The 72,089-nt window shown below is 35.9% G+C and overlaps 4 protein-coding genes across 8 annotated transcripts; 2 read left to right on the top strand and 2 right to left on the bottom strand.

Moving 5' to 3' along the window:
• Positions 1-3,711: 3,711 nt before the first annotated feature.
• On the top strand, positions 3,712-6,231 carry LOC140841443 (serine/threonine-protein kinase Aurora-3-like). 2 transcript variants are annotated; one of them, XM_073208863.1, is made up of 6 exons: positions 3,712-3,991; positions 4,094-4,312; positions 4,968-5,063; positions 5,386-5,600; positions 5,693-5,765; positions 5,868-6,231. In XM_073208863.1, the coding sequence occupies exons 1-6, from the start codon at positions 3,854-3,856 to the stop codon at positions 5,967-5,969; spliced, it is 843 nt and encodes a 280-aa protein (XP_073064964.1). In that variant the 5' UTR covers positions 3,712-3,853; the 3' UTR covers positions 5,970-6,231. The 2 variants fall into 2 exon arrangements, with proteins under 2 accessions (XP_073064964.1, XP_073064963.1); XM_073208862.1 differs by having other exon boundaries at positions 3,715-3,991; positions 4,070-4,312; positions 5,868-6,228.
• A 2,416-nt stretch (positions 6,232-8,647) lies between these two features.
• On the bottom strand, positions 8,648-10,260 carry LOC140841442 (phenolic glucoside malonyltransferase 1-like). The gene has a single exon (XM_073208861.1). The coding sequence runs from the start codon at positions 10,125-10,127 to the stop codon at positions 8,730-8,732; it is 1,398 nt and encodes a 465-aa protein (XP_073064962.1). The 5' UTR covers positions 10,128-10,260; the 3' UTR covers positions 8,648-8,729.
• A 31,782-nt stretch (positions 10,261-42,042) lies between these two features.
• LOC140841441 (probable receptor-like protein kinase At5g24010) lies at positions 42,043-44,758 on the top strand. The gene is given in 2 exon segments (XM_073208860.1): positions 42,043-43,008; positions 43,011-44,758. Coding segments are annotated over 2 exon segments (2,514 nt in total). The 5' UTR covers positions 42,043-42,173; the 3' UTR covers positions 44,690-44,758.
• A 4,717-nt stretch (positions 44,759-49,475) lies between these two features.
• LOC140840489 (MADS-box protein SOC1-like) lies at positions 49,476-68,464 on the bottom strand. 4 transcript variants are annotated; one of them, XM_073207678.1, is made up of 8 exons: positions 68,170-68,464; positions 67,859-68,075; positions 50,965-51,046; positions 50,813-50,871; positions 50,625-50,724; positions 50,147-50,188; positions 49,940-49,981; positions 49,476-49,788 (listed from the first exon to the last, which is right to left on the bottom strand). In XM_073207678.1, exons 2-8 carry the CDS (start codon positions 68,038-68,040, stop codon positions 49,642-49,644), a joined length of 654 nt encoding a protein of 217 aa, XP_073063779.1. In that variant the 5' UTR covers positions 68,041-68,075; positions 68,170-68,464; the 3' UTR covers positions 49,476-49,641. The 4 variants fall into 4 exon arrangements, with proteins under 4 accessions (XP_073063779.1, XP_073063776.1, XP_073063778.1 ...); XM_073207675.1 differs by having other exon boundaries at positions 50,813-50,874; positions 68,292-68,464; XM_073207677.1 differs by having other exon boundaries at positions 50,813-50,874; positions 68,296-68,464.
• Positions 68,465-72,089: the final 3,625 nt, after the last annotated feature.

Below are 72,089 nucleotides of genomic sequence, written 5' to 3'. Positions count from 1 at the left end.
ATTTAAAAGGTGTACAAACTCGTGGTGGAAATAAATACTTCATTACTTATGTTGACAATAGCACAAAATATTGTTATGTGTATCTTCTTAAAAGTAAGGATGGAGCTATTGACAAATTTGTCCAATATAAGAGTGAAGTTGAAAACCAACTTAGCAAGAAAATTAAGGTATTAAGAAGTGATCTAAAGGTGAATATGAATCACTATTTGCTGAGTTTTGTGCTCAACATAGTATCAAACATGAAAGAACTACACCTTATTCTCCTCAGCAAAATGACATTGCAGAGAGAAAGAATCGCACCTTGAAAAAAAAGATGAATGCATTGTTATTAAGTTCTGGTTTACCACAGAACATGTGGGGGGAAGCTGTTCTAACAGCAAATGACCTTTTAAATAAGCTGCCTCGAAAAAAGCAAGATAAAATTCCATACGAGTTATGGAAAGGTACAAGTCCTTCCTACCAATACTTGCAAGTGTGAGGGTGTCTTGCCAAGATAGTAGTACCCACTCCAAAGAAAGTAAAGACATGACCAAAAACTCTTGATTACATTTTCATTGGATATGCTCAAAAAAGTAGCGTATATCGTTTTCTTGTACATAAATCTCAAATACCTGATATTCACAAGAATAAGATAATGGAATCAAGAAATGCTTCGTTCTTTGAACACATATTTCCATACAAATCTAAGGAAGAACCAAGTTAATCCAAAAGATTATATGAGACAATTGATAAAGAATAAGAGCTTGATCAAGATATTGAACCTAGACGTAGCAAGAGAGCTAGGAATGAGAAATCCTTTGGTTCGGATTTCATCACTTTCATGGTGGAAAGTGAACCTCAAAGCTTCAAGGAAGCAATGAGTTCTTCCGAGAGACTTCTATAGAAAGAGGCTATCAATTTCGAAATGGAATCTATTTTACAAAATCATACGTGGGAAATAGTAAATCTTCCTCTAAGAAGCAAACCACTAGGGTGTAAATGGGTTTTGAAAAGGAAAATGAAATCTGATGGAACCATATATAAGTATAAAGCCAGATTAGTAATCAAAGGTTACAATCAACGTAAAGAGCTTGATTAATTTGACATATATTCTCCTGTATCGAGAATAACCTCTATTCGTGTGATACTCGCAATTGCCGCCTTGCGAAATCTTGAATTACAACAAATGCAAATAAAGACAGTTTTTTTTAAATGGAGATTTAGAAGAGAAAATTTACATGGAACAACCTGAAGGATTTTCTGCGTTTGGACAAGAAAACAAGGTTTGTAAACTGGTGAAGTCTATATATGGCTTAAAACAAGCACCAAAAGAAATGTCACGAAAAATTTGATAAAGCCATGATAGAAAGTGGATTTAAATTCAGTAAATGTGACGAATGTGTATAAATAAAAATAACTGAAAATGGATGTCATTTTATGTCTTTACATAGATGACATACTTATCATTGGTAGTAATGATAAGATGATCAAATCCACCAAGAAATTATTGAACTCAAGATTTGACATGAAAGATTTGGGCTTAGCTGATGTAATCCTTGGAATTAAAATTCATAGAACATCAAAAGGGCTAATTCTAAGTCAGTCACATTATGTTGACAAAATACTTGAGAATTTCAATAAAGATGACTCTGCATTGGCTAGAATCTCGATAGATACCAGTCAACATCTATCAAAGAATCGAGGTGAGAGTATGTTTCAATTAGAATACTCTTGAGTCATTGGAAGTCTGACGTTTTTAATGAGTTGTACAAGACCAGACATAGCATATGCAGTAAGAAAATTGAGTAGATTCACGAGTAATCCAAGAGTTGAACACTGGAAAGCAATAATCAGATTACTAAGATACTTAAGGTCTACTCGTGATCACGGGCTGCACTATACCAGATACCCTACTGTTATTGAAGGATACAATGATGCAAATTGGATATCTGATATGAAAGACTCAAAATCTACAAGTGGATTTGTATTCAGTTTAGGAGGTGTAGCCATTGTGTGGAAATCTTCTAAACAAACTGTAATAGCCAGATCCATGACGGAATCTAAGTTTATAGCTCTTGACAAGTGTACTGAAGTGGCTGAATGACTGCGTCACTTCTTAGAAGATGTTCCAGGATGGGAAAAACCAGTGCCGACTATATGCATCCATTGTGATAGCCAATCTGCGATTGGAAGGGCACAAAATAATATGTATAATGGTAAGTATAGGCATATACGTCGTAGATATAATACCATTAGACAACTACTCTCAATTGGAGTTATCTCTGTTGACCATGTAAAGTCAAAGGATAATATAGCGGATCCGTTAACCAAATGATTAAACAGAGAGTTAGTTGTGAAATTGTCAAGGGGAATGAGGCTGAAGCTTATAGAATAAATTGGTGTAAAGGAAATCCCAACCTACGATGACTGGAGATCCCAATAATTATGTAACGAACCGTACTTTTCATACTTAAAATTTGCGGAAAAATTAAAAATTTTCTTGAATGTAAAAATACTTTCAATGTCTGCCATAAAATATCTCAACCAAGTCCCCCATAAGACATGGTTGTTCAAAATAACTAAAATAAAAATTTTCTCACAAAAGGTTTGCTCAAAGTATTTCCATCAAAATATGAAATCAGTGTAATTTAACTTTTGCATAAAACTTAAACATGGCGGTCCTCGGGTTTAGCCTCCCACTCAGTCTAAGCCTGCCCCTTGGTCACCACCTCCTGTCTCCTCATCAACATACTCACCTGCATCGATCAAGTCTAGTGAGTCTAAAGACTCAACACGTATAAAAGGGTAGTAACGAGTAGTACATAATAAAATCACATGCAACTTTAAAATAAGACATACATACTTAAAACTTGACTTTCGTATCAAAACTTGAACGTACGTACATACATACTTAGACGTGCCATGAACTTCTCTTAAACACTGGTACCAGGATTGCTTTGTAATGCACATGGGCTGTTCCCGATTGGGCTGTATCCCTCTCGGTTGTCCCATTACCCATTACTCATAGAACTTCTCCAGCCCAGGAACTGGAGCTTTTGCCTTCCCCAGGATTAGAACCCAAGACCTCCTGGACTTATATAGATCTTGGCAGCAATCCTGGTACCAGTTGATCTACTAGCTCAACTGGTACCAGGATTGCTGCCAAGATCTATATAAGTCCAGGAGGTCTTGGGTTCTAATCCTGGGGAAGGCAAAAGCTCCAGTTCCTGGGCTGGAGAAGTTCTATGAGTAATGGGTAATGGGACAACCGAGAGGGATACAGCCCAATCGTGACACCCGAAAAGTCTTTGAGAACATTTTTTTTTATCGACAATTAATCCATGCAATTGTTCTCAAAGACCATGAAGTTTCGGTTTTAATTTACAATTAATCATGACAATTCTATAAAACTTCTCTCCAACCAAGATGTAAGAAGGGGGGAAGAGGCGAAGATTGATGCACACCAAGAAGAGGAGAAGAATAGATGGAATGAGAGAAACAATCGAATGAGATGAAAGCAAACTAGCCATCGTGAAAACGATAGAAAAAAAGAATACAATTGATGATGACATTTTCTTAAAAAAATAGTCGATCAAAGTTAAAAAAAACCGCATACGATTAAGTGTTTGTGAGAAGATTAATGATATGTTGTATTTATTATTTAAATAAGGGCAAATATGAAATATGCCACATGAGACCTATTTGCCCAAATCTTCCGCCAACCTGAACCATTTTACCCAACCCGGTTGCGTAACGGTCTATTTTTTAGATCGCGAGTAGTTAATTCAAAATCCCCCATTTCCCCCGTTCACAATCCAGGTTCTGAATCGCAACATTGCCCTAAATTCCTCGATTTCCCGACTGCTCATCGCAAATGGCTGCTCATCCCCCGAAACCCGCGAAACTACCTCCCAAAACTCCCAAAAAGCAATGGTCAATCGACGATTTTGAAATTGGGAAACCCCTGGGCAAAGGGAAATTCGGCCGAGTTTACCTTGCTCGTGAAATCAAGGTAGGTGATCGCATTCGTAGTATATTGATTAACTGTTTCGAGATTTGAATACCTTTTTTATGCTCTTTGGGGTGTTAGAGTAAGTATATAGTGGCGTTGAAGGTGATATTTAAGGTACAAATCGAGAAGTACAGATTGTTCCATCAGCTGAGAAGAGAAATGGAGATCCAAACAAGCCTCCGCCACCCGAACGTTCTGAGGCTCTACGGATGGTTTCATGATGACGAACGGATTTTCTTGATCCTGGAGTACGCTCATGGTGGCGAGCTGTACAAACAACTGCGGAAATCACAGCACCTTCCCGAGAGACAAGCGGCCACTGTAATCACGATACCTTCTCGTTTTATGTTTGTGCCTGTGCTTCTGTATTTTTAATGGAGAAAATTTAGAATTTAACATTTGATCGACCGGGATTGTGGTATATAAGGGGGAATTTTCAAATTTGATGGCACACGTAAATGATATGGTACTTGAAGTATCTAAATTTATTGTGCGATTGAAGTGAAAAGAAGCTGTAGATTTCTAATTTTATGGAATGATTTAGTCAAAAGTTTATTAAAAACTGGGAATTTGAAATCCATAGAAATCTTGGGAGGGTTTTACTAGAAATATTGAAACCATCTCTTAAATACAATTTGTTTTTCTTTCATAAGGTTTGAATGGTATAAATACATTTTTGGTTTATGCATTTATGTGTTGTGTATACTTTGTTTTCCATTTATGTCAAATCTTGATTTTACTGATATCCTTTTATCTTACGAATTGATCATTAAGATCTCTCTTATAATGAAGAACATACGTTATGAATAGCATGGAAAATAAGAAATTCGGATACAGCTATTGTTTAATCCATCCAAGCATTTCTGAACTTGGGTTCTTCAGTTTCTCTTTAATTTCTAATACTGTACTATGTCATATCTACAACATGATTTTTTCTAATTGCCTTTTGACACTTGATGTTTTATTTGAAAAACAGTACATAGCAAGTCTCACCCAAGCTTTGGCATACTGTCATGAAAAGCATGTGATTCACAGGGATATCAAACCAGAAAATTTGTTGCTTGATCATGAGGTAACGCCCTTTGTCAACTAGTAATCCCAGCTTTATTTTCCAGAACAATTGCAACCACTTAGTTGGACAAAATGTCGTGCACACATAAATTGGGTGCAGTGGTAATAATTTAAATTACATAGTTTATAGACCGTGAATCAGGATGTATGTCATAAATATCAAATTTATGAACAGGAAGGTAGTGCATAACGGTTGTAAGGCAAAATAAAGTAGTGGAATTGTGGGACCATGGACTAATTCTGAATTTCCCCCTTTTATTTCGCCACAAAGTGAGAAATTTTAGAATCTCCCAATATTTGTTAACTTTGTGAATCACTCATAGGGTCGGCTCAAGATTGCCGACTTTGGTTGGTCAGTACAATCCAGAAGCAAAAGACACACCATGTGTGGAACTCTAGACTATTTAGCACCAGAAATGGTTGAGAACAAGGCCCATGACTATTCAGTGGATAATTGGACATTAGGTGTTCTTTGCTATGAGTTTTTATATGGTGTGCCTCCATTCGAGGCTGAAAGTCAGTCAGACACATTTCGAAGGTATGAAATAAGCTCTTTTTTTATTTACCTATTCGTTTCACAAATCTGCCATTGGATCGGGAGCTTATAATGATTTTTTTGGACCTATATAGGATAATGAAAGTTGACCTTAGCTTTCCTTCGACACCTGAAGTGTCTGCAGAAGCCAAAAATCTCATTAGCCAGGTAAATTAATGGCATTGATTTACTGTCACTTTCATGAAGAGATAATGACAATGTTAAGATTTTCTCAATCCTGACTGCTTTGACGGGCTTAAACTTGTGCAGCTTCTCGTAAAGGACTCATCAAAACGGCTTTCTCTTAAAAAGATTATGGAACACCCTTGGATAGTTATGACTGCCGACCCCATGGGAATCTGCCCGAACTAACACAGAACACCCTTTTCTATCTTTAAAATCCGGACTTTAAGAATCAACACGAAGAATCCTAGGTTGAAGGTATGAACTTCGCAACAAAATGCGACATTCTTTCATGCCAACTTTGCAGCGTCGTGTTTGTGTAGTAGATGCAAAGATGGTTTGTAAGAGGTAGAATTAATGTCATATGATGTATTTGTAGCCACGCTGTATGCTATTTAGATCAAAGCCGCAAATACCCAGTTTCATTTATCTTGTATCATATCATATTTTAAGTAAAAGATGACAATATTTAGCCAAAAAGTAATAATGATTATAATTTTATTATAATATGTGATATCCAATGTAATTTTCATTTTTTTAGACCTATGTTCAATTGAATATCTACTCCAGAAATTAAGCGAAAGATAATCATGCCTACCAATCTGTTGTAATCCGTGAACGCTTTTGAATGATTATCTTATGAGTTATGCCTCTTTAAAAAATTAAATAAATCATATTCTCTTTGTTATAAATTTAATAGTAGAAGAAGTGAGAATTAAGTTGTATCTTATTTGATTTAAAAAAAAAAAAGTTGTATCTTATTTCAACTAAACACCTTTATTTATAGGATAAGGGGATTGATATCCAAAATGAAGAGTACAATCATATCAGTTACCTAAATATTACATATATACAACACTCTTTCTAAGATAATTGATAGAGAATCCAATATTGCCTCATTAAAACATTATCAGTAAAAACCAGTGGGAAAAATCTGAATGAAAGAAAAAATGTACAACAATAAATACTTACTCTAATTTCAATCACCGAAAATCCTTTAATTGACACATCTCTATTTTATGCACTAATTTCTTGAATATCAATATGATAATGTTTTTTTTTTTTCTAATAAATCAGCTATATTATCGTTAGAGCGAATTTGTTGGACATCGATATCACCTTTACCTTGGAGTTTATGCATGTAGAAAAATGTTGACAAAATATGTTTTGTTCTATCCCCTTTAATATATCATCCTTTTAGTTATGCAATACAAGCAGCATTATCTTCGAATATAGTAGTTGGGCAATCTTTATTTGTCGGTAGTCTACATGATTCTTGATTATGTTGTGTAACTATATACATTCTCGACTTATTTCATGTATTGCAATGATTTCAGAATGATTTGATGATGTTGCAGTCAAACCTTGTTTCGTCGATTCCATGATTATAGCAGTGTCTCCTCGTGAAAACACATAAACTGTTTGAGATTTGGCTTTGTGTGCATCTAAAGATTGTCTGCATTTGCATATCCTCCTAAAGATGAATTTGATTTCGACAAATAAAATAATCTCATGTATGTTGTAATATGAAGGTATCTAAATATATGTTTTACAACATTCCATTGTCTTCGACTTGGAAAAGAGCTATATCTTGCTAGAAGGTTAACTGAAAAGCTATATCTGGTCAAGTGCAATTTGTGAGATATGATAATGCATCAATTACACTAAGACAAAATTGTTCAATTTGCAATTCAAGACAAAAATTTCTTTCCCAACTCTTTCATCTCAAATTCACCTTTTAAATAATTAGCAGTTTTTGTAAGCTCTTCTCGAGTCTCTATAAGATTTAGTTATCTACATACACTGCCACAATTGCAAAACCATATATCTTTAAAAAAAAAAAAAAACGCAAAGACACATAGCATCATTTGTATAACCTTCTAGTAGTAAATATTAACTAAGACCATTGTATCACATGCGCTGGCATTGTTTTAATACATATAATGACTTTTGCAACTTTATTGAGGAGATGGTCTTGGGGTTGCGTCATTTGCTCCTGATGGTTTATATGTTTCAGGGATTTTCATTTATATCTCATTATCAATTGAACCGTATAAATATACAATGACCACATCCGTAAGTCGCATGTCTAATGTTTTCGATACAACTAAGCTAATCAAGAATTGAGTAGTTTCATCCATCACATGTGAAAAAGTTTTTTTATAGTTGGTTCTACGTCAAACCTTTGGCTACAAGTCTGGCTTTGTATCTTACAAATTTTCCATTTTCATTTAATTTTCCTACAAACACCTATTTATATCATACATTGATAACATCTTTAAGTTTTCGAACTACGGGTCCAAACACTTCATGTTTCTCGAAAGAATCTAATTCGGTATGTATAGTCTCCTTCCATTTTGTCCAATCATACCATATTGTGGTTCAAGATCTTCGTTACCTTGCATGATATCAAGGGCCACATTAAGGGCGAAAACATCGTCAAATGTTTTATTACTTCGATCTCATATTTTATAAGACATCAAATAATTTGTTGAAATCTCGATATTTTCGTGTGATTGTGATTCTTCAGGAACCACATTATCCATATTTGATTCATTTATTTCTTTTATTGTATCATGTAAAATTGGGAGATTTAAATTCTTCTGTGTCTGGCACCTTTCTTTTCTGAGGTGCGGTATCAATGGCCTTATTGTCATATCTACTCTTCAAACATACTCAATCCAACAGGAATCTCATAAAAACAAAGAAATCCCACCCAATATGCCAAGAAACACTGATATGCTAAAAAAAACCCATATATATGTTATCGGAAAAAAGAAACAAATGTAATTTTGTATCAATGAAATATGTTTTTTTTAATAATGAGAGACAAATAATGGACAGAAAGAAATGCAGCCAAAGAAGAGTTGTTAAGTAAAAAAAAACTGTAATAAAATATATAGAATCCAGTTCGAACAAAGTGGAAGATGATTTCATAAAGGGTAGAGTTCAAATCTTCAATTCATCAAAGAAGACTGTTGCAAAAGCATCCATTTTCACCTTGGGCAATGACAGACCAATCTCCAAACCTCCTTCGAATTGCCCTGATTTGCTGAGTGACATGGACGGCCCTCCGTCGATGGACACCGCCTCATGCTTCTTCGGCCTCCCCCACCCGAAATCCACGTCGTACAGATTGAATTTCGGCGAGCCCGCCACCGAGAACAGCCGCTTTCCGAACAGAACCATGTATTCCGTGAACCAAGTGCCTGCGTCACTTATGATTTCATCTCTGTTATTCACCTTCTTGCTGATAAGGTCTCCGATCAACTTCACGGCTGTGAAGAACCCATCAGTTTCTTTCAGCTGCCGGTAGGTCGATGCTGTCTTGGCTAGCGCAAGGCAGTTGCCGAAGTAGCTGGAGGACAGCGGCGGATTCAGCCGTTCCCGGGCGTCAACCGCGAAGGAGAAGTGTTCGGGCTCGTCCGGGTCTACTTCTTCGCCAGCTTCTGCCGCTGCTTTCACTAAACAAGTCCACACATACGCAGCCGTTACGGTAAACGAGGATAGGTGGAGAAAATCTGGATTTTTTGACAGTACAAGATTCTTTAATCTCTGGATGTCGTTCTTTTGTAGAACATAGGTTGCCCGCACTAAGTTGGTGGGGAAGGTTAATGGGACAGCTTCAATCTTGATCTCTTTCAACTTGTTCCAGAAAATATTCTTCAGCCCGAGTGGATCTTTTATCACTGATCTGTCATAAAATGGAGAAGGAACACTTTGACTTGGAGCGAATAATTCACCGTCTCCACCAAGTCTGCAAACTGAAGCCCAGGCTTTAATGAATCCCACTATTGAACTCGCATCACCTATGGAGTGATGATTGCAGACCCCAATGCAGATACCGGAGCCTGGAAACAGTGTTATCTGAAGAGAGAGAAGAGGTACTTTATTGAAGCCTGATTCAGAATCGATGACGGGTTCTGGTAAGTCGGGAACAAAAGGGTAGAATTCATCAGCGATCCTGGATTCGTTTCCAGTCAGGTAATTGAAATCAGAAGCTTCATTCGACTCGGCTATGGTGACAGGAACTGCGTCCCCAGAAACATAGCGGAAATCCGGCATGCCTGAATTTAGAGGATACACAAGATTTCCTGCGAGGGGGAGATAATTCTTGAGAGTTTTTGAGAGTGATTTTTTCAGATTCGGAACAATCGTTTCAAGGAAATGAGATTTGGAGCATGGTAACTGGTAGAAGAGGAGACGCCGGATTGGGGGGAAGTGCAGCCATATCATGTCGAAGAATGTCACGGAAAGGCGTTGCTCCTTCGCCGAATCAGCTGTGGTGAGTGGCGCAACGCGACAGAGCTCGTGGATGGCGGCGGATTTGGGGATGGTTGAAGCCATGTAAGTATTCTTGGACTAACAAAGGCAATCTTCTCGTGCATATAAGTTATTTTCCACTTTCAGTCCAAAACCACGACATTTAATAGATTTACGCAATCTCGTAAAAAAAAATAAAAATAAAATAATAATAATAATAATAATAATACAAAAAAAAATTACTCAAAACAATGGGAAATATAACGGTTTATTCATTTTAGAGTTCTAACGATGTTTTTAAATGATAGATTTGATAAATTTTTATTGATTTATACAGAATCTCATATATTTGTAAACAAATTTTTGCGGATTCTTGTAGATTTTTTTGCAAAATTTGAATAAATTTTTTAATTTTTTTTATATAAAATTCTATAGATTTTGTACCTAATTTTAATATATTATTTTTATTAATTTTTTGAACTAATAATTAATTGACAAAGACAGCTTATTCAGTTTGAAATAATTTTTTAAAATTTATATTAATAAATTTACTTATTTAAAATTTATATTAATTTAAAATTTTGTAAACATACATACAAACACACACACACATACATATATATAATTATTTGTTCATATACCTTTTTATAAAAATATGATAATAAAAAGTTAATAAAAAAATTAATTTAATTTAACAAATAAATAATTTTATCTAACAAAAAATTACTATTATTTTTAATTCAGTGAGCCATTAAATTTTATAATTTGTTTTATCTAGTGTAATAATTATATTATAAATTCATAATCATAATTTTAAACGTTATAAAATTTCAAGAGTAGAAGTCATCAAATAAAGAAAGAAAATTTAATTTTAAACAACAAGTTTAATTTTTATTTTACTTTTTATCATGCTTGTTGAGAGGCTACTCAACTATTAAGGATTAAGATGTGTTTTTTGGATTATTTTTAATTATTATTTAATATTATATTTATTTGTAAAATCATAGATTAAAAATCACAAAATCAATTTAAAATTCAAAATTTTTTATGATATTAAAATAAAAAATTATTACTTAATAAGATGTTGTTAATGTAGCATAATACATTTTGTAGAAACTTATTAACTTCTCACAAAATGTTCTATGATATTAAAAATTTTATATGATCACTGCAAAATATGATTTTAATGTATGTGTTTGTATATATATTATTTTCTACTTATGTTTAGAACGTTCTGGGTCATTAGACTCACTAGGTTTGAATGTTGCATGTGATGATGTTATTGAGGGAAGCGTCGATGCTTGAGTGGATCAAGTCCGACAGTACACTCCCGAGTGCCTTTATTTTTCCGCATTAGCTTGATTTTTAAAAATTTTAGAAATGTTGTTAATGATTTGATTAGAGATTTTTATGTTTTATTTTGAGGATAGTTTCGATCATGTTAAGAGGTGGATTTTGAATTTTGTTAATTGACGATTTAGGGATTTTTATGCACTTGAGATTTTAAATGTTAATTTATTTTTATTTATGAAAATGTTAAGTTATTCTAATTGTGAATTTCAAAATTTGAGGTTCAATAAAAAAAATAGTAGTGTTTTAAAGTTCAAAAATAGTGGAGAATGTTTCAGTAATTTGCATCAAAGTATTTTCTAGCTCTGTATCTCCAAAATATCTTATCTCTAGTAGGAGAAGGAATGTTTGACATGTGTGAGATTAAGGGGGGCACAAGGCAGACCTTAAAAATAAAAGATATTTCAATTAACGATATCCAAATAAACACGGTATCAACAACCAACAAAATAAAACAAGATAGTCTAAATCAAGCATAATTGTGGCACGCTAGGCAATGATATATTTTTCAATAAATGAGGCACACACTAGTAGGAGAAGGAATGTTTGACATGTGTGAGATTAACTCTCTTGAAGCATGCGAGTCTTGTCTAAAATGGAAAATGACCAATACCGATGCCATTGGAAAAGAAAAGGAACCACGGCCTCATCAATGATCCAAACATATACTGAAGAATTTCCACATAATCTGAGAGATTGTGGGTAGATGAGACATATCAGTAGATAAAGTCGTCTCTATAGATAATGTTGATGATCCACTGACGAAACCCATGCCAAGACCATTTTTTGAGAAGTATCGTGAAGCAATGAGTCTAAAATCTACGGGTAGTTGGCTATAGGGCAAGTGAGAGATTGTTAGAATAGGTGTCCAGCGAGTCAATTTGTGGCTTGAGTTTTATTAACTCTTATGTCAAAACAGTCTTTATTTTAATAATATTTTATAGTTTTACCAAATCATGACATTTACTTTATATGTATACCCATGCAAGTTACATAGATAAAATCCTTGAATATGCAAAAGGTACCATGAGATCTGCCTCTCAATTTAAAATCATGAAACTTATTAGGAAGTGTATTGTATATTCTGTTAGAATCAAGCGCTTACCACTAGGCCAAAAGCTATAGCTGTTAGTAAAGGCGCAACTATATTTCTTTATAATTGTGGCAGCGCAGAGTGCACCTACTTAAGTGCTAATGGGTCGGGCTGTTAGGCCACGAATCTAGGGAGGTGTGTGTCTATCTGCTGATGCTGTCTCATATCCCATAGAGATCAGTCTTATCTTTTTCTACCGTCGGCCCTGTCCCCAGCAGAGACAGTATTACCCCTTAAGATCTGGTGTCACTTTTTTACGACCTACTCAACCAACCAGATCAAGGAGCGCAACGTTAGCAGCTTGACGCATGAGAACTTCTTGGGAGGTCAACCATACCAGTACTACTCTCACTCATGCACGCTTAACCCAACATACTCTAAACATGTTCCTAATCGAATCAGCTGTCTAAAATAAGGATATAAGTATCTTGAGCTTGATATTCGCATATGTATGTAAACCTCATGTTTCATTAGTAAGGACATGGAGATGTCCATTCATACAGATGGTTGATCATATTGTGATGTACTGAACAATCCTCCTTCAGACTGTTGAAGTGGTTATTATTTATCGAGTTCAATAGTCCACGGTTATGGTTGTACACCATTAGTCTTTTGACCCAAGACAATGAAAGGGATCGTTTAAGGTGCCTGAAATGCGCAACGGAAGTTTCAAAATTTTTATAGCAAAAACCGAGCATCCTAAACACTAAGATTTGTAGCAAATACAATAAAACACAAAATGACATTCATAGTGTGTTTAGAAAAATTACTTATCAATCACAAGGATTGATGTTTTGGCTTCAACCAATTTGTAAACGACTTGGCTCTTGAAGGTAGACAATCTACAAGCTTCCAACACCACTCCTTGCTCAAATGGACTCCTTCCTTCAAAATTAGGTCCACCACTAACAAAGTAGAACCACTCTAATTTTGCACCAGAAAAATTAGAGCATTTTTTATTGAGAAGACTAAGCTTTCCTCAACCATTGAAGAAAGAAAAAATGGAGAGGATATACAAGGAAATTTCGGCCAAGTGCATGTGTGAGGAGAGATGGATGAGTTGTTTTGGTTGTGCAAAAAGTTGAAGCAAAAACTTGTATGTGCATGCCATGCCATTAACTCAAAAGCTGTCTCCAACCCTTCACCTCCCAAGCATGCAATTCTATTTGGGCTTGTAACAATTACAAGGCTCATGGACTTTTATTTAAATGTCTCAAACATATTTGAGTCTATTAAATTTTACTTGATTTTACTCTAGCCCACTAATTTAATAATTATTTCTAATTGGGCTCTACAAGGCCCATTGTTGTTTAATTAATTCAACACTTGAATTAATTTAATTATTTGGACTCTACTAAGTCCACTAGTATTTAATTAATTCAACACTTGAAGTAATTTAATTTAGTCCATAATAATGTTTATGAAAATCACAATTTTCAAATACATTATTTGCTTGACCAACTTTTAATTTATGAACACTTCCTCAAATTAAAAAATCAAATTCCCCTTATAGAAGTCATACTCTTAATTTTCATTTATGCTTATAAACTTCTTTATAAGACGTTCAACATATTGAACTATTTTACTTGTCAACGAGATCTAAAAGGTTAGCACTTGTGTGACCCTCAATGGTTCATTGATACAACTAGCCGTGGGTTCACATCTCCATGTGATTCGGGACTAAACATGTCCTTATATGAGCATACCCCAATTGCTTCATTCTTACTTATCAACTCCTTGATAATAAGAACGTCAGAACTCAAGTCTGATAATACCCAACCAATCATGTTAAACACATAGCAGCACCGCTTACATAATTCCTTAGGTATCAAATGATAGTGCCTGAAAGAACCATTCAAATATGGTTAGGGTACAGTATGGTCCCTTCATCTCATATATCCCGACCGATTCGACAACTTTTGGTATATCGAGAGTTGTCAATGAATCTGTAGTATCCCGATGCCTAATTTGAGTTAATTATTGGATTAATTGTATTTCGGTGGGATCGGAAGGACCGAACCAGGTTCGGATCGTCCGAAGTTGGTTCGGATCGTCCGAAGTGGGTTCGGATGGACCGTTCTGTTCGGAGTCAGACGAGTCATGTCATGTCAGAGTTCGGATCGTCCGATCAGGGTTCGGATCGTCCGAAGACAGGTGGCTGGACACGTGGAAGACATGCAATGTTCGGATCGTCCGAAGTGGATCGGATCGTCCGAAGTGGACCGGATCGGAGCGTCCGAAGTGGATCGGATCGTCCGATCGTTGTCTATAAATAGAAGCGCGAGGCTTCACTTTTCACTCACCAATTCCGAGAGTTCCAGAGCGTTTTAGTCGTTTCTGATGGGTTTCTAGTCTTTTCCCGAGGTTCGGGCACTAGCGGGGAGCTACTGGTTTTGTAGCGGAGCTGTGCTCTAGTTGGGGGCTAGCGGCATCAGTGGGCTGACTACGGACGCAGGTATAGTTCTGGGTTCCCTTTGAGATTTGGGAGTATCTATTAGTCTAGTTAAGGCTTTTAGATGTGGTTTAGTGATATGGTATCACTTGGATTGTAGGCTTGATTCTAGGGCTGATTGCTAGGATCTACTGGTTTGAGGTACGAAAGTACTATCCGAGATAGCAGGATTGAGTATGCTTTACTATGTGTTGCATGTTTATGTGTTGCATTATTATCTGTCATATGATGCATGGTTTATTATGCGGCATTTGCATAATCATGTTGAGCCTGATTATCTTTGAGATAGCCTGTTGAGAGGGTGCTCAGCCCTCATTTGTTGTGGATGGTTGGACCCCGTTGGCCGACGGTGGTCAGGTCACCGGTATATCCACAGGTTCATTTGGTATGGGAGCCACCTCCTGGTGCGACGGCGCAGAGTGCTACATACCTTGACGTCATTTGTCTGAGCAGTATTTCGTTATACCCAGATCCTGGTATCCAGTACATTTTGCATACATGCATGTCATAGTCTTGTATACTCATGCTTTCGGTACTGAGCGTTTTATGCTCACGTCCTCGGTTTATCTCTGTTTTGGACACCCTATTCGATGGGGCAGGTCTCAGGTTAGACGGTCCAGGAGGGAGTGGACAGGGAGCTGGCAGAGGTTGACCTGTAGTTGTTGGTATTTGTTCTTGGAATTTAGTTCGATCTGGTTGTTTAAGTATTTTGTACTTACAGATTCGATTGGGTTGTATTATTGTTTTTCCGCTGTTTACCTGATTCAGTTTTAAATGTTAATTTTGCATGCTTAAGTTCTGATTAGTAGGTGATTCTGGAACGGGTCACTACATTTATGGTATCAGAGCATGCATTAAGATTTTGGGATTTAGAACTGTTCTTTTGGGTTTAATCTCTGGTAACTTTTGTAGCTAAGAGATGTCTGGTTTTGACGACGATGCTAGTAGTCATGGCAGCGTTGGACGCTGGGGAGACCGCGACGATCGGGAACGTCGTCGAGAGCATCGAGAACGTCGTCAACACCGTCGTGATGAGCCTCGGAGTTTTAGTATGCATCGGTTCTTGCAGATGGGGCCGAAACCTCTTTCAGGCGGTGAGACCCCGGATGTTGCGGAGAACTGGCTTGAGAGGATGGAGAGCTGCTTCAAGACTTTTCAGTGCTCGGCGGAGCAGCAGATTGATACCCTTGATTTCTTGCTGGAGGGTGGTGCGCGCAAGTGGTGGAGGTCTACCTCTGCACCGATAGTTCAGCGACAGGGTCGAGTTCTTTGGGCCGATTTCCGAGCCGCTTTCATGTTGCTTTACTTTCCGCCAGCTCTTCTGCAGACCAAGGCGATTGAGTTGATCAATCTGAAGCAGGGAAGTTTGTCTGTTGATGAGTATCAGCAGAAGTTCTTTGAGTTGCTTCCATATGTTCCGCATGTCAGTGACAATGCTATGGCCAAGTATAACCATTTTCTTCAGGGCCTCAATCAGGAGATTTATGATCGGGTTGTTGTCTGCGATGATCCGACATCGTATGAGGGCCTTGTAAATCGTTGTCGCCAGGCTGAGGGCAGTTTGTTGAGAGGTCGAGCCATGCAGTCTGCTCGTCCTACTAGTTCTTTGGGTCCCCGCGCCCAAGCATTTAAGAAGGCTGGATCTACTTCTTCTTCCTCTGGATCTGGAGGAGTTCACCATTTTGGGAAGAAGAGGGGCCCGTGTCAGCACTGCGGGAAGGATCACCCGACGGAGCGTTGTCGCAGGGTTGCGGGTGCTTGTTACAAGTGCGGTGAGATGGGCCACATGAAGAGAGATTGTCCACAGACGGGCGGAGAATCAGGATCTGGTTCTCAGGCTTCAGTTCATCAGAGGCCACAGCAGGGACAGTCTACTCAGGGTTCTAACCTCCGACCGCGTACTCAAGGGCAGGTCTTTGCTCTTAACCAGGATCAGGCGGCTGAGGAGAACGAGAGAGTTATTGCAGGTGTGTTTTTATTATGTGGATTACCTGCTTACGTTCTCATTGACACTGGTGCATCTCATTCATTCATATCGGCGAGATTTGCTAAGCGTCATGCATTACCCTTCACTTCTTTGGGCGTTGTGGTATCTGTTTCCACACCGATGGGTCATTCGGTGTTAGCTAAACGTCTAGTTTTGGGTTGTCCTCTAGAGTTTGAGGGTAATGTTTTAACTGCTAATTTGATGATTCTTGCGATGGAGGATTTTGATTGCATTCTGGGAATAGATGTGCTGACTGTGTTTAGAGCTACTGTGGACTGTTATCAGAAGTTTGTGCAGTTTCGTCCAGTTGAGGGCGACAGTTGGTTTTTCTATGGAGAGGGAGCGCGACCCCCGATGCCTGTGGTTTCTGCTCTGAAAGCCTGTCGTGCTTTAGAGTCGGGCGGGGAAGGCTACCTTATCTATGCTATTGATTCGTCCGCAGGTAGTATCGGTGTCGGTGACATTCCAGTGGTTTGCGATTTTCCGGATGTTTTTCCCGAGGAGATTCCTGGTTTTCCTCCTGTTCGGGAAGTAGATTTCGGCATTGATTTAGTGCCAGGCACGGCACCAATCTCTAGAGCTCCTTATCGTTTAGCTCCATCGGAGATGCAAGAATTGAAACAGCAGTTGCAGGATCTTCTTGACAAGGGGTATATTCGACCCAGTGTGTCCCCGTGGGGAGCACCAGTTCTTTTTGTCAAAAAGAAGGATGGTTCTATGCGGCTCTGCATAGATTATCGGCAGTTGAATCGTGCGACGATAAAGAATAAGTATCCGTTGCCACGGATTGATGATTTATTTGATCAACTGCAAGGTACCTCTGTGTATTCCAAGATTTATTTAAGGTCTGGTTATCATCAGCTTCGAGTTCATCAGGGAGATATATCGAAGACTGCATTCAGGACCCGGTATGGGCATTATGAATTTCTGGTTATGCCTTTTGGGGTGACGAATGCACCAGCAGTTTTTATGGATCTGATGAATCGGGTATTTCGGGATTTCTTGGATAAGTTTGTTGTGGTGTTCATAGATGATATCTTAATCTATTCGCATGATCAGCAAGAACACGCACAACACTTGAGGATTATTTTACAGACACTTCGCGAGAATCAGCTTTATGCGAAGCTAAGTAAATGTGAGTTTTGGATTGACAGGGTTGTATTCCTTGGTCATGTCATTTCTAGCGAGGGAGTTTCAGTTGACCCGAGCAAGGTGGAAGCGGTATTGAACTGGTCGCGTCCGACGACAGTAGCCGAGATCCGCAGTTTTCTGGGGTTGGCTGGGTATTATCGCCGTTTCATTGCCAACTTCTCTCAGATTGCTAAGCCACTCACTCAGCTCACTCGGAAAGATGTTTCATTTGAGTGGACATCAGAGTGCGAAGAGAGTTTCTGGGAACTTCGCAGACGTTTGACATCTGCGCCTGTTTTGGCTTTACCGTCTGGATCTGGTGGTTTCAGTGTTTACACCGATGCCTCTTTGCAGGGACTAGGGTGGGTTCTGATGCAGAATGAGCATGTGATTGCTTATGCGTCGAGGCAGTTGAAGCCTCATGAGGAAAACTATCCTGTTCATGATCTGGAATTAGCAGCGATCGTTTTTGCTTTGAAAATCTGGCGCCATTATCTGTATGGTGAGCGATTTGAGATCTTCACTGATCATAAGAGTTTGAAGTATCTGTTCACTCAGGCTGAGTTGAACATGCGTCAGCGTCGTTGGATGGATCTACTCAAGGATTACGATTGTGAGATCAAGTATCATCCAGGATCTGCGAATCTCACGGCCGATGCTCTTAGTCGCAAGGTGAGGTTATCTGCTCTTCAGACTTGTGCTGTATCTGGGATTATTCAGGATTTCTGTTCGATGGGATTCAATTGTAAGCATCGGAAGGGAAATGAGAGTATCCGTATAGCTACTATTTTGTCCGAGCCAGTTTTGTATTCTCGGATTAGAGATGCTCAGATGTCTGATTCTAAGGTTCAGAAATTAGCTCGGTTGGCTGATGGAGATAATACTTCTGGATTCCACTATCAGTCCGAGGGTCTTTTGTGCTTATCTGGTCGTGTTGTTGTACCGGAAGATGACACTTTGAGGGAGGAGATTTTGTCCCAGGCTCATCGTAGCAAGTTGAGTGTTCATCCAGTGAGCAACAAGATGTATAAAGATTTGAGGACTCGATTTTGGTGGAAGGGTATGAAACGTAATGTTTATCAGTATGTCTCCAAGTGCCTAGTCTGTCAGCAGGTGAAGGCTGAGTATCGACGACCCGGAGGTTTGTTACAGAATCTTCCTATTCCGGAGTGGAAGTGGGAGCATATCACGATGGACTTCGTGACTCACTTGCCTATGTCTGTGGGGAATAGAGATGCTATCTGGGTGGTAGTGGATCGGCTTACTAAGTCTGCCCATTTTCTTCCGTATAACAGAGATTTCACTTTCGATCGGATGGCACGGTTGTACATTCAGGAGATTGTACGGTTTCATGGTGTGCCCGTGAGTATCGTTAGTGACAGAGATCCTCGATTTACATCTAGATTTTGGGGCAGCTTTCAGCAAGCTTTGGGCACTACCTTGAGTTTGAGTACTGCATATCACCCAGAGACTGACGGTCAGTCAGAGAGGACTATTCGTACTCTTGAGGATATGTTGAGATCTTGTGTGATGGATTTCGGGCCAGCTTGGCAGGATCATCTGCCACTGATAGAGTTTGCATACAACAACAGTTTTCATAGGAGTATTGGTATGTCTCCGTTTGAAGCATTGTATGGTCGACGTTGTCGTACTCCTCTGTTCTGGGAGGAAGTCGGAGAACGACAGGTCGAGGGTCCAGAATTGATTCAGCAGGCCATGGACAAAGTTCTTGTGATCAAACAGCGGATTAAGACTGCTCAGGATCGACAAGCGAGTTATGCGAACACCAAGCGCAGACCTCTTCATTTTGATGCAGGCGAGAAAGTGTTTCTCAAGGTATCACCTTTTCGGAGGATTCTGAGATTTGGACTCAAGGGTAAGCTATCTCCGAGATTCATTGGTCCTTTTGAGATCTTAGAATGTGTGGGAGATTTGGCCTACAGATTAGCTTTGCCACCGTATCTGTCTAGTGTTCACAATGTGTTTCATGTGTCCTTGCTAAGACGATACGTAGCGGATGAGTCTCATGTTTTGCATCCGACAGAAGTTCAGCTGAATCCGGATTTGTCTTTTGTAGAAAGACCGGTTTCGATCTTAGACCGAAAGGATAAGGTACTGCGGAATAAGACTATTCCTCTTGTCTTAGTGCAGTGGCAGCGCCGAGGTACTGAAGAAGCTACTTGGGAACTAGAGAGTCGCATGCGGTCAGAGCATCCAGAGTTGTTCTAGTTGTAGTATTTTCAGTAATGGTTGTAATTTCAGTTGTACTTTCAGTTGTAATTCATTCCTAAGTTGAATGTATTGTTGTTCAGAATTGTCATTCTTCAGACTCGATTTCGCGGACGAAATCCTTTTTAGAGGGGGAGAATGTAGTATCCCGATGCCTAATTTGAGTTAATTATTGGATTAATTGTATTTCGGTGGGATCGGAAGGACCGAACCAGGTTCGGATCGTCCGAAGTTGGTTCGGATCGTCCGAAGTGGGTTCGGATGGACCGTTCTGTTCGGAGTCAGACGAGTCATGTCATGTCAGAGTTCGGATCGTCCGATCAGGGTTCGGATCGTCCGAAGACAGGTGGCTGGACACGTGGAAGACATGCAATGTTCGGATCGTCCGAAGTGGATCGGATCGTCCGAAGTGGACCGGATCGGAGCGTCCGAAGTGGATCGGATCGTCCGATCGTTGTCTATAAATAGAAGCGCGAGGCTTCACTTTTCACTCACCAATTCCGAGAGTTCCAGAGCGTTTTAGTCGTTTCTGATGGGTTTCTAGTCTTTTCCCGAGGTTCGGGCACTAGCGGGGAGCTACTGGTTTTGTAGCGGAGCTGTGCTCTAGTTGGGGGCTAGCGGCATCAGTGGGCTGACTACGGACGCAGGTATAGTTCTGGGTTCCCTTTGAGATTTGGGAGTATCTATTAGTCTAGTTAAGGCTTTTAGATGTGGTTTAGTGATATGGTATCACTTGGATTGTAGGCTTGATTCTAGGGCTGATTGCTAGGATCTACTGGTTTGAGGTACGAAAGTACTATCCGAGATAGCAGGATTGAGTATGCTTTACTATGTGTTGCATGTTTATGTGTTGCATTATTATCTGTCATATGATGCATGGTTTATTATGCGGCATTTGCATAATCATGTTGAGCCTGATTATCTTTGAGATAGCCTGTTGAGAGGGTGCTCAGCCCTCATTTGTTGTGGATGGTTGGACCCCGTTGGCCGACGGTGGTCAGGTCACCGGTATATCCACAGGTTCATTTGGTATGGGAGCCACCTCCTGGTGCGACGGCGCAGAGTGCTACATACCTTGACGTCATTTGTCTGAGCAGTATTTCGTTATACCCAGATCCTGGTATCCAGTACATTTTGCATACATGCATGTCATAGTCTTGTATACTCATGCTTTCGGTACTGAGCGTTTTATGCTCACGTCCTCGGTTTATCTCTGTTTTGGACACCCTATTCGATGGGGCAGGTCTCAGGTTAGACGGTCCAGGAGGGAGTGGACAGGGAGCTGGCAGAGGTTGACCTGTAGTTGTTGGTATTTGTTCTTGGAATTTAGTTCGATCTGGTTGTTTAAGTATTTTGTACTTACAGATTCGATTGGGTTGTATTATTGTTTTTCCGCTGTTTACCTGATTCAGTTTTAAATGTTAATTTTGCATGCTTAAGTTCTGATTAGTAGGTGATTCTGGAACGGGTCACTACAGAATCAATACTATATATCATGTCGTAGTTGCATCAATGGTGTAATCTATGAAACCCCTTTCATCATTACCATCATACTTTGATCAAAGATTTATCCATACCCAAAGGTAAGCGGTGAATCCCTGACTACAATGCATCGACTCCTATATGTTTCGACAAAACACCCAACCTTGCCACCTGATGACCTCATGAGAGTCGGTAAACAAGTCAAAGTACAATGCTAGCATATAGAGTCTCAATGTTGTCCCGGGTCATAAGGACTAATGGTGTACAACCATAAACTAGGACGTTTCCACTCGATAAGTGAGAACCACTTGGAAAGTCCTTTATGGAAGGTTGTTCAGTGCACTCTAGAAGGAGCGCCTATTTGCATGTTCGGACATCACAATGTCTCTTACCAATGAAACATGGTACTCACATCGCAAATACTAGTCTCGAACTCGAGCGGCCTATATCCTTCTTAGCGGTGGCTGAATCGACTAGGAACTGTTTAGAATATGCAGTATTCCAAGTATGAGTTTCATGATACTCATCATATGAGCATCTCATATTATTTCTACTATTTGTATATTCAAGGACTTTATATATGCAACTAGCATGAGTATACAGATAAAGATGTGCCAAAAAAATAATTTCAAATATTATTAAAATAAAGATTGTTTATACATAGAGTTTCAACATGAATCATCGGCCAACACTTGGCTCTACGGGCACCTACTCTAACAAACAATGTGGAAGCTCTACGTATTATAATGCACTTTGATCCATTTACTATCCATTGAGGGTCATCGAGTGGTGAGGTTGGGTGTAGATTGGAAATATTTAGGAGCTAATATATTATAGTCGAGGATTCACCATTTTCCTACAGGTGAAGATATCTTATGTGATCTGATTAGTCAATAGTACAAGGAATCTCTAACCAGAGTAAAACACGTGCATTTTGAAAATGTGTTTCATCAGTTGCACATACCATGTAACTATTATTACTCAAAGATATATCACGTCATTATTGAATTCATTTGCAACTTTCGATATACCAATAATCGCATATTCGATCGGGATATATGAGTTGAATGGATCGTATTGTACACTAACTATAACTTAAGGTTCTTGCTAGCACTATCAATGATACCTATGAGATCTTGGGGCGATGCTACTAGACGCTCTTACTATGATCTGATGAGTGCAATCAGACTTAAGTTCTGACATTCTTAATCAATGGGTTGGTGAAAAAATTGGGGTTAATTAGGGCAAGTGCAAATAATAATAAATGATATTTTGAATCACATGAAGTTGTGAACCCACGTCTAGTTGTATTCCTGAGTTATTCAAATTCAAAAAGTTGGATTTGACGACTGTAGTTTGATAGAGATCTAACAAATTGATTATAAAAGAATTTATAAGTAAATTTCATTACTGGAAGATGTGGAAGTTAGGCTAACAACTAATTAAAAGAAAAGAGTGTAACTGCCTATTTTGGTGAATGAGTTCACAAAACTTGCAGTTGCCAAAAGTGGATCGGTGAAAATTTTGATATTCGAAATTTTTAATTTCCATTTTATAAACAAGATTTGTATCATCGGTACATCAGCGATGTCTGATTGTCGATCGAGGTTATAATGAGTTCACAATTATTTATTTAGTAAATCTAGAATCTACTAATTAAATAATAATGTTGGTAATGGTGACTATTATAAACACATGATTCTCATGAAATATTCTACAAACGTCTAGAATTGATTAATTAACAATTAATTAAGAAATTAAATAATGATTATTTAATTTACATATATGTCTTTACACACACACACAAACATATCATGTAAAGTCAACTCTTGATAATGCATTATATATATTTTATTAAGGGTTATATGAAATAAGGCAGTTTAAACCTAAATTTTACCTTATCTCCTCCACACATTGAAGTTTTCGGCCACTTCTTGGAAGAGCAAGTCACGGTCGTGACTCTTTTTCCACTGTGCTACAGCCTCGTCGTCGACAGATTTCTGAAATTCCGGCGATCCAGACTCGACACAAAATTCGTTTATATCTCTAGTGCGATCTAAGCATGGAAACCAGTCCCCGATCATGGATTTGATTAGGCGATCAAAGGAGAGATATTCGTCTGTAGGGATTTACGGGTTTGATGTACATCGTTAAATACACAAAGATAAACAAATCTAAATATCCTATGAATGTTTTAAATCATACAACGTCTAAGGAACTTTTTGAAAGTCGAAACAAAATTCCTAAACTTTCGTTGTGCCTTGGGTGCGAAAAAATTGTACACCAACATTTGTATCAATAATCTTTTAGAATATTGAGATATCTTACGTGTTAATATCAATATTTTAAAAAATATTTATAGATATTCGATTTTAGATTGATATTCTTCAGTAATATATACAAATTTTAGATTGTAGATCAATATTCATCAGAAATATTAACAAATATTATATCGTAAATCAAATTTTAATATTTTTCATGAATATAAACATATCTTTAAATCTTAAATCATATATAGATCTAGATTTTATAAACTCAATAGTTTTTGGTTCATGTAAACAAGGACCAAAACGATTGTGATCCTATATAAGAAGAAAAAAAATTGATACCCAAGCAGTCAAATGTTAGATTTTTCTTATACATTTTTGTGGTGGACATGATATAATTAGTTGCCATCAAATTCCTTCAATTGGTAAAATTTTTCCGCTGTTAAAGTTTGATCTTTGATGAGACAGAAAATTCGACGCACTCCAATGGCCTCTTATTTTGTTGTACGAGATTGAGTTCATGTCCTAACCATCTTTTGGTTTATTTTCTAGATTGTGATGATTTTTGGGATGAAATTATTTTGAAATTGAATCTTAAAAAAAAAGAATGAGTCATAATTTCTTAAAATATATAAATTAGCATAATTTTATTAAAAAACATTTTTATATTATGATAAAATAATATTTTTATATGAAATAATTTCAAATAGTACAATTAGGCCTACCTAGCCGGCCACCCCATTTGTTTTGTGGATGCCCAAGGTTGCACGCCAATAGCTATGTCTGAACAAAATCATTCTTATAACCTAAACGTACGATTGGATTTTAGTGTTATTCATGATAGATATTTGTGATCTTTCGGGAGTCAAAACTTTGAAAATTCGAAGATATAATAAATTGGAAATAAAAATAATTTTTCATTTGAAAGATTATACATATTTTAAAAAATAATTTTTAGAAGTTTGATGGAGAAACAAGAAGTAACCAGAAATCAAAACAAAGCAAAGATGATTAAAACTCATTTTGGAAATTAATTCACAGGTATCACCAACAAACACAAAAAAAATTAATATATTTTATTTATTATATAGCAAAAACTTGTGTGAAACGGTCTCACGACTTGTATTTTGTGAGACAGATCTCTTATTTGGATCATCCATGAAAAAGTATTACTTTTTATGTTAAGAATATTACTCTTTATGATGAATATCGGTAGGATTGACCCGTCTCATAGATAAAGATTCGTGAGACCGTCTTACAAAAGACCTACCCTTATTATACATGTGCGTGAATAAAATGATAGTTTTTTTTTTTAGTGCGAATTGACAACTTTCTCTATAAATTGTGGATGGATCTGAAATCATACATAGGCAATTATGGAAAACACAGATAAAAAAGGGTCAATTGTTCATACAAGTTTCAGATCAAAATATTAACCTATCATTTTTTAAAATCTTCATATCCCATACACCCAAACTATGCATACCAATTTCAGATGGCTTAGACTTAAACAAAAACTTGTGTGAGTCGGTCTCACGGATCGTATTTTGTGAAACAGATCTTTTATTTCGGTCATCCATGCAAAAATATTACTTTTTATGCTAAGAATATTACTTTTTATTGTGAATATAGGTAAGATTGACCCGTCTCACAGATAAAGATTCGCGAGACCGTCTAAATACCTACTTTAGACTTAAATATCGGGAAAGACGAAATTTATGGGTTGGAGATATTAAAGACAACTAATTACAATATAGGTGGCAATTGAAGAGGCGCAGCCATTATTTCTTGTAACATTATCTATTGAAATAATAATTGGTCAGCACATATATCAATATATTTCAATTGATTTTGTAACTATATTATAATTCGATTTTGAAACTATATTATAATTCGATTTTGTAACTATATTATAATTTTCATCAATAAAATCTCTATACATGATAATCATGGATAAATGTTGTAGATGTTTTTTTTTCCCAAGGGATATTTGAAAAGGTACGTAAACATTGAATATGATGACCATTTGGTTGGTAGGATATAATGAACTATTATTATGGAGTGTGGTCAGCTTCTTGAGCTTTATTCACACACACATAGATTATTTTGAATTTACGTCTAGATCGCAGTAATTTGGCTTCGAAGTGAAGATTCCGGAGGAAGATAAAATTCCAAAACCCTCCCTTCTAGGGTGAAGGGTGTCGGCAAATTCAACATTGCATTAAATGCACAAGGCTGACAGCAAAATTGTGAATGAAAAAAAAGTAAGGTTGTCATTTTTAACTCAAGAAAATTAAGAGGATAAAATACGTTTTTATACAGGTTATGGACAAAAGGCTCTATAAATAGAGCTCCATCTTTCATTTTGAAATCATCATTTCTTCGAGTTTTCTCTCATCTTATAAGTATTTGAGTGCTTAGTACTATAATATTTGCGAGGTGTTTGTTCTCCTGTATTAAGAGAGCGTGTGTTCTCTTTGAAAACACAATGAGTGAGTTGTACACCACAAAATATTATAGGTGAATTCTTTTCATCTTGCACGTGGTTTTTTCCTTAATAATTTTTAGGGGTTTTTCACGTAAATCTCGGTGTCCAATTTATTCTTTTAAATTATTTTGACAAAGAGACTCGTGATATACTCAAATTCATGGCGATCAAGCACATACACGATTCACATATATTTATATGTAAATCTATCTACTATATATGGTTCAAAAAGAATATATCGATCGAAAGAATCGAACTGGTAATATAGACATATATAAATGGAAAATATAATACTAATTTTCATCAATGTACGTTAGGAAGACTAGGTGGCATTGACCGGCGAGGATGAGCGGAGTAGATGTGGGAAGCACTTGATCCGAACCATGGTACAAGAAGATCAACTTAACGTGATGCTAGCTAGCTGGGACTTTCGCATGTTTATCTTACTGTACTTTTACCAATACATCTCCAACCAGCTTCGCCAAACAACTCTTGTTGTCTTTTAATTTCACTCAAAAATGAAAGCTTTGCACCAATATAAGCTACTTGCTTCATTCTAATTTGTTGGCATGGCATGATGCTATATATCTATCTGTACATTAGAAACTTGACATTACTGGTTACCAAATTATAATTCAAAACATAGACATGAACACAAGCATGGAGTCAACGAAACGTACGTAGAAACTTTTAAAGAAAATTACAGCGCAGCGAGCAAAGAAAGATGAGAAGTATATATATATATATATATATATATATATATATATATATATATATATATATAAAGTAATTCAAAAAATAAAATCGTAAAATATCAACCATCCTAAACTAATATTATTTCAAAAATAAACTTAACTCTAACATCCTCTCAAAATAATCATAAGTCATAAAAAATTTTAAGTAATCATAAACATGGTTTTATTTGTGGAAAACTAGCGATGATTCACGAGTTGTGTACACATTCAGTCCAGCAAGATCAACCTCAAGACCTCCATTAATATCAATCACAAGCTCACTTGCATCGATCACGCTTAGTGAGTCTATTGACTCAGCAAACATTAACCATGATCACAAGCAATACATATATATTCACAAGCAACAGTGAAAATACATTTAATAAAATAACTTTTCATTAACATAAACTTTTAACGTTTTCCTTTACATATCATATCATGTTTTCCTGTCATCATATACGTATATGTTTCCCTTTTTATCGAATTCAGATATTCAATTGTAACTTTCGTATTAGCTGAAGGTTGATGGATCTATATACGTATTACCACGGTACCGGGCGGCACGGATATCAGCAACACTCTCACCCATCAACCTGAGTCTTAGCCTTACATATCATCGTATCATCGTATCATCGTATTAGTCACAATCAATTCACCTTCGTCAACTTTTCATATTTGCATCACTTATAAAAATTCATGCACGTATAAATCATTTTTCTTTTAAATCAAACATGAAATATGTCTTTTAGCATTAACATTTAATCATAAAATTCCATACATATTTGACATTAACATTTTAACATATATTACACTATTCAGGGCATTGTAAGGACGTCTAAAATTTTTTGATGTAAAATGACCGTTTTATCCTTAGACTTATAATTTTCCATAATTATCCCTAGACCTCGTAACGACGTCTCAAATCATCCGAACATAACCTATTACCTTAAAACACTCCCTTAAATATTCCTTAGGTTTAAAATTTAGCTTTTCGATAATTTCCTCGATTCGTTTTTAAACTTAGATGTACAACTCGGTTTTGACTTGTATAGACTCGAAACTTAACCAAAAATTTCCAAACTTAGACCATAGCTTAATAACAAATAAATAAACCATATGCAACCCAATTCAAGCAAACTAAGACCTTCGAACAACCCTAGATCGCTTACTGAATTTTCTGCACTTGTTACTTTGAACCCTAGCTTGTTTGACCCTAGGTTTCCTTTGTTCCTAGCCCTTGGACGACCCCACCAGACCTTAGCCGACCCTATTAGCACCATGAACAAGCCCTTAGAAACCTACTGGACCGACCCTACCAAGCATAGCAGCCACATCCACAGCCACCAACCTATGATCCCAAGCCCTACGCGACCCACGCCTCACGTCTCCACCCTAGGCTTCATTCCACCTCCCCTTTAACCATCTAGGGCCATGACTCAACCCATTTTGGACCCATGATCATGTCCCTACAGCCTCACATGGCCTATACCTTTCTATTCTCCAAAACCAAAACCCTACTACATGAAGCCCAAATTTCCTTCAGCATGCTTTTCCATCTTGTCCAGCCTTTACACATGCCTCTAAGGGTCCTTATACATGTTGAAAAACATTCCTTCAAGTAACCCTACCGTGACAGCCCCTTTGTGTATAATTAGGAAGAGTTTTAAAAAAGAAAACTCTAGTTTATGCATGTATGACCTTAAAAACAAAAATAAAACTGGTGCATCATACTCCTCATGCAAACATAATCAAATATACATAATATGGCGTAAAAGATGTTTGAAAGAAATTTAGGATGTGTCTTTACGTATATTACGCTCGAAAACAATTTGGCGATGCAAGGAACGTTGACCAAGAGACGAGAGAAGGATCCTTGCTGCGTTTTTCCTTAAGGTTCATGTGAAGGCTGATGTGTGGTGGGTGTGTGTGTGTGTTCGTGTAGTTGCTGATGGAGGAGTCTTTGTTGCTTAGAGGGGTTGGGGACATGTGTTATGAGGATTATGATAGGGTTTTAGGGCTTTTATTTTAATTAAAATACCTAGTGTAAACTTAGGCCCATTAGTCTAATATAATAGGCCCATTAGTTAATATTTAAAATATTTTGTTTAGAAAAGTTTGTGAAAATAAGAGCTGAGTTCTCGAAAAGTTCATATTTCGTCGAAAGTCGAATACCGTTTAAAAATACGACTCGGCTTATAAAAACACCTCAAGACTCCTCTTTTTCGAAAATACCATATAGCATATACCATATATATTAAATAATTAAAAATAATCATTTAATAAAATATTTTATCTCATATGGTCCTGGTCTTCGCTCCTCGATTGTGTCTCGAATAACTTTTAAAAACAAAATTTTATGCATTCTAAAAAAAAACTATTTTTTAAACATGTAAACATGCACACGATAATTCATTAATGCAATTAAAATCATTTAATTAATTATTTTCCATTTTCGCTAGATTTGCATGCAGTTGGATTACGTTATCGTATTTTGGACCTTAGAATTCATCACCTCTTAAATGAAATTTTGTCCTCGAAATTAAAACTTACCGAACAATTCCGGGTAGCGACTCCTCATGTCCTCTCGGCTTCCCAAGTAGCTTCTTTTTGGGAGTGATTTAGCCACTTGACTTTGACCACTGGTGTAACTTTGTTTCGGAGTCTTCTTTCTTGTCTACCTAGGATTTGTATAGGTCTTTCCTTGTATGAAATATTCAGAGTTAATTGTAAAGACTCGTGATTCAGTACATTGAAGGGTTCGACATGTACTTTCGCGCATCGAGATGTGGAACACATTGTGTCACACCCTTCTTCTATATATTACCATGTTTAATGATACTTATACTTGTAATAAAAAATAGGTTTTGAATGATATACTTATAGTATGAAGCAATTCAAACAAGGGATATCAATTTGACGATTTATAAAAAATTTGGCATGATGTCCGTATATTCTGTGAAAGCCAAAAACTCAAACAACAATATTATACATACATATAATCATACTCAAACATAGACTGTATCTTTATACATATAATCATAAACATGGTGAAATTTTTTGCAAACGCTGACATAAAATTCACTGTAATACATATGCGGAAGCTATACAATAAGACGTCCAGGTTCTTGTCGAGGTAATGCACGTCACAAGCATCCATTGGCGAACTACTATTGTGCTTGCTTTATTATATAGATACTACTGTGTTGGACGTCAGGGAGCACCTTTGACAACCCCACGCCCCATGAACATATATTGGCCAATAGGTTTGGTGTACTTAAAACCACCCATGATATCAATAAGCTCTTTATCATATAAAATCAGTCCTTTTCCTTTCATGTTCATGTTCATGTTCGTGACATAGCACCCATCTCCAATATTCATGAGTTTCTTTTATATTTAATACATAACAATGGAATATGGTGCTATGTTTTCATAAATAAACATACTAACAATATACACATATCAATAAACAATTGGAAGCATTTGAAATTCATAATATTACTCATGTATTACTAAAACATGCCAACTTACAATCCAAACATACGAATACTGGGTTGAGACGATGTTTCTCACTTTTATAGTGTCAAACATATCAATAATTCAGTTACTATGTCTATACTAGGTGAAACAACCATTAAAGAGTTGAAGACTTACCATCCTAGGAGGCTATTGTGATGAAGAACTAATTACTAGCTTCAAAATGATGAAGAAGAGGAAGAAAAAAGCATTTTGAAGAAGATTTCTTGGAGTTCTTTTGAGTTCTTTGCTGTTAGGAAGTTGATGGAGTGATAAGGAAGCTTAAAGATTTCGAAACTTATCTTTTTCTATGCAAGGCGGCGCTCGGGCGGTCATTTTCTACCGCTCGGGCGTGGAACATTCTGCTTAAATTCTGGACTTTTAGTGTACCGATGTTCGGGCGGTCATTTTCTACCGCTCGGGCGTGGAACTCTCTAGAAAAATACTGAATTTGTAGTATAGGGGCGCTCGGGCGGTAATATCTTACCACTCGGGTGCCAACTATTTTGTCCCTGTACACTGTTTCACAAAAGATCGCTCCAGAAACGTATCTTCCTTTCATAATTTGAAAACGTGGTAAACATGAAAGTTGTAGCCCTATGTCATGGCTTGCATCACCAATTAGCCTCAGGTAATTTAAAGGTCTGAGTAAAAAGTTATGATCAATCGACCAAAATGTGTCATTGTAGGAATAACTGATACAAACGACACACTTCGGGGCGCTTTTGGCTTGTCTTCCCCAATGATTTGGACAAAACTCAAAACATGAAAGTTGTAGCATTATATCTTAGCTTTCTAATGGTTGTGACCTCACACAATTTTGATCAATATTAAAATCATTATGCTAAAACCCATAAAACTACCATATTTTCATCTCATTTTCCTATCAACTTCCATTACAATACTTTTACCTACACATCTGACTATCACTATTTAGAAACATATACATTCTCAATATAATATTGGCAATCTAGAAATCATATTCAATCTCAATATCGATATCTCAATCAATATGTAAAACATAATGAGCTAAATAAATACATAATAAATGACATAAACACATTATTATCTTTTGTACAAGTAACCGGGCATTACACATTGTGCACTCCAGCTAGCATCGGTGGCAACGCTGCTCTATAGGCTAGTGTTCCAATACTCTCCAAAATCTCAAATGGTCCTATGAACCTCGGACTTAGCTAGCCTTTCTTGCCAAATCTCATAACACCATTCATAGATGCTATTTTAAAAAATATGTGATCGCCTACGGCAAACTCTAGCTCTATTCGTCGCTTGTCAGCATAGCTCTTTTGTCGGCTTTGCGCAGTTTTCTTCCTATCTCGGATTTTGACTACTAGCTTCGCTGTTTTCTTGATGCCCTGAATGAAAATTGCTTTTCGCAGTTTGCACCCATACATTGGAGTTCACTAACCTCGTCCCAATGTATGGATGATCTACACTTCCTTCCATATAGTGATTCGTAAGGAGCCATTCGTATAGATGATTGATAGCTATTGTTATAGGTGAACTCCACTAGAGATAACTTCAGTTCCCAACTTTCTTGAAATCAATCCATGAAAATTTGAATCACCCTTTCAGACTAACCATCGATTTGAGGATGAAATATTGTACTGAATAACAACTTCGTCCTCATCGCTACGTGTCGACTTTTCTAGAAAGATGATGTGAACCTCGGATCTCGGTCATAAACGATAGACACTGGAATCTCTCGAATATATAGCTCTGCATACTGCGTCATGGTGAATGTCGTCTTAATAGGTAAAAATTGCACTGATTTCGTAAGACAATCAACTATCACCCAAATGACATTGTATCCCTTGATAGTCCTCGGCAGTTCCACAACAAAATCCATAGTAATATTTTCTCATTTATACTCAGGAATAAGAAGTGACTTAAACTTTCCGACTGGCCTCTGATGCTCAGCATTAACTTGCTGGCATGTCAAACATTCAAACACAAAACGTAAGATGTCTCATTTCATGCCTGACCATCAATATAATAGCTATAGATCCTTGTACATTTTTGTTCTTCCAGGATAGATGGAGTACGACATATTGAGAGCTTCCTTCATAATAACTTCTTGTAGTGAGTTTCAACTAGGAACAAATAGTCTATCTTGGTAAGGAACTATACCATCCACCTCAGAATACAGCTTCCGGCCCTTAGCTTCATTCTCAGTCTCCATTTTTGTAATTGCTCATCAGAAGACTGACCTTCTCGAATTATATCCCTCAGAGTCGACTAAACTGTCATAGTAGCAAGATTTTGGGACTCGCCCCTAGCATATACTGCAAGCTCGAATTGCTGAATCTCGGACTGCAGTGGTCTTTGAAGTGATAATTGAGTAATGACTGCTGTCTTTCGACTCAGTGCATCCGCTACTACATTAGTTTTTCTCGGATGATAGCTAATATCGCAGTCGTAGTTCTTTACCAACTCTAACCATCTTCGTTGCCCAATACTCAACTCTTTTCGGGTGAAGAAGTACTTCAAACTCTTATGGTCGGTGAAAATCTTGCACTTCTCCCCATACAAGTAATGTCTCCAAATCTTCAATGCAAACACTACTGCTGCAAGCTCTAGGTTGTGTGTCGGGCAATTCTTTTCATGAACCTTTAACTGTCTAGATGCATAAGTTATGACTCGGTCGTGTTGCATCAAAACTGCGACCAAATCAAGTTTCGAAGCATTCGTATAAAGAACATACTCTCCTTGCCCTGATGGCATCGATAATAATAGCGCTGAAATCAAAGCTTGCTTCAACTTGTCAAAAATTTCTTGGCATTCAGATCCACATATAAACTTTGCATTCTTCTTCGTCAAAGCGGTCAAGTGTACCGCAATAGATGAGAATCCTTGAATGAACTTTCGGTAGTAGCTAGATAGACCCAAGAAACTATGGATCTCGGTTACGCTCTTTTGTACTGGCCACTCTTTAACTGCCTCGACTTTTCTTGGATCAACCTGAACTCCTTCTCTAGAAATGATGTGGCCTAAGAACGCCACTTTCTCAAGCCAAAAATTGCACTTTCTAAACTTAGCGAATAACTTTCGATCTTGCAATATTTGTAGAGTCGTTATCAAGTACTATGTGTGGTACCACTATCAGACATGCAAACTTCCATGTGATTAGTTCCTTCTTCAGCTTTGCTCATAGTATTTTTCATATTTGAACTTAAAAAAAATATGCAATAAAAAAAATTACTGAAAATAAATATATATTTTATAGAAAAATATAACGCATATCATAATTATACAATAAAATATTATCGTATGAGTACATGAAAAATAAAATATTTTACATTTCTATTCCACCAGTCTATTGATTATAACACATATCATAATAAAATATTATCATATGAGTACATGAAAAATAAAATATTTTATATTTTTATTCCACCAATATATTGATCATTTTCAGATAAATCATTCAAAAAATATTGGGCATCAAAATGAGTTGAATCACTCAAACGGTCCTGTGTTCAATGAAGTTGTCTCTTTTTCTTTTCTCTTTATTGATTCTTTATAGAGCTTACAAATGTGCACGGGGGATCGACAAATACGAGACATCTAAAGCAAGAACTTTCAAATCGCTTTGAGTGATTTTTATTAACATTCATGTTCTCATAATGTCTTTTTGGGTGGTTTGTGACTCCATTTTGATATGAGTTATAGAAGTAACTATCTCAATTGTTTTCGAAACCACGGCCGCAATCACTACCACGACCACTTCCACGACCACGAACTCGACCAAAACCTTGTCTTTGACTTTGATTTTGGTTTTCAGATTTCAATTTATTTTTACTTACAACATTTACTTCTAGAAATGCTGTTGATCCAGTGGGTCGAGACTGATGATTTCTCATTACCAGCTCGTTGTTCTTGCCGCCACAAGAAGACATGCGATAAGTCCAGAATATCTCGCAAATCTACGCACTCTATATTATTGTTATAGAGTTATATTTGATGCGTGAAAAGTAGAATATGTTTTTTCAAGCATTTCCGATTCCGTAACCTCATGTCCACAAAATTTTAATTGTGATATTATTCGATACATTGTCGAGTTGTAATCACCGAATTTCTTAAAATTTTGGAATTTTAACGTATTTCATTCATCACAGGTAGGGATGTAAATGAGCCGAGCTGTTCGCGAGTTTTTCGGATCTCGACTCGTTAAAAAGCTCGTTCGGGCTCGTTCGTTAAGCTTATCGAGCCGAGCCCGAGCCTTATTTTGGGCTCGACAATTTTGTTGAGCCGAGCTTGAGATTAATGATGTTCGGCTCGTTAGCTCGTGAACATGTTCGATAATAGGTTCGTGAGCTCAAAATTGAGCTCGGCTCGTTTAGCTGGCTCGTGAGCTCGAGCTCTAGCTCGAGCTCGGCTCGTTTAAGTGGTTCACGAGCTCGGGTTCGAGCTCGGCTCGTTTAGGTAGATCGTGAGCTCGGATTTGAGATAATTAATGAGTTATAATATTAAAATAATTATGTATGATAAATAATAATAAATTAAAAATTAAAAATCTATACATATTATAAAAGTGTGAATTAAGGTCAAAGTTATTTGTTTTTATTTGCTTGTAGATGAAATGAACATATATTTTTCACAAAATATTAAATTGAATATGATTTGTTTTATTTTGTAAATCTACAATCTTTTGAATGAGTTATATATGCAAGAAGATTCTCAGAAAAAAATTAATATATACAAATTTAATACTTCCAATAATATAGTATGAAATATAAAAAAAATTATGTTATCTTAATTTTGAATTTTTGTATTTAAATAACATATTGCATAAATATGTTATATCATTAAATAGTTGAACACTTTTTGATAAATATAATAAAATATTAATTAAATCATATTTTGTCAGTTGTCTAAAAGATAGAATAACCAAAATTCATTGATTTTATTTTCTTGTAGATTAAGTTAAAATATTTACAAAAAATAAATATAATTTGTAGAATACTGAAATAACAAAATTCTTTGATTTTATTTGCTTGATGAAAAATTTTTTTTCTACAAAATACTTAATTGTGTGGAGATTTGTAGAGGCATCAAATAGAGAAGAATATACATTTCTTCTCATAAGATTTGCTAATGAAGATGGCGAGAATATTGTTTTTCAAAGAGAAGAAAAAATTGATGAAAAAAAAAATGTGAAAGAAATATAAATTGAAAATATAAAAGAAGAAAAAATTTGACGCAATAATTTAATTTAAGATTTAGAATATATTATGTATATTATATTTTTATTTTTCATAAATCAATAACACGTGATAAAATAAGTGGTCAACGTTATGTATTATACTTTGTTCGTCTCTCAAATTTAATTTTAATACCTATTGTGATATCAATTTTATATTATATTTTCTCCAATGTCTCATTTATACAAAATTATAATATTTATTACTATTATGTTTTTCAACAATTATTAATTTATTTAGATTGTGCTTGGATAAATTGATTTCAAATTTATGGATTAGAATTATAATTTTATTGTTAACAATGAAACAATATATCAAATCTTGAATCTACACATTACTTATTTACATATTATTATTTATATAAAGTAGAATAAATTTCAAATAACATTATTATCTGGTGGACTTGAACAATATCATAACTAACATGAAATACTACTATATAAACATGAAATGAGTGGATTTGAAGTTTATGATGTTACATCTCTAAATAGCAAAAATACATTTGAATGTATTCAAATCCATGGATTTGAAACCCTTCCAATCAAGAATAACCTTAGATTTATAACACATAAATTTTTTAAACAAATATCTTTTGCAATCATTTTATAATACATATAGTATAAATTATATTACATTGAATTTCTACGGATAATGCTAAAGGTACAACTAATATATAGTACTGCGATATTTACAACAATTATATCGTGAGAGTTTGTTATTATCTAATGAGATTTTATATTTAATTTATCATGAGATTTTGATAAATGAAATTTCTATTGATTTTTTTGAATTGTAAGAATTATTGTACAAATTTGGTTGCACATATCATTACTCATTTCTATCGACTAATATAGCATGAAATCATTAATATATAATTTTTAGTAAATTAATCTCTTATGATCTCATTTCTTTAAGAACAATTATTGATAATAGAAATGTATTTTCACGTGCGTCGCACTTATCTTTACCTAGTTATATTAAAAATGTGAATGTTATGGCAATAATCACTAGTAGAAAAATCGTATTTTATTTCGGCAGGCTTTACTTCGGCAATAATAAATTACGAAGTAATACATTACCAATAACTTCAGTAATAACACAAGCGAAGTAAAATAATATATTTTACTTCGGATGTTTAAAAACACGGGCTTCACTATATTTTTTATTATATTTTACTTCGGTATATCAATGTTGACGAAGTGAAAAAATAAGAAAAATAATTTCATGCTGAAGTAATAAGATGAACCGCGCAGATTAACAAAGGAAACTAAACTATGCTGAACATTTAGCGACGGTTTGTCATTAAAAACCGTCGCTGATTTAATCAGCGACGGTGTGTCGCTTAAAAACCGTCGTTGATTTAATCAGCGACGGTCTTTCAAAAATCCGTCGCTAAATGTTCGAGCCGGGCTCGGTTCATAACTTCCGAACGAGCCGAGCCCGAGCTCGAAACCAAAAGCTCGTAACGAGCCCGAGCCGATCCTGAGCCTGAGCCGAGAAAATTGTTGAACGAGCTGAGCCCGAGCCTGATAGTGTTCGGCTCGGCTCGGCTCATTTACATCCCTAATCACGGGCAGCCGGAAATATAACTTCCCTTATATGTTCAAATCTATTAATATGACAATACAAAGTAACAGATAAATTATAAGTACAAGCTTTTTTAAAAATAAAGAAAGAACCCGAGGTGGATATTTTTCGATAAATATAAGACTAATGAGTATAATAACCAAAATAATTATACAAAATAACCTTGAAAAATTAATCTTCTTTTTCTTCGAAAAATTAATTAAGAAAAATTTTAGGGAGGAAGAGTAAGTTTAGAGTTATTGAATGTGTTTGTGAAATCATATTTATTGTGTAAAAACTAGCCTTTTCTGACTGTTTACATGATCTTAAAAAAATGTATGTATATGTATAATTTTATGTAATAATATGATTTATATAATGTTAATCATGTTTAAATAATTACGTATATCACATCACATTATTATAATAAAGTGTCAGGGATTCCTTTTACATAATACCGTGGGATTATATATAATGAGGTGTCATAGACTCCTTTTATATAATAACATAATATTATTCAAATATATATATATATATATATATATATATATATATATATATATATATATATACACACACAATAAATAAATAGTAACATAATAAAATTATATAAGTAGCGTAATAATATAATCACATCATATTATTATAATGAGGTGTCATAAACTCTTTTTATATAATAACATGATATTATATATTAAATATATACACAATAAAAATAAATAAACAGTAAAATAAATATTTTTACTTTTGAATATTGTTATTGTCACACCCCGGGACGGGGGTTGGTTGACACAGACGTTGCTCTCAAATTTACATTCGAAAACAACAAGCCTCAGAAGTACAAAATTCAGAAACCAGTCTTTTATTCATAATAATCATTGTTTGATACAAACTCAATGATAAATGTCTTACAGCGGAAATGTAAAACCAAACATAATATTGTCTTAACAGATGCAGCGGTATCTAATTACATAAATCAGCACTGAGAACAATAACAATCTTATTCACCAGCCCCAGAACTGGTGTTGTTCTTCTTCTTCTAACAATTCCTCCTCGCTCTTATCTGAGATGGATTTGGTGGGTGAGTGATATGGTTGTCACTCAGTAAGCGGGGGCGGGAATAACTCTCAGTTTTCGAAATCATTTTCATACAGAAACAATAATACGAATAATATACAGAAATTCTTATTTTCATAAAAATCAGTATTCAGTAATTGGTAATCAATAATCAGTATTCAGTAATCAGAAATCGGAAATTTAACAAGTAAGCACTGAGCGCGTTCGTGAATTTCATGGCTAAACTGATATCAGTTCCCTATATGTTCTCTCCTCTAAGGGGTTAGGCCATTAATCAGTAATCAGTAATGTTCAGAATATATATTCCTACCATTAGTTCACTAAGTTTCAGTGTTTCAAAATCAGATATCTAGAAATCCAGAATATACTTTGGTTTTTAAAACAGAAATCATCAAACGGGTTTCAAGATATTTATACATAAGCACACTTACCGTAATTTGCTAAAAAGTATTTCGGTTGAAGTCTGAAATATGCTTGCCTCGCTGCTGGATTTTACAGCTTCGAATTATGTAATCTCTTAGCTCTAATTTCAAGTGATAACTCAAGATTTTGGTAACAACAATTTCAGAGATTGAGGGTGCTATTTATAGGCCAAAATCTGACTATTAGCATCCCATCAATGGCCATAATATGTCATTACGTGCGATTACAACCTTTATTCCATGATAAATGCTTCAGTTACAAGTCCTAAGCAGAATCAGTAACTGTCTGCTGGAATCTCGATCTTCTGCTGTCGGATTCTGTCTTCTGAAAAATACATGTCTGCTGGAAAAATAACAGCTTCTGAAATATGAGTTGCTGCTGGAATTTTCATAGCTGCTGAAACATTTCTAGCTGTTGGAAATTCAGGTTCTCACAGTTATCTTTTTATGTGTTTTGGAGTTTAGAAAAATATGGAGAACCTTCGAGTATCATGCTGATAACGTGTTAAAAGTAACAATTTACACTCAAACTGACAAAATATATTAAACTACACATTTTATAAAATTTTCTCCACTCAATTATGTTTTTTTTCACAAATTGGTAGACCTATTTATAAAATATTTTTTAGAAATAATCCAAAAATAAATACATCATCATACATTGATTTTCAAAATTTAAAATTCTTATTTTCAACATATATAACTCTACAGTTCAACTTTTCAATGATCTCTCGGCAAGACACGTTCTTTCGTTGGCGATAAGTACAATTTTATTTACTTTCATAGCTAGATTTGTTTTGTATTTTAGTCATATATTCAGTCTGAAAAGTCTTTAATTCTTTCTTTTTCACCTTTTTCCCACTGAAAACTACAAGCTCATAATAAATTTTTTTTCATAGTGATAATTAATTTGTTAGAAAGTGCGTGAGTAGTTAGGTATCTTAAATCCACACAAGGAAAAATAAAAGAAGCAACAATCTTTTTCTCTCTTATTTTGGTATAAGAGGCGACCTTTTTCTTATTTTTCATGTCTTTACTTTTACTCAGCTAAATGTTAATGTGTAACATAAATTTTACCCCACCACATAAAACATTAGGCACAAACTTGTGTGAGACGATATTACGGGTTGTATTTTGTGAGACGGATTTCTTATTTGGATCACCCATGAAAAATAATTTTTTATGCTAATAGTATTATTTTTTATTGTGAATATCGATTATTTAGGTCATTCATGAAAAAGTATTAATATTACTTTTTATACTTAGAGTATTACTTTTTATTGTGAATATTCGTAGGGTTGACCTATCTCACAGATAAAGATTCGTGAGACAATCTCAAAGGAGATCTACTAAAATATAAGAGAGCACATGTACCAAACCAGAAATATATTATGGATTTAGTAGCTTCACTTGAAAAATAACAAGAACAAATAATAATAATATAATAATAATAAATCAAGGTGTCCATTTAAAAGTTTAAAATTAAAAATAAAAAATCTATTAAGTTCTTCTTGCCAGCGCCAAAGAAAAGTGTGCAATTCAATTATTGAAGTATACCCTTGTGGTCAATCTCGAGTCAACCAACGGGATAATACCCATTTTCGTCCTTTTCGTTAACCGCTTTTCCCATTTCAATCCCTCATGAATTTTGACTGCTTAATTAATCCTTCATGTTTTCAAAATATTCCCGAATTAGTCCCTACCGTTATCCTGACGTTAAGGTTAACGTTGACTTGCGAAAAACGGTAGAAATTATCGACGGTTTTTCAAAAGCCGTCGCTAATTACCGTCGCTACTAAAATAAATTTTAAGTTTTTTTAAAAAAAATTATTAAAAGTAATTTTTTATTTTATGGAAATTATTAAAAAAATTATTAAAAGTAATTATCGACGGCTTTTACAAACTGTCTCTAATTAGCGACGGCGTTTTAAAAACCGTCGCGAATTAGCGACGATGTTTTAACCCGTCGCTAATTAGCGACGGTTTAATATTTTTAAAAATTGAAAAATTAATTTTAATATTTTTTTTAAAAAAAACTTAGAATCGGACTATGCTAACAATATAAACTAACATATAAAATTTACAAAATTAAACGAAAAATTTACCTAAGTCGAAACTAAAATCGTGTAAGAGAAAAAAATTTTAAGTGTTGTGAATTGGTGTGTATGAAAATGGAAAGAGAGTATATTTATAGACAGATTGCTTTATGCTTTTGGTAAAATAGCGACGGTGATTGCAAAACCGTCTATACTTCAAGGTTAATAATATTACCGTCGCTATTAGCGACGGTGTTACCAAAACCCGTCGCAAACTGTCTATAAAAATACTCGCTTTCCATTTCATCCACACCACTTCGCAAAACTTAAAATTTTTCTCTCTTACACAATTTTAGTTTCGACTTAGGGTAAACTTTTTCGCTTTAATTTTTTTGTACATTTTTAAGTGTTAGTTAAGATCATTAATATTGTTAACATAGTCCGATTCTAAGTTTTTTATGAAATTATTAAAATTAATTTTTTTTATTTTATGAAAATATTAAACCGTCGCTAATTAGCGACGAAGTTTTGAAAACCCGTCGCTAATTAGCGACGGTTTTTTATGTCAAGTCAACGTTAAGCTTAACGTCAGGATAACGATAAGGACGAATTCGGGAATATTTTAAAAACTATGAAGGATTAATTAAGCAGTCAAAAATCATGAGGGACTGAAATGGAAAAAGCAGTTAACGAAAAGGATGAAGTTCTACTAAAATATAAGAGAGCACATATACCAAAAAAGAAATATATTATGGATTTAGTAGCTTCACTTTGAAAAATAACAAGAACAAATAATAATAATATAATAATAAATCAACGTGTCCATTTAAAAGTCTAAAATTAAAAATAAAAAAAACTAATAAGTTATTCTTGCCAGCGCCAAAGAAAAATGCGCAATTCAATTATTGAAGTATACCCTTGTGGTCAATCTCGAGTCAACCAACAGTAACGAATTGAATTCCATGTGCAATTTGCATGATGTACACATCTCCATACGTCCCCACAGATTTCTCTCATCCGCAAGCACAAAAATTTACAGGTGTAGTTAGATTCTTCGCCGACGAATTAATTCTCCATGTCAGAACTTCGATCCCGGAAGATATTTCCTTTACTTCCCCTATGTTACTTCTTCCATTTTTCTTCTATTTTCATCCCTGCTTTTACTTACTCTGTACCCGATCAGTACTTCGTCAACTGCGGTTCGGGTTCTAGCCCACAAGTCTACGGCAAGACCTTCGTCGGCGACGAGAATCACGGGGGATTTTCCTTGTCCTCAGGCAACAACGACCCTGTCCAAAATCCTAGCTCATCCAGTGTTGAACTCTACCAAAGTGCAAGAGTTTTCAGAAAGCAATCTTGGTATGAGTTCAATATCGAACAAGGAGGCACTTTTGTGGTACGCTTTCATTTCCTGCCATTTCCCTCCTTTGGAAATGTCTCCGATAATCGTTTCAGTGTTGTGGCATCTGGGTTTTTGCTTTTATCCCAATTTACTGTCGAAAAGTCTGATTTGTTACCACATACCGAAGAGTTCTTGATTACAATGGATGCGGGTAAATTCAGGGTTTATTTTGTGCCGGATGGAGATAATTCTTTTGCTTTCGTCAATGCACTCGAATTTTTTATTGCTCCGCCTGGATTTATCCATGATTCTGCTCTTCATGTAACTCGGGAAGGAAGCAGGGGAGATTATTCCAAAAATCTTTTATCTTTCCCTTCACGTGTGATTCATAGGATTAATGTTGGAGGGAAAAATATTATGCCGAATAATGACACCTTGTTGAGAAGTTGGATTCCTGATGATCCTTACTTGTTTAACAGGGAAACAGCGAAAGATAGTGTACCTTACGGTTATAGGCCTCATTACCAGAACCCGGGGGCGACCGAATTCGATGCCCCTGATTTCGTCTACAGACTGCAAAGCAAATGAACATTGATAATAGTAGTGTGTATAATCTTTTCAATATTACTTGGCGTTTTGGTGTGAAACAAGGAGCTAAGTATCTTTTGAGAGTGCATTTCTGTGACATTGTTAGTGATACCTCAAATGAATTTTTTCAATTCAATCTTTACATATATAGTCAGTTCGGTGTCATTATATGGCCCTATGATGAAATTCCTCAGCTAGCTGCTCCTTTCTACAAAGATTATCTGGTTGATTCGGATGATTCGGGTTTTATCAATGTGAGTGTTGGCCCTAACAGTGATTCGCGTGTTAAAAACGCTTTTCTTAACGGGGTAGAGATAATGCAGCTGATTGAAGACAAGCGTTCGGTTTCTGAAGGAGGTGGGGGTACACATTTGTTTGTCATCATAGGTTCGGTTTTAGGAAGCGCAATTGTAGTCACTGTGATCTTGATATCGGCCCTTCTTTGTTTGAAAAGAAGGAAGTTGAAGGCGGTCGAGGCATTTGATCGCCCATTAGTACCTCTCTATGGAGGTAGTTCATACAGTAGAACTACCGATAAGACTGTCCTCGGATCACCCTTTGCTGATCTTAACCTCGGTTTGAAGTTACATTTCTCTGAAATTCAATACGCCACGAAAAATTTCCACGCGAAATTGATGATCGGTGAAGGTGGATTTGGAAAAGTGTACAAGGGCATGTTGAGGAATGGTACAAAAGTTGCTGTCAAAAGAAATGAGCCCGGGAGCGGTCAAGGCCGCCCTGAATTCCAAACAGAAATACTGGTTTTAGCGAGAATTCGTCACAACCATCTCGTTTCCTTGATTGGGTATTGCGACGAAGGGGATGAGATGATTCTTGTTTATGAGTTTATGGAGAAGGGAACGTTGAGGGATCATCTGTATAAAGCAGAATCTAGGGAGGAGTCGACTCGGAGTCCTACATTGTCATGGGATCAACGGGTTCGTATGTGTGTTGGTGCAGCAAAAGGCATTCATTATCTACACACTGGTTCAAGTGACCCAATAATCCACCGGGATATCAAGTCAACAAACATTTTACTCGATGAACATTACGTTGCTAAAGTTGCGGATTTCGGCCTGTCAAGATCCGGCCCTAGCGATCAAACTCCCGTTAGTACTGAAGTGAAAGGCAGCTTCGGATATCTCGATCCTGAGTATTTTAAATGCTTACAATTAACACAAAAATCCGATGTGTACTCTTTCGGGGTTGTACTTCTCGAGGTACTATGCGCAAGGCCGGTTGTTGATCAATTTTCCAGAGATCACCAAGTTAGCTTGGTTGAGTGGGGGTTGTCTTCGATAAAAAGAGGGCAGCTGGAACAAATTGTGGACCCGCTTCTTGAAGGCAAGATCAATCCCGATTCTTTGAGGAAATTCGGGGAAACTGCGGAGAAATGCTTGCAAGAATATGGAACAGATAGACCTAACATGGTTGATGTTTTGTGGGACTTGGAATATTGTTTGCAGATTCATCAGAAGGTTACACCACGGCTACCATTCGAAGATAGCACGACAGACATCGGATTGCCGATGCCGGTTATCCAACGTTTGCCTTCTCATAATCTCCCCAGTGATGATGATGAATCCTGCAGTTTTACTAATACAAGTCAAGTTAATGCTGGTGAGGTGTTCTCTCTGTTGAACATTGATGAAGCTAGATGACTTTGTTCTTGCTTGCTGTGTTGTTATGTGTATTTAGGGAGTCTTTATTATTATATTTATTTAAAACAACTCGTAAGTTTTGATATCATGAAAGCGCAGTACTGTAACTACGTTTTTAAAGTGTTTGGATAAATAAAAATAATGTCAGCGCGATCGGAACATGTATATCTATACTTCTATACTATTATATCAAGTATGAGGTCCTAATAATAACCGTTCTACGAGGACACCAACTTTCTTTCTTGTTTTACCTTTTTTAATTTTTTATATTTACTATTTTATTATAGTTGAGCCCCTAATAATAACCGTTCTATGAAGACACCAATTTTCTTTCCTATTTTACCCTTTCTCATTTTTTATATTATATTTTTTCTTAACAAATAATATTAAATTCACCGTCATAAGGAAACTGCTCACGTGAAAAATAATATTATTTCTTCTCCAAACTAGCCACTGTGAAAAATAAACTCTCTTCTTTATGTTGTGACGTTATTATGTTGTAATATCATGAATATTTAATATATTAGCCACATGTATTCAGGACACACGCAACGCGTGTGCCACGGTTGCTAGTATAGATATGTTGTTCACTCAGCTTGTTCACATGTGTGTCTCTATCAATAAAGTGACATTAATATATTTGATGCGATGAAATATATCCAATAGGTGAATGTTACTTCATTGGTGTACATGATGGATGGCGAGCATATCAAAACTATATGTATATTATTTTTATAAAAATATGATAATATTATTATTGTAATACTAAGTAAAATTATTATTTATAATTATCACGATAATTGCAATTATTTAATAATATCATTATTGTATATTATTTCTACTATTATAGTCATGAAATTAATTTGCATAATATGTTAATAAAGATGGATTTAGGATATTATAAAATTAATGTGAATTTAAAGATATTCAAATTAGAAATTAAAAATAAGTTGTAAAAGCTCAACTAGTTTTTATAAGCTGTCAAAACTAATCATATTAATGCCTTATAATTTTTTTTAGATAATTTTATCCCAAACAAGTTTTGAAAGGTTATGTGCTTTATAAAAAGCTAATGGGTGTAGTCGGATTATTATTATTGTTTTTTTTTTTTTGTGGTAAAGTCGGATTGAAATTCATTAAAAATAAAATAATTTAATGTACTGAGAATACTAAAAGTTTTATTATTAAAAACATATAAAAGTTAATGAATATATAAAGTCAATAATATCCATAAATAAAAAATTATAAAAGATGTGTGAAAAATTGAAATTTATTATTTAGAATAATATAGAAAGACCATTAATGAAAGAATATAACAAGTGGCGTGACAAAATATAAGAATTAATTTTGTGGTCAAATATAAAAGTGTAAAATATTGAAAATTAGCGTGTGATGGTGCATGTAATGTTTTAATTATTTTTGGATTATTTTCAAAAAAAATTTATAAACGGTCTCTCAATTTGTGAAAAAAACATAATTGAGTGGAGAAAATTTTAAAAGTGTATAGTTTAATATATTGTGAGTTTGAGATTTTTATTTTTTAACGTAAATATTTATTTTTAACACGTTATCAGCACGATACTCAAAGCTTCTCCACATTTTTCTAAACTTCAAAACACAAGAAAAATGTAACAATATTCAAAAGTAAGAATATTTATTTTACTTTTATTTATTTTTATTGTGTATATATTTAATATATAATATCATGTTATTATATAAATGAGTCTGTAATGTGACTGTTTCACTGTATATATATTTTTATAGTGTTATATATATAATAATTATATATATATGTGTGTGTATTTGTAAAATGTCACAATAATATATAAAAGTCGCTGATACCTCATTATAATAATGTGATGTGATATACATAATTATTTAAAAATGATTAACATCATATACATCATATTATTTTCATTAAATTATGCATTATACATACATTTATTTTTTAATATTTTGTATTTGTATAAACGGGGTCATAAACGGCTAGTTTTTGCCCTATAACTATGATTTCACAAACACACTTAATGACTCCAAAATTACTCTTATTCCTAAAAAATTTTCTTCATCAATTTTTCAAAGAAGTAGAAGATGGTTCTTTTAAGGTTATTTTATATAATTATTTTGGTTATTATACTCACTAGTCTTGTATTTATCGGAGAATATCTGCCTAACGTTTTTCTTTATTTTTAAGAATACTTGTACTTGTAATTTATTAATTACTTTGTATTGTCATATTAATAAATTTAGAACTTAACTTAAAAAATGCATTGTTGTTTTTCTAGTACCACATGTCAAATTTGGCAAAGCTCGAATTTGTTGCGCTTGACAATATAGGAAAAAATTATATGATATGAACTCTCGATGTAAAAATGCATATTGAGTCATTGGGTCTAAATGAGACTATTGAAGAAAATAGTATCTCATCATTACAAGAAAAACAAAAGCTATGATATTTTTTCATCGACATCTTGATGAAGAATTAAAATGTGAATATATCAATGAAAAGATCTCATGACTTTATGGAAAGGATTAAAGAAAAGATTTGAACATATAAGGGAAGTTATATTTCCGACCTCCCGTGATGAATGAAATACGCTAAGATTCCAAGATTTTAAGAAAGTCAGTGATTACAACTCAGGAATGTATCGAATAATCTCGAAATTAAAATTTTGTGGACATGAGGTTACGAAATTGGAAATGCTTGAAAAAATATTTTCCACTTTTCAAACATCAAATATAACTCTACAATAACAATATAGAGTGCGTGGATTTGCGAGATATTTCGAACTTATCGCATGTCTTGTTATGGCGGAAAAGAACAACGAGTTTCTAATGAGAAATCATAAGTCTCGACCCACTGGATCAACAGCATTTCCAGAAGTAAATGTTGTAATTAAAAATGAATTTAAACCTAGAAACAAAAATCAAAGTCGAAAACAAATTTTGGTCGAGGTCGTGGACGTGAAAGTGGTCGTGATCGCGACCGTGGTTTTGAAAACAATCGAGATAGTTACTTCTATAACTCATCTCAAATGAACATCACGAATCACCCACTACAAAGGCATCATGAGAACACGAGCGTTAATGAAAATAACTTAAAACGATTTGAAAGTTATTTTTTAGATGCGGCACTCCATGACATCGGTATCGTATTTGTCGAGCCCCCGAGCACCTTTGTAAACTCTATAAAAAATCAATAAAAGGAAAAGAAAAATAGACCAACTTCATTGAACATAGTAACCATTTGAGTGATTCAATTCATTTTGATGCTGCAAATTTTCTGAATGATTTCTTTGAAAATGATCAATATATTGGTGGAATAGAAATATAAAATATTTTATTTTCCATGTACTCACATGATAATGTTTTATTGTATACCATGAAAATTTCAAAACAATTTGCGACATGACACTTATGGACTAGAAATATAAAATATTTTATTTTTCATGTATTCATATGATAATGTTTTATTGTATAATTATGATATGTATTATATTTTTCAATAGATTACATATGCATTGTTAGTAAATTTTTTTCATTTCATATTTTTTTAAGTTCAAATATAGAAAATGTTATAAAAATAAGCTAAACAAGGAACTATCCCCACGAAGTTTGCATATCTGATAGTGCTACAACGCACATTATTCTACCGAAATAAAATATATTTCTTGAAAATAAAACCAACAAAAATAATGATGAATATAATATCAGGTCTTGTAGACTTGATTAAAGATTGTGGTAAAGCACATATTTCTAATAAATGATGTTTTGTATTCACCACAATCGAAAAGAGGTTTGTTGAGTTTTAATGACATATATTCTCATAGGTATGATACTCAGACCATAAATGAAAGAAATGATAAATATATGTGAATTACCACACATAAATTAGGAATTAAATATGTAGTTGAAAAACTACTAATGCTCCATACTGGATTGCATTATATACATATAAGTCCAATTGAATCAAACATGATAGTTGATAATTATTTAACATTAGTTAATTGACATGATCGATTAGGACATCATTGTTCAATAATGACGCGAAAATTTATAGAAAATACACATAGTCATCCGCTGAAAGACTATAAGACCTTTCAAAATAATAAGTTTCAATATAAAACATATTTTCTTGAAAAATTGATTGTACAATAGGGAAATTGATTCCGCAAAATATTTATTATTTTGAAAGACAACGGATGACTCAACTATGAGCATGTCTAAAACATTTTCCTTTTAGAACAGGCCCTAGCTGCAGCACTGTTTGGAGTGTCAATTTAACCTGTTTTAGAAAACTATTTTTTTCCTTCTAGAGCTGGGTTGAGAATTGAGGATAAATTTTATTACAATTACGTCTCGAATTTGAAATCTTGATGACACATTTTCACTGAACATGCATCAAAATATTTGTAGCCCTTAAATTTTTTTTTTGGGTAATGGATAGTCCTTCATCTTTTGACCATAAGGTTGGGTCCTTGAATGTTTTTAGACTTAAATAAAACAAAGTTGAAGCTCGGTTTCATTGAGTAACCAAAACTAGAATTGCCTACCTCTTGTAATTTGTGATTCCTCTTCCATTATTAATTTGATTTGTGTAAAAATTTCAAACAATCTACTTTTATTTTCTTTACAAGAAACTGAGACATTGTCAAAATCTTACATTGATACCAAGTTTGGGATAATTTGAAGCCCTTTTTTAGATATATTTATCTCAAAATTTGAAAAAATATTAATCCAACGACCGTTGTCCTCACTTCTTATTCGTCTTTGCTTTAATAAAATAATCTTGAAACGCAAATGAAAACTCATAATCATTAAAAACAAGCAGCAATAGTAGTTCAAGCAAAACCTACAGAACTCATTGAATATGTTCCAACTTCAACTGCTGATAAACTTGATAAATAAATAATTACAATTTCATGCTGAATGAAGTAAACTATATATACATATCATCTCTTAAGCAGAAGGCACCTGATTCTGGCGTCAGGCAATCCAATGAACAAATCAGTCTCCACATGATCATAAACTTCACTAATACCTGCGCACCGTACATTAGCTCTATCTTCGTTTGATCCTCGTTCTGCTTCGAATTTACACTGCAGTAATGATTTTTCAAGGTCTAGTCAATACTTCTGCGTGAACATATTAACTTACGACGAGCAAACGGATCGCGGGTCTTCTTTATGTCATAATTTAGTTGAGTTCTCATGAAAATTCAATACCAAATAAAACTAACTAATCACGTACCTTCTCAGTCAGAACAGCATTTTCAGCAGCTAGGCCTTTTCCCTGGAATTATATATTTCACAAAAACAAATATTTAAGGACATCCATTTTGTCAGAAAAATTATTAACACATATCTTTGTGTTCGAGAAATTTTTCTTGACATTTCAACCTAATTATCCTTCTCTATGATAGCCTGAAACAATAAGTATTGTTTTTAATAGATGTACCTTTTCTTTCAGTTGATCCACCTGCCGCTTGTACACTTGTATCTGGAAAAAAAATATATACGAAATTTTTCGAATCATTCGATATGTTTTATGTTACTAATGCTCTAACTACTAATTTACCAAGAAAATACTCGAGCTGCGAGTAACACAAAAAGAAGTGAAGCGCAACACCCGAGTGCTTTACAAATAATACTGATACAAAACAAAGGGTGCCGAAATCTTTGATCTGTTAGCTCGGGATGGACCAAATCAATCCATATATGTTTGGTAATGTAAATCATATCCATCCCTTTATTTTCTTCAACTTCGCTTAGTGGTTAAACTTAAATTTCTGTAGCAAAGCTCTTTTTCGCTCTATAATCCTGACTCCGTCCCTGAATGCGATTTTTACCGTTGTTTTTAAGGAAAACTATCATAAGCACAATAAAACCGTGCATGAGAGGGAACTAGGGCAGGCAAGACCGACTGCGATCTTTACCTTCTTTGTTCGGATGTTGCTTACGCTATGCTCCAACTGTCGTTCCAGCTGTTGAAGTTCTTCAATGTTGCATGTTCCCAAATTTTCACCGAGTAGCTTCCTGATTAAATTCGAACAAATTTGTCACAAATTCGAACAAATTTGTCACACAGAAACAAGAATCCTATTTAATAGCACATCTATTTTACCGTTTCGAAGCTTCAAGCAGCTCGATCTTTGTCATCAGAGCTGCTGTTTCATGCTTTAACTGCTGAAAATTTTTAACTATTTACTACTATGAGCAAATTATTATGCACTAGTATAAAAAAATTTAAATTAAAAATTCAATATCAAATGAAACCTGTATATTTTGTTCGTCTATAGGGATCTTAGCTTGAGCATCTTCAGTATGCATTCGATATCGCGCTATCGACTCCTGCATGCTGGAAGTTTGATAACATGAAACCAGATATTCTTCAGTTCTTACAAACCTTGAAAAATAGGGATGATGTTTTAAAATAACACATATATTAAGAAATAAAACAAAATATTCTCTGTAGGTATCAAATATTTTGCTTTTCCGTGTAATTTCTATGTATCTAAAAATGAAATCAAATATTATAACCTTACTTTAATTTCGATTCCCAGAATTTAATTTTATCAATTTTTCACATCTTGTTTAATTCTTATCTTCATTGCAACTCGTGATTAATATTATATTCTAATCCTATACATTATAATTTAAAAAATACAACCTATCAACTTATAATATAAACAAATATCCAATATTTTTTTCACATCTCATGCATGTTGTTCGAAAAAAAATCAGAATACAAAAATTAGACACATCATATATTCTAAAAATGTAAGTATTTGCAACAAAAAAAAAAAAATTAAAAATTAAAAAGCCTTTGGGTTATAGGAAGAGAAGACCGACCACCTCTAACTAGGGTCTCTCTTGACTATGTCAGTATTTCTGTCACACTAAACGCAGTAAAAAAAATAGAACACGTATGCATGCTTATATAAAGACAACTTCCCTGAAAATAGAAGAATTCTCGATTCGATGTTATTTATTTTTTAAGGTTGTTATGTCTATTAAGATTGATATTTGAATCTATCTCAATTTCAAAAATTAGTTCAAGTGGGATGATTGTCCAAGTTTATATATAAAACTTCCATGAATTTTATCATATCGATGTGAGAGAACTAATACACCCCCTCATGCTCAAAAATGAACATTTGGAGCGTGAAATTTATAAGACAACGGATGACTCAGTGAAACATGAGTTCTGACAACATGTTAAGATTGAGACATGAACCTAATTCAACCACAAAAACTAGCTCAAGGAGATGATTGAATAAGTGATTTTATCCAACCGATTCGGGACATAATAACATTATCCAACTCACCAACCTTGAGTTAAGAATTTTGAAGGTAAATGACCTGTTATAATTCTTGAAAAGCATATAGTTCGTAAACTAATTAATCAAATAATCAAATCTAAATCCATGCAATTTCTCGTTTTTTATAATTACTATTGAGCTATTCCAAAACAAAGGCAACAAATATAAGATTTAGGGTACAGAGCATGACAAATTTTCTATTGAAAAATTGATACAAGCTAGCTATACTGAGCCACGTGGCTTTTGAAGATTTATTGAGCAGTTAGCTAATGCAGTTTGGAATATAAATTTAATTTCGACAAAAAAAATATATACATGTCAAGAAATTAAATTCTCGTTTTTGCTAAATTTTCTACTTTTATAAAACATATTTTTCTTTCCATCAAATTATATTACGAATTAGAAAATCGAATAGGAATTGCTTGAATCATCCTAAATAAAGACATCACGATTCACCAAACAATTAGTTTGATACCATAGAACGGCCAGACTCAAGTCGTCCAGTTTACTGGAATATTCCGGCCAAGGACTAGTTGTAGGTGTTTGGCTCTTTAAATGTGATGTCTGGAATAAATATCACAATTTGTTGATTCAGTAAAATGATATTATTAGATATTTAACAATGTTAAAATAACTAAATATATCATATCTTGGTCATAAAAAGTTCAAATGATTTGAAATTTGGAGGCGTGTTTTGAGTTCTAGAAAATTTTATCATTTGACTGGTCCAAACGGATATATCGGTGTTTAAAATATTAAATATTATATATTATATTATTTTATTAATATAATATAATATTTTTAAAAAAAATTGAGGATGTGATTTCAACACAACAGAAGACGTTTGAACAAAGAGGTGAGGCTGAGAGGAGCGAAAAGAAATAATAAAGTTTTGAATTTTCATTTCGATCTATCCAATCGACTGACCGACTTCAGTTCTGGAACCGTTGACACGAGGTTTTCGATTTGAGGAGAAAAAATTATATTTTTTGTGATGTTGGAATAAATCCGATAAATTGATAAATCGAAATTAAATATTGTTAGATAGTCTATGATTTTCATGAAGAAGAGAAGATTATAGTGGTGTTATTTTGAATTATTCTCAATTTATTATAAGTACATATTTTAATCATTGGATTGAAATTGAGAAAATTTTATCAGTTGTTATTAATTTGATTATATATTTGGAGTCTATGAAGTATAGATTATCTACTGATATGAAATTTTTGTAGTTTAGCGGTTGTTTTTATATAGCCTATTAATTGAAATTAATTTATTAGGGTGTGTTAGATGTTAGTATTGATAACTAAATACATCGGAATATTAACTGTTGAACGATGAAGAAGTATAATTGATTTTATATTTTTGTTGAATTTATTGTTGTTAGGCTATTTGATGCGTTATATTGAGGCTTTTATGATTGTATTGATACGGTGACAATGATCTGCTAATTGTGGTTGAATTATTTAGGTACGTCACAAGGCTCATGTTCAAAGAAATAGCCAGATTATATATATATGTATATATATATATATATATATATATATATACATATATATATATAATTGATTATCAGGTACGTGTTGATGTACGGACATACGTTGTTATTGTTTAGTATTGATGAATACTATTGTGTTAAAAGATGGTAAATCACCGAGAATGGGTGATTTGATATTATATCTGTTGTTTATTATTGTTGATGTTGGTGGTTGTCGTTTATTGGGAGACGTATGATGATGTTATTTGTCACAGTAATAGGGGAGCGACCAATCGATCGACGATATTTTTGTCGCCGGAGTAGGAGTGCGATATATCGTTGATGTTTCTTGATCGACGATATTGTTGTCGCTTGAGTAGGGGTGTGATGTATCGTTGATGTTGTTTGATCGACGATATTACTGTCGCTGGATTAAGTGTGTGACGTATTGTTGATGTTACTGTTACAGTAGTAGGGAAGTGATGATGTTTATATTGTTGATGGGGTGATTGTCCAGACACAACAAAAGATGTATTACATTTATCATTCCAGTTATATTTTATGTTGTTGATAATATAATTTTTATACAATCAGAAAGAGCGTTGGACCTTTTATGGAAGGGTTCTCGTCCCCGTGTTCTGTTGGTGTCTGCTATCCGAATGTCTCGATTATTGGAGCATGGACATGAGAGTTCTTTTTTTATGTTGTAGATGTGACAGAGAAGAAGTAGTTAAGATAGAGGAGATACCTATAGTTGATGACTTCGCCGATGTATTTCCTGATGAGATTTTAGGCTTCCCACCAGCCAGTGAGGTGGAGTTTGGGATTGTGTTGATGTCAGATATTTCCGTTATTTCTAGTGCTCCTTACAGAATGGCACCAGCAAAGTTGAGAGAGTTAAAAGACCAGTTACAGGACTTGCTGGACAAAGGATATATTTTTCCTAGTGTATCGCCTTGGGTGCACCGGTCCTATTTGTGAAAAAGAAAAATGGAACGATGCGGCTTTATATTGACTATCGACAGCTGAATATAGTAACAATTAAGAATAAATATCCCCTCTCTCGTATTGATAATTTGTTTGGTCAGTTGCAGGAACCTCAATATATTCGATGATTGATTTGAGTTCAGGATATCATCAGTGTAATAGCCGAGCCCGGTGTACGGTACGGTTTAAGATTTACTTGTTATTTGGGTTATGATTTAGATGTTTAGAGTTGTGTTTTGGGCTATAGTATTGTTGGTTAATGTTATCTTGAGGTATTGGATGTTGTTGGTTGTTCGTTTCAGCATTTCGGATTGATTTTAGTTGCATTGGTACTGTTCATTGCCGAAGCAAGAGTGCACTCGCGCTCTTAGAGGAGTGCCCCCGCGGTGTACTATTCATCATTTTGGTTTTGAAAGGCCGTGGCATCACCGCACCCGCGGCAGTGTAAGCACCGCACCCGCGGTGAGACCGCACCAGCGGTAATTGTAGCACCGCACCCGCGGTGATCGTGCATGGGATTTTTGTTGGAATGCCGTGAGCTTAGCGCACCCGCGGTGCTTGTGTGACCGCACCCGCGGTGTAAGTATGGGCGAGATATTTAGTTGCTTTTGGGAGTGGTTGGCCATACTTTATCTTATCCTTTCCTCTTCATTTCGAGATTCTCTCATTTCTTAAGGGTTTTCATCCATTTCAATTGCTTCCTACCTTTGATTCTTGGAGTTATTTGGAATTCCGGCTTGAGATTGTCGTTCTCCGTGGTATAAGGAAGCTTAGGTAAGTTTTTGGTGCGATTCTATTAAGGTTTTGAGTTAAGGGTTGACTTGGGCTTGATGTTTGAGTTGGTTAATGGATTATTTGACTTGTATTTGTGGATATAGAGTTGATATTGGTGTTGTTTATGGATTATTGTTGTAGGTGGTGACCAAGAGCTAAGTTTGAGGTGTTCTATTGGTTTGTAAGTGGAATTTCATCCTTTTTGCTCACATGATATTATATGTATTGTGTTTTAAAGATTTTAAAGTGATATTCCCTTCCATTGATCCATTGTTATGTATTGATTTCATTGATTATCTATTGGAGGTATTGTATATCTCACTATTGTTAAAAGGGAATACAAGAGAAAATATGAGATTGTGAAAGGACGGCCTTAAATGCTATTCAGAGTTCAAATGTTTTATTAGATTGATTAATCATAGTCAGAGCATTGCATGCAATTAGATGATCATCGACCATAGACTTTTATCCCTCAGAGTTATCGGTTTATATCGATAGGGATATTAGCACCAGAGCAGAGATACTATTGATATCAATCCAACCAGAGAAAAGAGAATACCATCTTATTGCTATCTTATTGATATGCTATTGCTACAGTTATTGCTACAGTATTAATGTTTCAGAGTTGATGGTATTTATGATTTAAAAGTCATGTTTTACAGAGTATATTGTATCATTGCTATGTTAGAGTTCCACTTGCTGAGATTTATTCTCATTTCAGTTTATTCATGTGATGCAGATAAGAGTGACCGACCAGGACACTGATCGTGGATGGGATTCATATGCATACACCGTTGGAAGGAAGATTGTTTTGTACTATTTTGGGACATGATCATAAGAATGATTGTTTTGTATTTTGTATGTCATTTGAATGATCATGTGATTATTTTGTAAACATTTTTATGAAATGTATTTTGAAACTCCTTCCATATTTTAAAAGAAAATTTTATTTCCGCTGTATATTTAATGTTACGGGTCAGGGTGTCACATTTAGTGGTATCAGAGCGGTGTTCTTCGGACCAATGCATATGACTTCGTCTACTCTCAACTGTCCGGGTATGTTTTCTTGCATCTATCCATTGTTATCTATTGATTGGTGTCTTGTGAGCAATTGTAGAGTATGCCTCCTAAGCGTAAGGCGGCAGAGGGTGAGGATAGTTCTTCCTCGAGAGTTGTCGACGAGTTCGGCAAGTTGCTTAAGGAGCAGGCTAAGGTGCATAGCGATCAGATTCAGCAGTTGCTCCGATTGCAAGGAGCAGGACAGGGTCGAGGCCAAGTGAGAGGTCAGGTTGCTCAGGCTGTTGGCACTGATGCCGTCTTTTCTGCTTTCAAGAGAATGGATCCACCGGAATTCGCAGGTAGCACCGATCCTCTAGTTGCTGTCGAGTGGGTCAAGGCGCTTGAAGCTATCTTCGATCATCTCCAGTATGAGGACAAAGACAGGATCAGTTGTGCTGTTTTCATGTTGGTTAAGGCTGCCCGCATTTGGTGGAATGCGACGAAGGTTGGTGTGACTGTTGCGACACTGAAGTGGTCAGAGTTCACTGACCTGTTCTATGACAAGTATTTCCCCGATGCACTTCGAGCGAGGAAGGTTACGGAGTTCTTGGAGCTTCGACAAGGGAGCTTGGATGTTGGTCAGTATATCCTGAAGTTTGAGGAGGGTTGCTTATTTGCTCCGTATATTGCTTCGAATGACAAGGACAAAGGCGCTCATTTCATTCGAGGCCTTAGAGCTGAGATTCGCCGTGATATCAATATGTCCAAGGCCGTTACTTTCAAGGAGATTGTGTCCAAAGCTTTGTTGGCCGAGCAGGATGAGAAGGATATCGCCAGGGAGAGGCAAGAGAGGCATCAAGCTGTTGCTCAGAGAGGCCAGGGTTCTAATCAGAGGGGCAGGGATCGTTTCAAGGGCAAGGGCAAGATGGAGTCGAGTCCTAGACCTCCGCCAGTTCCAGTTGTTCCATTTGATCCCGAGAAGCCACTGTGTCCAAAGTGTGGCAAGCATCACCGTGGAGAGTGCAGATTTGGCACTCATACTTGTTATCGTTGTGGCACGGCAGGCCACGTTGCCAGGAATTGTCCTCAAGGAGCTAGCCAGGGGAAGGTGCAGGGTCGTATCTTTTCGATGACCAAGGAAGGTATTAATCATGATTCTTCATTGATCTCTAGTACTATTTTGATTTCAGGCAGAGTAGCTACTACTTTGATTGATACTGGTGCTACTCATTCTTTTATGTCTGATTTGTTTTTGAGATCTTTGGGTACAGTTCCTTCTGTTCTTCCCCTTCAGCTTAGTGTTGTTTTGCCTTCGGGGGACGTGTTGTGCCCGACATCGATTGTCTTTGCGTGCCCTGTTCGTATTTAAGAGCGAGTTGTCTTCGCTGATTTGATTGTTATCCCTATGGTTGCCTTCGATGTTATTCTTGGCATGGATTGGCTTTCGACTTACCGTGCAGTTATCGATTGTGTTGCTAAGAAGGTGACTTTTGCAGATGATGGCCAGGGAGGAGTTATCGCCAGCTCAGGTACTTCGCTGGTCCTTCCTTTTATTTCTTGTCTTGAGGCTGAGAGATTGTTGTGTAGAGGTTGCGATGGGTTTCTTGCTTCTATTGTGGATGTTGATAGACTGATTAAGTTGAATATTGATGATATCGATGTTGTGAGGGAGTTTGCGGATGTGTTTGAGGATGATGTTCCGGGTTTGCCACCGGATAGAGATGTTGAGTTCGTTATCGATCTAGCTCCTGGTACGGTTCCTATCTCTAAGGCTCCGTACCGGATGGCCCCTACTGAGATGAAGGAGTTGAAGGCGCAGTTGCAGGATCTTCTAGATAAGGGTTTCATTCGTCCGAGTTTTTCGCCTTGGGGAGCTCCGGTTCTGTTTGTCAAGAAGAAGGATGGTTCTTTGCGTCTGTGTATCGACTACAGGGAGCTCAACAAAGTGACTGTCAAGAACAAGTATCCATTGCCACGGATAGATGATTTGTTTGATCAGCTTCATGGTGCCACTGTGTTTTCGAAGATTGATCTTCGGTCTGGCTACTATCAGTTGAAGGTTAGGGAGTCTGATGTCCCTAAGACGGCTTTCAGGACCAGGTATGGTCATTTTGAGTTTCTCGTGATGTCTTTTGGTTTGACCAATGCCCCTTCAGTCTTCATGGATTTGATGAACCGTGTGTTCAAGCCTTATCTGGATAGCTTCGTCATTGTCTTCATCGATGATATCCTGATCTATTCCAAGACCAGAGAGCTGCATGCAGAGCATCTCAGAGTGGTTCTTCAGTTGTTGAGAGAGAAGAGGCTGTTCGCCAAGTTGAAGAAGTGTGAGTTTTGGCTGGATCAGATTTCTTTCCTAGGCCATGTTGTTTCGAGAGATGGCATTGCTGTTGATCCATTGAAGATAGAGGCGATTCAGAATTGGCCTATTCCTACCACTGCCTCTGAGGTACGCAGTTTCCTTGGTTTGGCGGGTTATTATCGTCGTTTCATTTCAGATTTTTCCAAGATTGCCCTGCCATTGTCCAATCTGACGAGGAAGACTGTGAAGTTCGAGTGGTCCATCGATTGCCAGCGTGCATTTCAAGAGCTGAAGGACAGGTTGACGACAGCTCCTGTTCTTTCTTTGCCTAGTGGTTCCGAGGACTTTGTGGTCTATACCGATGCGTCGAAGAGAAGCCTTGGTGCAGTGCTGATGCAGCGAGGTAAGGTTATTGCCTATGCTTCTCGCCAGTTGAAGGATTATGAGAAGAATTATCCGACGCATGATTTGGAGCTAGCAGCTGTGGTTTTCGCCCTGAAGATTTGGAGACATTATCTGTATGGCGAAAAGTGTGAGATCTTCACAGACCACAAGAGTTTGAAGTATCTGTTTTCTCAAAAAGAGCTCAATATGCGGCAGAGGAGGTGGTTAGAGCTTGTCAAGGATTATGATGTGACTATCAGTTACCACCCAGGGAAGGCGAACGTTGTGGCAGATGCGTTGAGTCGCAAGTCGAGTGCTTCATTGAGTTCTTTGATTCAGAGGCCATTGTTGATGGATTTGCAGAGAGATGAGATAGATCTGGTTATTCCAGGTACCATTGCTCGTCTTTCAGCGTTGGTTATTCGATCTACTTTGACGGACAGGATCCGTAGAGAGCAGTCGACTGATGTTCAGTTGGCAGAGTTGAGAGCTAGAGCAGAGGAGAGAGGGAATTCAGAGTTTGGTTCGAATGGTGATGGTTTGGTGACTTTCAGAGGCCGTATTTGTGTTCCTTCAGGCGATGATATTCGACGAGACATTTTGTCAGAGGCTCATACCGCACCTTATTCGATTCATCCAGGCAGTACGAAGATGTATCAGGATCTTCGTCGGCTCTACTGGTGGTCAGGTATGAAGAGAGATATTGCTTTGTTCATTTCTCAGTGCCTTACTTGTCAGCAGGTGAAGATTGAGCATCAGAGACCTGCTGGGACATTGCTTTCATTGCCGATTCCTCAGTGGAAGTGGGAGCATATTACGATGGATTTCGTGACTGGTCTTCCCAGAGTTCAGAGAGGTTATAATTCCATTTGGGTCATCGTTGATCGATTGACCAAGTCAGCGCACTTTCTCCCAGTCAAGACGACGTACTCCATGAATCAGTACGCCGAGGACTATATTGCAGAGATTGTTAGACTTCATGGTGTGCCTGTGTCGATTGTGTCTGATCGTGACCCCAAGTTTACCTCCGAGTTTTGGAAGAGTTTGCATAGAGCTTTGGGTTCGCGGTTAGCGTTCAGTACAGCTTATCACCCTCAGAGCGACGGTCAGTCAGAGAGAGTCATTCAGATTCTTGAGGATATGCTCAGAGCTTGTACTATTGACTATTCTGGTAGCTGGGATTCTAAATTGCCACTTGTGGAGTTCACGTACAACAATAGCTACCAGGCGTCGATTGGGATGGCACCGTATGAGGCACTTTATGGCAGGAAGTGCAGATCGCCTTTGTTTTGGGATGAGGTTGGAGAGAGGAAGATGTTGGGACCAGAGTTGGTCCAGCAGACGGCCGATGTTGTTGCTGTGATCAGAGAGAGGATGAAGACTGCTCAGTCCAGACAGAAGAGCTATGCAGATGTTCGTCGCAGACCTTTGCAGTTTGAGGTTGGCGATCATGTATTTCTGAAGATAGCACCTCTCAAGGGTGTGATGAGATTTGGCAAGAAGGGTAAGTTAAGTCCGAGATTTATTGGCCCTTTTGAGATCTTGGACAGAGTTGGTGACAGAGCCTACAGATTAGCCCTACCGCCCGATCTTGACAGAGTTCATAATGTGTTTCACGTATCGATGCTCAGGAAGTATATTGCAGATCCTTCCCATGTTCTTCGCCACGAGCCATTGGACTTGACGCCGAATTTGACGTACCAAGAGATTCCGGTCCAGATTTTGGATCGCACAGTTAGAGTTCTGAGGAACAAAGAGATCGGCATCGTTAAAGTCCTTTGGAGGAACCATTTGATAGAGGAAGCTACGTGGGAACCAGAGGATGAGATGAGAGAGAAGTATCCTGAGTTGTTCGTGCAGTGACGTCAATTTCGCGGACGAAATTCCTCTAAGGAGGGGAGATTGTAATAGCCGAGCCCGGTGTACGGTACGGTTTAAGCTTTACTTGTTATTTGGGTTATGATTTAGATGTTTAGAGTTGTGTTTTGGGCTATAGTATTGTTGGTTAATGTTATCTTGAGGTATTAGATGTTGTTGGTTGTTCGTTTCAGCATTTCGGATTGATTTTAGTTGCATTGGTACTGTTCATTGCCGAAGCAAGAGTGCACCCGCGCTCTTAGAGGAGTGCCCCTGCGGTGTACTATTCATCATTTTGGTTTTGAAAGGCCGTGGCATCACCGCACCCGCGGCAGTGTAAGCACCGCACCCGCGGTGAGACCGCACCCGCGTTAATTGTAGCACCGCACCCGCGGTGATCGTGCATGGGATTTTTGTTGGAATGCCGTGAGCTTAGCACACCCGCGGTGCTTGTGTGACCGCACCCGCGGTGTAAGTATGGGCGAGATATTTAGTTGCTTTTGGGAGTGGTTGGCCATACTTTATCTTATCCTTTCCTCTTCATTTCGAGATTCTCTCATTTCTTAAGGGTTTTCATCCATTTCAATTGCTTCCTACCTTTGATTCTTGGAGTTATTTGGAATTCCGGCTTGAGATTGTCGTTCTCCGTGGTATAAGGAAGCTTAGGTAAGTTTTTGGTGCGATTCTATTAAGGTTTTGAGTTAAGGTTTGACTTGGGCTTGATGTTTGAGTTGGTTAATGGATTATTTGACTTGTATTTGTGGATATAGAGTTGATATTGGTGTTGTTTATGGATTATTGTTGTAGGTGGTGACCAAGAGCTAAGTTTGAGGTGTTCTATTGGTTTGTAAGTGGAATTTCATCCTTTTTGCTCACATGATATTATATGTATTGTGTTTTAAAGATTTTAAAGTGATATTCCCTTCCATTGATCCATTGTTATGTATTGATTTCATTGATTATCTATTGGAGGTATTGTATATCTCACTATTGTTAAAAGGGAATACAAGAGAAAATATGAGATTGTGAAAGGACGGCCTTAAATGCTATTCAGAGTTCAAATGTTTTAATTGATTGATTAATCATAGTCAGAGCATTGCATGCAATTAGATGATCATCGACCATAGACTTTTATCCCTCAGAGTTATCGGTTTATATCGATAGGGATATTAGCACCAGAGCAGAGATACTATTGATATCAATCCAACCAGAGAAAAGAGAATACCATCTTATTGCTATCTTATTGATATGCTATTGCTACAGTTATTGCTACAGTATTCATGTTTCAGAGTTGATGGTATTTATGATTTAAAAGTCATGTTTTACAGAGTATATTGTATCATTGCTATGTTAGAGTTCCACTTGCTGAGATTTATTCTCATTTCAGTTTATTCATGTGATGCAGATAAGAGTGACCGACCAGGACAGTGATCGTGGATGGGAGTCATATGCATACACCGTTGGAAGGAAGATTGTTTTGTACTATTTTGGGACATGATCATAAGAATGATTGTTTTGTATTTTGTATGTCATTTGAATGATCATGTGATTATTTTGTAAACATTTTTATGAAATGTATTTTGAAACTCCTTCCATATTTTAAAAGAAAATTTTATTTCCGCTGTATTTTTAATGTTACGGGTCAGGGTGTCACAATCAGATACGAGCTAGAGATGAGGATATTCAGAAGACAATATTCAGTACCAAATATGGGCATTATGAGTTTTTAGTTATACCGTTTGGGTTGACGAATGCTCCGGCTGTATTTATGAGTTTAATGAATAGGGTATTTCAGTATTATCTCCATTAGTTTGTTATTGTGTTTATTGATGATATATTTATATGTTCCAGGAGTGAGGTTGAGCATATAGAGCATTTGCGTTCAGTATTACATGTACTGCGAGATAGACAGTTGTATGTCAAACTCAGTAAATGTGAGTTTTGTTGGATCGAATGGTCTTCTTGGGTCATATTATATCGAAACATGGAATTTATGTTGATCCAACGAAGTTCGAAGCAGTGTTGCAGTGGTCTGCACCTACATCTTTAACGGAGATCCGTAGTTTCTTGAATTTATCATGTTATTATCGTCGATTTATCGAGGGATTTTCAAAGATTGTTAGACCTTTGACACAGTTGACTCAGAACGGTATGCGATTTTAGTGGTCTGAGACATGTGAGAGGATTTTTCAGGAGTTGAAGAACTGACTGACAAACGCACCGGTGTTGTCAATCCCTACGGAAAACGAGAGGTTGACGCATCATTACTTGGTTTGGTATTTGTTTTAATGCAAGATCGACATGTTGTGGCATATTCCTAGAGACAGCTGAAGTCACACGAAACAAGGTATCATGTGCATGATTTGGAGTTGGTAGCCATTATTTTTGCGTTGAAGATATGGCGACACTAATTATATGGTACCCCGTTTACGATTTATACGTATAATAAGAGTTTGAGATTTTTGTTTACACAGACATAGTTGAATATAAGACATAGATGATGGTTAGATTTGTTGAAGGATTAAGACTATGAGATTGAATATCATCTTGGTCGGGCTAATCTTACAGCTGATGCATTGAGTCGTAAATTGAGCTATACTAAAGAGGATGTGAGTCGTTTATCAGCTATGATGATGTCTTGTTATTCCTTGGGATATGATTTTGATATCTCGACAAATCCTATCCAGGCATCTACCTTATTAGCTGAACATGATATATGTGTTGCATTCGTTATACACAGATAATAGATTGGGAGATTTCAGCGATGGAAGGAGTTGGTTTGTTGGAAACAAGATACTCGTTTTAGAGTGGCTAATGATGGTAGTTTGATGATGAATGATAGATGGGTAGTTCCTGATTCATCTGGATTGTGCCAGGGCCTATTGCAACGTGTTCATTGCAGTCGGTATTCAATCCACCCTGATGGCAAAAAGATGTATAAGGATCTACATTCTCCGTTGTTTCTTGGGTCTAGCTAGCTACTACCGGAAGAAAGTTTATTTGGGGATCTGACTGCCAAGAGAGTTTCGAGAAGCTGAAGTAAGTTTGACTTCAACCAGTTCTATCGATACCTTCAGGGCAGGGAGAGTATGTTCTCTACACAAACGCTTCGAAGCATGGTTTAGGCGCAGTCCTGATGCAGAATGATCGAGTGATAGCTTATGCGTCTAGTCAGTTGAAGGTTCATGAGAAAAATTACCCGACTCATGACCTCGAGCTTGCAGCAGTAGTATTTGCTTTGAAGATCTGGAGACATTACTGATATGGAGAGAAGCGCAAGATTTTCACTAATCATAAAACTTGAAGTACTTTTTCACCCAAAAAAATGTTGAATATGAGCAACGAAGATGGTTAGAATTGGTGAAGGACTACGACTGTGATATAAGCTACCACCCAAAAAAAGTTATTCTAATTACGGATGCTTTGGGTAGAAAGACCTGCAGTTATTACTCTATTGTCAGTTCAGAGACCATTGCAGTCAGTGATTCAGCGGTTCGAGCTCGCATTGTATGCTAGGGGCGAGGCCCCTAATCTCTCTATTATGACAGTGCAGACGACTATGAAGGGATTGAATTCGTGAAGGTCAGTCTTCTAATGAGCAGTTGCAAAAATGGAGATTGAGAGTTGAATCTAAAGGCCGGAAGCTGTATTCCGAGGAGGATGGCATAGTTCGATATTGAGATCGACTATGGGTTCCTAGCGGCGATTCACTGAGAGAGGTTATTTTGAAGGAAGCTCATAATACTCCGTACTTCATTCATCCTGGAAGTACGAAGATGTACAAGGATTTACAGTCGTAATGGTGGTCGGGCATGCAGTGAGAAATCTTGCGTTTTGTGTCCGAGTGTTTGACATGCCAGCGAGTTAAGGTAGAGCATCAAAGGTCAGCCGGGAAGCTTAAGACACTTCCTATTCCTGAGTGGAAATGGGAAAATATTACGATAGACTTTGTAGTGGGATTTCCAAGGACTGTCAGAGGATTTAATGTCATTTGGGTGATAGTTGATCGTCTTACGAAATCAGCACACTTTCTACCTACTAAGACGACCTTCACCATGACACAGTATGCAGAGCTGTATATCCGAGAGATAGTTCGACTGCATGGGATTCAAGTGTCTTTTGTTTAAGTCAGAGATCCGAGGTTCACATCGTCTTTCTGGAAGAGTCTGCATTCCGCGATGGGAACAAAGTTGTTGTTCAGTACATCGTTTCATCCTCAAACCGATGGTCAGTCCAAAAAGATGATTCAAATTTTTGAAGATATACTTCGAGCTTGTGTGATCGATTTCCAAGGAATTTGGGAATCAAAGTTACCTCTAGTGGAGTTCACCTACAACAATAGCTACCAATCGTCTATAGTTATGGCTCCTTACGAGGCACTTTATGGGAGAAAGTGTAGATTACCGACACATTGGTAAGAGGTTGGTGAAGGAGGGGAACTCCGTCCAGACTTTATCAAGCAGACAGCAGAGAAAGTAGTTAAAATCTGAGATAGGATTAAGACTGCTCAAAATCGCCAAAAGAGTTATGTTGATAAGCGACAAAGGGAGCTAGAGTTTGCAGTGGGTGACCACGTATTTGTAAAAGTAGCAACTATGAAGGGTGTTGTGAGATTTGTCAAGAAAGGAAAACTCAGTTCGATGTTCATTTGACCGTTTGAGATTTTACAGAAGATTGGGACATTAGCTTATAGAGTGGCGTAGCCACCGATACTGGCTAGAGTGCATAATTTGTTCCATATCCCAATGCTACGAAAGTACATGTCGAATCCTTCACATGTACTGAATTATGAACCTCTGTGGTTGACTCCAGATATGTCATACGAGGAAAGGCCTATAAAAATTCTGGATAGGAAAGAAAGAAAGCTCCGAAATAAAGTTATTCAAATGGTCAAAGTCAAGTGACTATATTATTCGGAGGAGGAAGCTACTTGCACCGAAACTGACATGAGGAGTTGCTACCCGGAGTTATTCAGTAAGTTTTAATTTCGAGGACGAAATTTCATTTAAGGGAGTGAGGAATTGTAAGGTCCAAAATACGATAACGTAGTCTAACTGCATTCAAATCTAGGATAAATTAAAAATGCTTAATTAAATTATTTTAATTGCATTAATCAAATGTGGTAGGCATGTTTACATATTCATGAAAAGTTATTTTATTAAAAGTATTTTCACTGTTGTATGTTGATGTATTTGTATTACTTGTTACTATGCAGGTGAAGATTTTGATGTTGAGACAGGAGGGTTGAATGACTGAACTGGCTAGACGGACGATGCAATAACCCGAGGACCTATGCATTGCTAGTTTTTCCGCACAATTATTGACAATAAAAGTAATATTTTTCATAAGTTGAGTATGATCGAAGATCTGTCTCACAAAATTGGCCAATAAAACTATCTCACCAGAGTTTTATGTTGTTTACAAGAGCGTAAACAAATATTAGTGAATGCGTAACTCCTGCAAAATTCGATATTTTTCCTCTAAAATATTTTTTTCTAAAGAAAGAATTTCAAATGGAGATGGATTTGAAATCCATTTCATATACTAAAAATAAATAACTTAAAATAAAAGTCAATAAAATCCCTTGTAAAAATCGTTTTGTCGAAATAATTAAACTTGATGAATTTAAATTATGAATTTGAAATTTTTATATCCAAATCTTTCCATTCAAATGGACTCTGAGAGGATTTAACTATGCAAATTTGATTTTAGATATAACTGTTTTGATTATTTAGTTGTGTAAATTTTATCAAGTTCTTTTTGTGAGGTATTATACGTTTAATCGATATTATAAGTAATTTGAATTAAATATATTTGATGAAACATAAATAAAATACTAAGGTTGCATTTAGATTGATGTATTTTAAATCCATGTATTTTTGTAGTTTTACAGAAGCAAAATCATAAATTTTAAATTAACTCATTTCATGTTTATATAAGGTTTCATATTAATTAGGATATATTTTTCAAGCTCATTCAGTAGTGAAATATTTGAAATTCATTTCACTTTAACTGATTCATTGTTAACAATAAAAATATAACCGAAATCCGTTGATTTCACATCCATTTATTCAAAGGCAAACTAAATGACTTTCAAGTTTCAAATCGTGGGGTTGTATTAAGCAACTAGAAATGGTAATCTTTTCGTTAAGAGAGTTTGAAAGTAAAATATGGTGTTATCAATACGTTTTCGAGTGCAAATAATAGTCTTCATTATCCAAAAATTCACACATTTTGAGCTTAAATAATAATAATAAAAAAAGTCTATTATGTGTGCTAGCTAGTCAAGTTTAATCCACTTCATAATCGATTTGCATGACCTATGTGAGAATGCAGCATTGCTCACACCTACGCCGGACGTGCACCGCCGTTGCTCGCCCATAAACATTCATACTTGATCTATCCTAGACGCCTTTCATTCACTCGGTACTATTCAATACAAACTATGCAATCTATTCTATAGATACCAACTCTATAGTGGTCATTTTTCTTGGATTATTCTTCTTTTAGTATATATATGTAGACTCTCAATAAGTGCATCCATCAATAAATACTACTAGGTCATGCAGAAAATCCAAGTCCAAAGTATTAGTCAAAATCCTTAGATTTATAAGCCTCTACACAATAATGGTTGTCAGCATCTATTTCTCACCCACCCCAAATCTTGATTCTCCAAAGAACTACGTGAAATAAACTTTTATTGATCACCACATATATATATATAGAGAGATAAATGGCTTGTGACAGCTTGTGCAGAAAATCCAAGTCCAAAGTATTGGTCAATATTGTTTTTCTTGATTCACTTGGCTTGTGACAGATTGAAATAAAAGTTTTGGAAAAGGTTTATATATAAAAGGGAAACTTAACATACATACATATATATTTATAAAGATTTTATATATATCCTAACTAAGACTTAGTGGTAGATCATTTAATTCTAATATCAATAACCCATATACTTTACTGTATATATATATATATATATATATATATATATATATATATATATATATATATATATATATATATATATATATATATATATATATGGTTGTTTGTGTTAAATACCTTGAACTGGCGTATTCATAGAGTTTTCCTCTTGGAGAAAAGATGACGAGTGCAACCTCAGCATCACAGAGGACAGAAAGCTCGAATGCTTTCTTGAGAAGGCCATTTCTTCTCTTGGAGAAGGTGACTTGCCTGCTCGTTGCGTTCTCTATTCGCCTCATCTGAGTCTTCCCTCTCACCATTTTTTTCCTTTTATCTTTAGTAAATCAAGAACCACCTGTAAGTAACATGGAACAAATCAATAAAAAATGAAAAATCAACCAGAATTATAATTCTTTTTCATTAATATTAATTAATAGGCTTTTTATTACTTGATGAAACAAATGATTGACTGTGTGTGTGATTCAAGATTTGCTATATTGAAAAAGAAAGAAATCAAAGGGACAGGGATGGAAATTTTCTGCTTGCAGGGTGAAATCCGAAAGGGGGTGACTTACAAATTTGGTATTAAAAAAACGAGATCAGAGGAATTCACTTTTGGTTGCAGGTTTGGAGCAAAATAGGACTGGAAAAGGCAAGAAAACAATCTGAGATAAATAGATGCATAGAAAGAAAGAAAAGATAAAAAAGGAAAATAAATGGAAAAATGTACGCTAAACTTGTAAATATTTTACACAGATAAGTGATTGATTGATAGGGGGGAAGGCCTATTTTTTCTGTTTTCCTTTTTTTTTTTGGGTGGTTTTTCTTGAAATATATTTTTGGACATTTTTCCGTCGGTATATGGACTTGTTTCCTTATTCATACTATTTTTACCGCTTCTTTTTTACTATTCAAGCCCCGACAAGCAGAAGGAAGGGTGAAACATAAAAAAAAACCAAAAATTAATATTAGGGGAAATTACTCATAAATCCCTAAAACCAAACTTAACTTGTCCCTAACTCCCTAGCCATCAAAAACTCTCTTTTAACTCCCTAAACCTATAAAATTGACAAAACTACCCTTATTCCCTATTTTCTTTTAATTGATCCTCCGCGCTTCAAAAATGGTATCAGAGCATGGTTAATTTATTTCAAACACGAAAATTTTATTATTACTAGTAACTAAATGTATGAGAAGGAGAATTTCTAAAAAATTATGAATCCGAACTTCAGTTCGAGAAAAATAATTTACAAGAACTATTCCAATATTTTGGAATATACACAAGTTTATCTAACTATTGTTAGATATCAGAAACAGGAGAACAAAGGAAATTTATCTCCTGATGAAAGACAGCAGTGTTTGCAAAACCTTGCATACACAAAAGGTAGACTCTTAAGGGCCAAAAAGACCAGATCTTCAATGATCTGTTAAATATGCCAGGGACTACCATCCAGTTCGAAATTGAACTTATTTCCTTGGAAATAATTCAATTAGAACAAGAATTACAGCGAAGTACATGCTTCACTGAACTCAGAACGAAAGGTATGCGATTACAAGGTTTAAAGAACCGTAAAAACATACTTCAAAATCTACTCAGAAGAAATTCTTCAGAGAACAATGAATCTGTATAGACAGAAGATCTACGAAGGGAAGCAACAGCACCCTCAGGTAAAAATTTATGATTCAGAATAATAAATTTCTGGAGATAGTACCAGACTCCTCTAAGCTCTCTCTGGATCTTAGAGAAATACAGAAAACGGTACAAAATTATGGCAATATGCTATATTATGTACCTCAAAGGATTGAAAAGGTCCTAGAGAAACAAGAAGAAATTCTTGAGATCTTAAAGGATATTCAAACAAGAATACAGAAACTAGAACAACAACCCAGTTCTAGTAGAAGAACTTCAGGAGGCTGGTTACCACCATCCTTTGGTACCGAACCTTTGTTACATCAACAAGGGAAGGCCAGAGTGGTGTCAAAACCTTTAACTGAAGAAGAAAAGATGATCAATCTAATCAAGTCTGTCTCAGAAAAGAAATTGATCTGATGACAACTTTAGAAAGGATTGGTTTTGAGGATCTACAAGAGCTTGCGGAATCTTTCGCAAATCTCAAAGTAGTAGATCTAAAGATGAATACAGCAGTAGGTGAAACACCACCTGCAATAACCTGGTCATCTTCTCAGGAACCACCAAGGGAAAGTATGGGATCTCATGATGTAAATATGAGAGAATCTCAGACTGATTTCCATACTGGTGGAAGATCACACCCAGCGGGAACAAGGGCAAGGAGAACTCAAATTCCTTTGCACCAAACACCCTATGGGAAAACTGTTTTAGATCCTATACATCCTTACGGGGTTATGCTTAACCTTGATGTATTGGACTTCAAAAACAGAGAAGATCTCATAGACGATTGGACATCTGCTATGAGGATCGCAGCAGGAACACTTGATCTCAACAAAGAAGGATTCATTAAACTTTTGGAAATGAGTCTTATGGGATCAGTGAAAATTGCTTGGGACATGACTTCATCAGACATGAAAGAGTCAGTCCTAGTTGGGTAATCTCTTAGTGAGATCGCTGGAAAGATGGCTACCCTATTCAAAGCACACTTTATAGGGGTAGACTATTTCAATAGTCAAGATACAGAGAAGAAGAAAAAATATACTCAAGCTCTGTATAGTCTTGAATTACATGATATATGTTTGGTAGATGAATACATTATGTTATTTACCAAATATAGATGGAATTCAGGAGTCGAAGAAGATATAGCTATGCAGCTTTTCTTCGCAAAAATGCCAAGCCCTTGGAGAGAAATGCTCATAAGGGAATACGTACCTGGTAATCCAGATACATTGGCAAGAAGAGCATCTTTCCTTAAAGGGAAATTAGCAGAATGGTGTCACATGGCAGCATTACAAAAGAATTACAAACGACTAAGGGGTATCAACAAAAGAACTCCTTTGTGTTGTAAGGAAAATGATCTTCCAACAATTATTGGAAGTAAACCACAGAAGCATAAAAGGAAAAGTTTTAGGACTCATCCTTATGCGCGAAGTGGAAGAAGTTCTTGGAAACCAAGAACCGTATGGTCTAGACAGAAAGCCAGATCTTATAAATCTGGACAAAGAAGCGGACCATCGAGAAGTAGGATATCATCCCAGGCATCAAGTTCATCTCGAAGCACAGGAAGAACACCTACAAAGAAAACTTTCAGAAGAGCTCATACGCGAGCCAATGAAAGTTTCAAAGATTGTAATTGCTGGACATGTGGAGCAAGAGGTCATATCTCAACCAACTGTCCAGAAAATGAGAAAAGAGGTATTAAACGCTTCGATCCTACTCCGGATATAGAAGATGCAGTTTATTACCAAAATCTCATTCAAGTATACCGATTTGAGGATATTGCCTCAGATGAGAGTATATATGAAGAAGAGGAAGTCTTAAGTCAGGAAGAATCTGATGGAACAGAATCGGAATCTGACTGAAGACGAGGTGTTTCGACACGAAACATATGAAGATTTGTCTGGGTTTTTTAGCCAGACAACAATATCTCATAACATGGTTCAAAGAATCATGAGAGAAAATCCAAGTCTACAGAGATACCAAGGTTTCTCTGCAGGACAGGTAGAAAAGTTCTTAGGAAGTCTTGGCCTAAGAAGCAGAAAGCATCATCTAATCTATAAAGTTTCTAGAAGGGAAATGGCTATCCCAATGGAACTTACAGGAAATAGAATGGAGATGCAGTTAATTCCTTCCGAAGAAATAAAGGAGGAATTACAAAAACTCAAGATAGAAGTAGCAAGGACTATGTCCTGGATTCATATAGGAGCAATCCAGATTATGATAAAGGCTACTTTCAAAGAAGGAATAGATTCACCAATTGATATCGCCATATGCGATAAAAGAATGGGGAATCTACAAGATTCAGTACTGGGAACAATCTCAGGAAACCTCTGTGCAGGAAAAATTGTAGGAGTAATCTATCCAAGGATAGCCTACAACCTGGCGGATCGAGATTTCAGCCGAGCCTTGACATTACATCAGAACTTCAAGGAAAAAAGGTTGATGAAAGAAGGCAATAGACCATATTCTATTACCTATCAGATTTCATATGCTCTATCTAATACACATCATTCTGAATTGTTTATTAGAAACGAGTTTATTGAAATCCCTGAGATATTTGGAAAAGTTGCGCAGGCAATTTACAAGCGTGGTGATTCAGGAAAACTTCTGAACCCAAAAATGAAGGATTCAAGACGGTTTGGAGAAACAATGCTTCAGTTAAGAGCAGATAAGGAACTCCAACCAAAAGATATAGAATGCCTTAAGATAACTCTACATACAAATGAAGTAGAGTTTGAA

The sequence above is a fragment of the Primulina eburnea genome, chromosome 9, assembly GCF_022965805.1.
Source record: "Primulina eburnea isolate SZY01 chromosome 9, ASM2296580v1, whole genome shotgun sequence".
Lineage (NCBI taxonomy): Eukaryota > Viridiplantae > Streptophyta > Magnoliopsida > Lamiales > Gesneriaceae > Primulina > Primulina eburnea.
The sequence above is the reverse complement of the archived record's forward strand: the minus strand, read 5'-3'. Positions and strand labels throughout refer to the sequence as shown.

Bases quoted from the DNA above. Each gene is read 5' to 3' on its own strand.
- LOC140841443 (XM_073208862.1), top strand. From the start codon at position 3,854: ATGGCTGCTCATCCCCCGAAACCCGCGAAACTACCTCCCAAAACTCCC. The intron at 4,313-4,967 runs GTAATCACGATA...TTTGAAAAACAG, and splicing joins CCGAGAGACAAGCGGCCACT to TACATAGCAAGTCTCACCCA. The intron at 5,601-5,692 runs GTATGAAATAAG...GGACCTATATAG, and splicing joins CAGTCAGACACATTTCGAAG to GATAATGAAAGTTGACCTTA.
- LOC140841442 (XM_073208861.1), bottom strand. From the start codon at position 10,127: ATGGCTTCAACCATCCCCAAATCCGCCGCCATCCACGAGCTCTGTCGC.
- LOC140840489 (XM_073207675.1), bottom strand. From the start codon at position 68,040: ATGGTGAGAGGGAAGACTCAGATGAGGCGAATAGAGAACGCAACGAGC. The intron at 50,875-50,964 runs GTTTCATTTGAT...AAAAATTTTCAG, and splicing joins TAGACGAACAAAATATACAG to CAGTTAAAGCATGAAACAGC. The intron at 50,725-50,812 runs GTAAAATAGATG...GAATTTAATCAG, and splicing joins CTGCTTGAAGCTTCGAAACG to GAAGCTACTCGGTGAAAATT.